The sequence below is a fragment of the Pagrus pagrus genome (assembly GCF_965226575.1).
Source record: "Pagrus pagrus genome assembly, chromosome: 17".
In the NCBI taxonomy this organism is placed as follows: Eukaryota; Metazoa; Chordata; class Actinopteri; order Spariformes; family Sparidae; genus Pagrus; species Pagrus pagrus.
The window spans coordinates 11,282,207-11,353,764 of record NC_140201.1 but is presented as its reverse complement, the minus strand read 5'-3'; the positions used below and the strand labels follow the sequence as shown (position 1 = coordinate 11,353,764).

Below are 71,558 nucleotides of genomic sequence, written 5' to 3'. Positions count from 1 at the left end.
ATGGAAAACCATTGTTCTGAATATTATAATTAATTTGGGGAATTGTGTCTGTCAAGTCAACTTCTTAAGGGGTCAAGGTGGTGTAACCAACATTCAAGGAGCCATTTTGTTCATTTGTGCAAGAAGACCATTTGACAGGAAATTATATCACAGAGAAGGACCCCTGATTAGCCTAACTGCTGCATGACGAGGTTAGTAACTCTCTTTGAAATCTTGATAAGTTGCCATTTTTAGGGTATGGTCACAGGTGTGCGTAGGGTTACATGTCAAATGGTCTGACCCCAGGAAAACATCTATCATTCATAATAATTGTAAAAATAAGTATTTATTTAAAAAAATGTGTTTGAAATCTTCACACCAAGGCCATATGCTTACATAGGTGTCCATCATAATGCCTGTTAAATTTGAATTTAAATTGAAATGTCAAATGGTGTAACCGGTTACACCATCTGACTTTTATTACATTCCTTTTGGTCAGAGGCCGATTTTGTCAAATATCAGTAGTTTATGATGCTGATTAAAGATGTAATATGAACTAACTTACTATGTGGAACTATTTTCAAGTGTTAAGTGTTATATTTCTTATGAAGAAGTGGTGATTTATCCACACCTTTATTATCAAAGCTCTGGAAGGTTAGGATAAAATCATTATTTTGCATGGCTTTGATATTTTTTAAATGTTTAATTTTAATATATATTTGTATTCCATTCACTTACAATTTTAAGCAATATATAGTGCAATATATGTAATTTCATAATGTAGCAGAATGAAGTGGGTGAACAGTGACAATGTTAAACATGAACAGCAGCTTTGAAAAGACTTAAAACTCCAATAATATGAGAATTGTCCAACTACGTTGCCTTAAAACAGAAAAATATGACTTCTGCCCTGAGACCAGGAGAAATTCACCTGCCCTCAGACAACTTCTGGACTGAGACCAGGAGAGATTCACCTGCCCTCAGACAACTTCTGCCCTGAGACCAGAGGAGACAGTTGACTCCCTTTTGTCCAACTACGTTGCCCTGAGAACAGAAAATACAACTTCTGCCCTGAGACCAGGAGAGATTCACCTGCCCTCAGACAACTTCTGCCCTGAGACCAGGAGAATTACCTGCCCTCAGACAACTTCTGCCTTGAGACCAGGAGAGATTCACCTGCCCTCAGACAACTTCTGCCCTGAGACCAGGAGAATTAGCTGCCCTCAGACAACTTCTGCCTTGAGACCAGGAGAGATTCACCTGCCCTCAGACAACTTCTGCCTTGAGACCAGGAGAGATTCACCTGCCCTCAGACAACTTCTGCCCTGAGACCAGAGGAGACAGTTGACTCCCTTTTGTCCAACTACGTTGCCCTGAGAACAGAAAATACAACTTCTGCCCTGAGACCAGGAGAGATTCACCTGCCCTCAGACAACTTCTGCCCTGAGACCAGGAGAGAATCACCTGCCCTCAGACAACTTCTGCCCTGAGACCAGGAGAGATTTACCTGCCCTCAGACAACTTCTGGACTGAGACCAGGAGAGATTCACCTGCCCTCAGACAACTTCTGCCCTGAGACCAGAGGAGGCAGTTGACTCCCTTTTGTCCAACTACGTTGCCTTAAAACAGAAAAATACGACTTCTGCCCTGAGACCAGGAGAGATTCACCTGCCCTCAGACAAAATTGTGGGAAACAATGGTCTCTGCCCTGGGACCAGATGAGACTAAAAAGCCATGAGGAAAATCCTACAAAACAACTTCTGCCCTGAGACCAGAGGAGACAGTTGACTCCCTTTTGTCCAACTGCGTTGCCCTGAGAACAGAAAATACGACTTCTGCCCTGAGACCAGGAGAGAATCACCTGCCCTCAGACAACTTCTGCCCTGAGACCAGAGGAGACAGTTGACTCCCTTTTGTCCAACTACGTTGCCCGGAGAACAGAAAATACAACTTCTGCCCTGAGACCAGGAGAGATTCACCTGCCCTCAGACAACTTCTGCCCTGAGACCAGGAGAATTACCTGCCCTCAGACAACTTCTGCCCTGAGACCAGGAGAGATTCACCTGCCCTCAGACAACTTCTGCCCTAAGACAAGAGGAGACAGTTGACTCCCTTTTGTCCAACTACGTTGCTTTAAAACAGAAAAATACGACTTCTGCCCTGAGACCAGGAGAAATTCACCTGCCCTCAGACAACTTCTGCCCTGAGACCAGAGGAGACAGTTGACTCCCTTTTGTCCAACTACGTTGCCCTGAGAACCGAAAATACGACTTCTGCCCTGAGACTAGGAGAGAATCACCTGCCCTCAGACAACTTCTGGACTGAGACCAGGAGAGATTCACCTGCCCTCAGACAACTTCTGCCCTGAGACCAGGAGGGATTCACCTGCCCTAAGACAAAATTGTGGGAAACAATGGTCTCTGCCCTGAGACCAGAGGAGACAGTTGACACCCTTTTGTCCAACTACGCTGCCCTGAGAACAGAAAATACAACTTCTGCCCTGAGACCAGGAGAAATTCACCTGCCCTCAGACAACTTCTGCCCTGAGACCAGAGGAGACAGTTGACTCCCTTTTGTCCAACTACGTTGCCCTGAGAACCGAAAATACGACTTCTGCCCTGAGACTAGGAGAGAATCACCTGCCCTCAGACAACTTCTGCCCTGAGACCAGAGGAGACAGTTGACTCCCTTTTGTCAAACTACGTTGCCTTAAAACAGAAAAATACGACTTCTGCCCTGAGACCAGGAGAGATTCACCTGCCCTCAGACAAAATTGTGGGAAACAATGGTCTCTGCCCTGGGACCATATGAGACTAAAAAGCCATGAGGAAAATCCTAAAAAACGACTTCTGCCCTGAGACCAGAGGAGACAGTTGACTCCCTTTTGTCCAACTACGTTGCCCTGAGAACAGAAAATACGACTTCTGCCCTGAGACCAGGAGAGATTCACCTGCCCTCAGACAACTTCTGCCCTGAGACCAGAGGAGACAGTTGACTCCCTTTTGTCCAACTACGTTGCCCTGAGAACCGAAAATACGACTTCTGCCCTGAGACCAGGAGAGATTCACCTGCCCTCAGACAACTTCTGCCCTGAGACCAGAGGAGACAGACTCCCTTTTGTGCAACTACGTTGCCTTAAAACAGAAAAATACAACTTCTGCCCTGAGACCAGGAGGGATTCACCTGCCCTAAGACAAAATTGTGGGAAACAATGGTCTCTGCCCTGAGACCAGAGGAGACAGTTGACTCCCTTTTGTCCAACTACGTTGCCCTGAGAACAGAAAATACGACTTCTGCCCTGAGACCAGAGGAGACAGTTGACTCCCTTTTGTCCAACTACGTTGCCTTAAAACAGAAAAATACAACTTCTGCCCTGAGACCAGTTTTTTCTTCATTGAAAATGAATAACAATCAATCAATTGACCTTGTTCACTGTCATGCACTGTCAAGTAAATTACAGCTGAGACCCAGCGTCTAGTCACAAATCTAATAGTCCAACTGAAAAATAAATTGCAGCTGATCTGATGTTATTGCAGCTGTCAGCTGATAAATGATATAAATTGCAGCACAGAACAGCAAAAGATATTTAAGTGATTTAGAAATGTGTCACCATTACATTGTTTGTCGGGGATCACTTAGAAGTTTATTTTTCAATTGTAAAATGTACGGCTCAGTAGGCCAACACAATCTTGCAGCAGATGTTTGTGAATGCTGTCTGTCTCAACTAACCATTGAACTACTGACCCCAATATCCCCAGAATCCCATAACAAATCAAATGATTTTGAGGGTTTATTGAGTGAGGAAAACCTTAAACTGTGTGAACAAACTTCGACAAATTCTAAATCATTCATGAATTCATTGTAAATTCGGCATTATATGCAATACATTAAGTTGTTTCTTCGCTTGTATAGTGTGTAAGTGTCTTCTGCTTATGCTTATGCATCTTACTTGCCAAAATTTGGCAGCTGTTTGAACACACTGTTTCAACTTAATTGGCATTAAATTTATGAAAAGAAGACAGAATTTATTGACTGTAAACATGTCAAATTTACCAATTTTGTCGCCTCTGAAGAAAATCCCCAGACTCCCTTAAAAAATTGCGTAAATGTGTGAGCTGCTGAGTTGGGAAAACTCTGTAAAATGTTGCCTGCAACAAAACTGTTTAGGCCGTCTTGGTAATTCGTCAAATGTTATACATGAAGATATTTCTTTATTTGTATAAACAACTTTGTCTCTGTTTGTTGGACTGATGCTACATGTTAAGAGTGAGGATGTCAGATCACAGTTGGTCACTCGAGGTTTGAACTGAAGGGTTTTGAGCCGTCCACCTTTGGTCGGATCACCCAGGATGGATGTTAATACCAGGTCTGAATTCCCTCTAACTTGTTCCAAGCAGGTAGAAAATCAAATTAGCAATGTTCCAGTCAGCACCATACATCTCTCTGTTACTAGTCCCAGCTGCTCTTTCACTTCACCCACCTTGTTGGTGATTGTTGTGCAGCTGGCGTCGCTCCTGTGCTCATGCATGGGTGGAATGATGGTCCACTGGTTGGTGTCGGGCCTGTAGCACTCTGCAGTCCTGAGGCGTACATGCCCATTATAACCTCCCATTGCATATGCATCCATTCAGCACAGTGATGCACACATAGCAGCGGCAGAAGTGTACGGGGACCACCTCCTGCCAGGTGTGTGTGCTCAGATCCAGCCTGCCTTTCTGTTTCCATTATATTAACTGTTGCAGTTCATTGTGAATCAGTGTATGACACCCTGGCCTGTTCCAGACAACATGACCTGCTGCTGTGGTGAGACACTGTCCTCTGGTGGAAAAAAATCAAACAAACTCTGTAGATTACTTTTGATTCAAGCTGATATTTACTGTCATTTTTGGTTGTCATCAGTGATGTACTGGGACAGAAATTCAGCCTGGGACTTTGAGATGGAGAGACCCTGTTATTAGGATGCCAAATGTTTGGTTATCCCCATTGAAAACTTCAGGAAATTTACCACATGTAAACTCATGCAATTTCAGCACCACTCCACACATAACCATTGCTGCTGTTCTCTAATGAAGCCATCAAGTTCAAATACTCAAGACCAGTGGTACTGAGGCTTAAGCAACTCAGCTTATCATCAAAATGACCCCCCAAAACAAATGGAGACTGTCCTACCTCTCATCACCAGCAGGCGTCAGAGCAGTCCACTGGTCCCTGACACTCTTTTTTGTCCCCAGAAGAGCATTTGTGAGGTGGCACACTGATGTTGGACGAGAGGGCTCGCAATCTCCGTTGTAGTTCATCCCAAAGCTGCTCGATGGGGTTGAGGTCAGGGCTCTTTTCTTTTCTACATTTTCGTTAGTTGTTTCAACGCTCGATAAAAATACCCGGATGTTCCGTCGTGTTGTGGGGCCACAGCTTCCGCCGACCGAGCCGGCTAACTTCCGGTATAGCGCCCGGCTAACTTGAATGAATAATTTAATTGTGCGGTTCTCCTAGACTTTCCCAATTTTATTGGACCCAATGGTTCAAATTATGACAGTGAAACGTGTCATTTCGCGGGGGGTTTGACGCTCAAAAAAAATGTATCCACCGTTTTACAGACGCTTCTTTCATGGGAAAGTCTTTTTGGGCCGCAGTGCATTATGGGATGATGTAGTTACACCGTTTGGCCACGATGAAAACTGGCGCTCGTCCAGCAGCAACACAGAAACTCCTCAACTTGTCTTACTGCAAAGAATAAGATTTTAATTTATTTGAGCAGGTATAAAACCAAAAAATAACTTTACATTTAACAAAACATAAAAGAGGTGAAACTTCAGAGAATTTTTTCAAAACATAAACACAAAGAAAATACAATAAATCAAAAAAGAAATGGTACACCAACAACAATTAATGATGGTGAGGCCATTGGTGTAGTCATTGGGTCATGTTTTTAGTCCTTCGACTAAGATAATTAAAGAACACAACTCTCTTTAACTTTCTACAACAACGTACAAAGGTCCACATAAGCTCTTTAAGCATCACACATTTTATGAGCCAAACCAGAAATCATGTCAGCAAAAATGTCAGAAAAATAAAATACAACATTTGTTGAAAGTCAATTCATAATTTCTTTTAAAGTTGTTTTAGAGATGTAAGTTTTCTGTGTGACGCTGACGACATCCTCCCATTTAAGCACTTGTAAAATGATAAACAAAAGTGTTAGAGAGCTGCATTATATACTTAAAACACTAACTGTAGTTTATAACACTGAAGAGCTGCCAGCTTATTAAGTGTGTTGACTCAAGGCCCCGTCCCGTAATTTCTGCTCTCAGCTTTCTGTCGTCCTGCGTTTGAATGTTGAAGTCATTTTTTCTGAATGTTTTTAACCTCCTCTTTGACTTTATGCAGCAATACTGGTAGAATATACTAACTCTACTGCATACTGCCCATTTAAAAGGCCATCACAGTGAAGTAAAAGACAGGAAACAAAGGGAAAGAGAGAAGGAAAGGTGTGCAACATACAACAAAAGTCCTGTAGTGGAATTATCTCTGGAACTGGAGATGCTGCGGTTTAATGGTTACAAGTGCAGCTATAATTACAGTGAATACATCCTTACGTTAATAAAATGCAAAAAAAAGTTGATCACATGACTCAACTCAAGTTTGTCAGTGCAGCCACATAGCATACACTCCACAATCTAGTACAATCCAGTACAACAGCTGCCACATATTCTTCGTTTGACGTAGATTGGAGGGTTTATGTTTCTTCTTATGCAGTGAAATCTTGTGGCTGTAGTAACAGCCATGTTGTTTTTTAGAACAGTGATATATGTTGTTTTTGGAGTGATTGAATGGCAATCAACCTATTCAACTGTTTAAGTATGAGGATGCGTTAGTTCATTAGGGCCCAAGCACCGACCAGCACGAGGACCTTATTGTATTTCCAAGAATTATTATTATTGTTCTTAATTATAACATTCAAACATATTTTTTTTGGGGATAAAGTGGTCAAAAATCACAACATTGTTGTTGCACTTTTCATTTTCTCCCTTTGCCCATGTTTCCCGTCTTTGTGATTGTCTGCCCCTCCCTGATGTGTTTCACCTGTGTCCAATTATGCATACTTCCCTTGTGTATATAGTCTGTGTGCTCCCTGCTCTCTTTGTCAGCTCGTCTGTTCCTATGTCTCCCGTTCCCATCTCCCATGATGTGTTTCTGGCTTTTCGTTCCTGATTCCCCGTATTTGGTACTTTGCCTTTGGTTTGTACTTTGTTTAGCTTTTGTGTTTGGTCCTTGCATTTTGTATTTTGTGTTTCATGGATTTCAGTTTTCAGCTTTTGTTATTAAAAGCTTTCTTTTCATTCAGTTACATGTCTGCCTGTATCTTGTGATTGGGTCCTTTTTTTTGTTAAAGCGCATTCCCTGCTCAGATCATGAAACATAATTAATATTTAGGGATCCTACAAACATGTATTTAAAGGGCATTTTCCCCTCACAAAAAATAAAAGGTATAACAGCGATTTATGATATAATCGTTTTAAGTTGTTGCAATATGTTTTTCTGCTAGAAGCATCTGGCAGGCCAACTTTGGACACCACTTTAGGCAGCCCTGACCAATTGTTGTATGTTTATGACTGAAGTCACAGTTAGTTGGTAACAACCTCAAAAACATTCTTATCTTTGTAAAGACAAAATATATGGCTGAACTGTCATATCAGATTGCATTAGATTTTACAGGTAAGTGGCCAACAAGATACATGTCCTTTTCATGATGGTAGTGAAAACTGTCAGTTCCTCGAGGGGAGGATTATAATCGTCACTCCCCACTCCCAGCTGGGCTGGGCTTGATGTTGAAGAGGTCAGAGCCTGGACACCAAATATCAACTCTGTATTCAGTGTAGTTCATATTTTCAGTTTTTAACATCACAATTTAATGAAGCGTGTGGTCTCTCCCACAGTTAAAGCACAGTATCAAGATCAGTATCCATTTGTGGTCCAGTATTTGTCATCCCAAGTCTCAGGACAAAGTCCAAGTGAGGTCACAGGGACAAGAATGAGAGATGAAGGGATGACGATGGATGGAGGGACGTCCCCACTGAAGTGTTGTCTGTCCTTCAAAGTGGTTTGTTTTATTTTTGTTATTGAGTAGACGAATTTGTGTTACTAGTAATATGCGTACTATTAGTATGTGTTAATTTGATTATTTATCTCGTTCCTTTTCCAGCCTCTGCATCTTTCTCTGCATCTGTTTATTCATCACTGTCTGTGAGTCTTCCTCAGGTGTCTCTCTGGACTCTTCCATCTACGGGTGTCCACGGTGTCTTTTAAGTGGACTGTTCCATGTTGGCCACAGAGAGGGGAGTGCGAGTGAAGGTGAGTGTGGCCACGCTGTGAGCTATTGCCATTGCTGTACCTGAGCATTTATTCATTGAATTCCTCTCCCCTTCTCCCCCACTTGTGTGCCCTGCCTCCCCCTCCTCGTCCCTCCCTCCCCTCCTCCTCCTCCTCCACACTCTCTTGAAGCTGTCCGTCACAAAGCAGTAAACCACTGGATCCAGGCAGCTGTTCAGGCTGCTCAGGGTAACTGTGATGTGATAGGCGAGCACATGCCCCGCCCCCTGCTCTAGCCCCTCCCCTCCGAATTTGACCCGGAGGTAAACCAGCAACTGCCGGATGTGGAACGGTGTGAAGCAGATGGTGAAGACCACCAGGACGGTGGCCAGCAGTCTGACGGCACGCGCCCTCCTCGCCCGGCTCTGCTGGGGCATCAGGCCCTGGCTGGAGGAGAGAAAACAGGCGACGCGCAGGGTAAAGCCCACCACGGCCAGCAGGGGGAGCAGGAACTCCAGGATGGTGAGGTAGAAGAGGGCAGGGAGGAGCACACAGGAGGAGCCGTACCCCAAAGCTGTGGTCTGTGGAGAGCAAGAGAGAGATCCCAACATGACAAGCATAACGGTCACCCTCACATGCTGGCCTCTAGTGGATCGGCTGATCTATTTCTCACTTTGGCTTGAGACTAAGCCCTTTAAAAGCCTGAATAGATCTCTTCAGTATTTCATAAGAAAAAAATGACAAATTAAAATTGGTTTAACAGACATATTTTCTCTTTCCTATCATTAATCCACCTGTGACCTCATTAGATTTATTTCGGGACCTGCTCTGGCCAATTAAAAGCTTCATGTTTTGCTCTTCCAAGCACATGGTGACCCATTTAGTGGGGAATGTTTGGGCCTCCCAGTCTGCACCACCTCCCTGTCACTGTAAGCTCTGCCAAATGTTTTAAGTCATAAATAAGTCTTCAGGGTTAAGTTTATACTCTTGAAGTTAATGGGTTGGAAGATTAGAGTCTGTCAGTCGTACTGAATTCTCCTGTACAGGCCTTTCCCTGGAAAAATCCTTAGCTGAAGTGATGCAGTGTGCATTTCAAGATTAACAAACACCTTTTTGTTTGGATCGAAGTGACTAAATGTGAAGTTGGCCTGAGCAGTGATACCCTCTGTCTGTTCAGATAATGAATTAACGTTCAAGGTTCATTTAATTGTCATTCTACAGCACAGGATTGTACAATTAAATGCAAGTTGTACTCTGTTTAAGGAGACTTTGACTCAGGTTTTACATTTGTTCTGTTTAAGGTCTATGCATGTGTGCAAGTGTTTATGTCGTGTTTGTGTCTTCACCTGGAACGAGTAGGTGACCACAACTGCCATGAACCAAACTGTGGCGCTGACACACTTGGCTGTCCCTGTGGTCCTGCATCGATGGAGCGTACTGGACGCATGGACGACAGCGAGGTATCGATCTATACAGATACTGAGAGGGGAGGCAGAGAAAGGGAGAAGCACAAAACGTTTTTCGCTGTGCATGCTGGGACTTATTTTAAGTGTTGAATGAAGTGATGAAGCACCCACCTGGTCAGAAACAGTATACTACAGTACATGTTGACAAAGTAGCTGAAGGTGTGGACGTAGGAGCAGGCCATGCACTTCCCTCCGCTGTGGTACAGAGCGATACGAGCCGGCAACGACAGCGCCACCAGTAGGTCAGCTACAGCCAGGTTTATGGTGTAAACCACTGAGGCTGAAGAGTGGGTGGACGCCCCACAGAAGACGTAGAGAGCCAGACTGTTTAGGACCACACCGACCACCAGCATCAGACAGTTACACACCTGCAGCAGGAAGGGACGGAGGGTCAGGGCTCTTAATGTGGATATAATATATTTTATCTTTAACAGCGATGATAATCCTTAAATCAAGCCTTCTCTGATGATCTGTCTCACCATGAGAGAAACCCACACAGCGTAGAAGTCCTGGTACAGCTGCACATCCAGGTGGGCTAACTTGTGCAGGTATGGTCCCCCCCAGCCCTGGTCCCAGTTGCTACAGTTAGTTGGGTCAGGGGTCAAGAGGGGCAGGAGGGGCTTGGTGGTGGAGGTGGAGGTGTTGGTGGTGAGAAGGCGCTCCATTGGTTGAAAAGGATGAATGAATGATAGGGTGATGTCTGGATGACAAGAAGAGTGAATTAATGATAAGATTGTCTTATGCCTATATTTATGCCATAATATTAATATCTGTTGTATATTACCAGTCAACAAAAAATTAAATGCAACTCTCTTGTTTTTCCCCCCATTTTTCACAGGTTTAAGTAAAAGATTTCAGACTGTATATAAATTTAGCCCTATCCTATGGTATCATGTAACACTATCAAGCTATAATGCTAGCTAGGAGGTGGTTGAATGTTAGCTTATAATGCCAACCAAATATGTTGTTTAACCTTCAAAATGTGGCCCGCTGATGGAGTTTTCACCATCATTCATCTTTACAGTTGCTTACCAATCAGGAAGCTGTAAAAAGATAACGATTTGTCAGATTCACTACGTTTATAAGACAATTACGGCAACATTTATTTTTATACGACAAACTGGAACACAGCATTACGACATTTGATGTTTACACCCTGAGTGTGACATCAGAAGAAAATGGCTCCCATCTGAATATGGTCTATAAAGGGATGTATCTGCATAAAATCACACTTAGCAATGTGTTAACGGAGTTAAAGTCCTTTGATTTCATTATTATCTTGTCTCTGTAGGTGGTTATTCAAGTCGTTATAGCAATCAAATTACATTTTGTTACTTGGTAATTCTCCTGACTCCTTTGTTTGTCGTTTTAAAGCTTAAAGCATATTAGGACTGTTTCCAAACTTGTTCTGTTGCTGTCCACTTTTAACCTCACAGTTCATTTCAAAGCAGGAGTTTAAACTTACAGCAGGAGCTCTCATAATGTTTGTAGGAGGCAGATAACTCAACCTTATACCCTGGAGGCGGCTGCAGATACCATAGTATAAATAGACTTAAACCACTCAACTCTAAAGTGATGCAATGGGCTCCAATTGGCTTAAGAATCCTCTACATTTTCATATTTGGGGAGCAGATACACACAGGGATGAAAAGTGATCAACATCAGCAGAAGTTAATCCAGAGAGAGAGACTTTAGAAATCCTCGTCTTATAAACAACGTCCTGTCTGACTGTGGAGACGACTGAATCCATCTTCATATGCTCTCTAGAAGAGATGTGACACTTTTTTAAAAGTTCAGTACGTGACCTCGTGTGTTACTCTAAACACGGTGCACATTATTTAATGAACTGTGTCAGCGGGTGCTGCTATTTAACACACCCCTGATATACGTTCATCTTGAGCAAGTCACATAAATTTGACGAATGTGACACATCCTGTTTAAAGGAGGGGGGGCTTTGAAATCCTCGACGTGCAGATGCTGTTCACTCTCAAGAGGTTTTAATGTGAACATAGGCCTATCTATACAATAGGCTAAAAATAGAGCAGGGATTTTAAAGGTGCTCTGGTTGGACTTGGAGGATGTAAGGGGAGAAAAATGGTGGAAAGTAGGATTATGTTAAAATTGGTCCTGCAAGTTGTATAGTTTTTATACTTTTAAGTTCACTGATTAGTTTCAGTTTCTTTTCAGTTTTATGTCACTGTTTGGTTGAGTCAACAAAAATACTTGGAAAAGAAGGTTTGGGTTGAAGGTGCAATATGTGAGAATGAGCCACTTGTCGAAGTCATACACCAAACAAATAGGGGGCAGCATAACAACCAAGTAACTTTTAAGTCCTGCCATCTGTACCTACTGTTGCCGTGAGTTGAGGTACAAAGTAGCGATGGGCAAAATGGTTAGCATGCTTACTTCAATAGGTATCTCTGCAACACAGTACATGTCTTTGACACAACTTGTAAACTGTAAATAATTTTCAGACAGTTTTTGAACATTTAAACTAAATTTCTTACATATTGCACATTTAAAATAAACCCTTTTGAAAGGATAACTTCTCCATGACACAGAGCTATGACATTACAAAAAAGTGACTGGTCAGTTGCAACGAAGGCTGTGTTTTCCCCCAAATTGAATTGAATTGCTGTTTATTGAGTCATGACTATTTAATGTTAGAGAAGACTCTATTTTATGTTTGCAGCTGCTTTAAGCATCATAGTTCATTCCTGACCTTAGAAATAGTGGTTTGATGGTTTTGTCAGACGACTATTTCCAAGGTCAAGAATGAATTGTTATGCTTTTACATAACGTCATCTTGACTTTCTGATCAAATTACAGCTGCAACAGATTTCCAGCAAAAGTATGTTCAGCTGAGTGTGTCCTACGTAAAGTTTATGTAAAACAGAAATAGACACCTCACTAAACACAGATTACAAAGTATTTTTATTTTTAACTTTAATTGTTAAAACTTCACCTAAAACGCCTTAAAAGCGGCTAAATCTTCATGGCAACAATGATTAAACATGGTTGAGCATTTGAAGGATTTCAATTGAATTTAACCCTTTCTTTTTTTCAAATTTTAAAATGGGCCTGGTGACTTCTTTCTTCACCTATAGAACAAGGTAGAACACCGAGTGGATGTCCCTAAATCACAGCTATGCAGCTTATTGTTAAAAGTCTCATGACAGACCCAACTGCTTTTGGCCAAAACGTCTTTCCTTTCCTTTCCTTTCCTTTCCTTTCCTAATAAATATACCAAAGACGGATGAGCTCCTATCTGTTAACACGTCCTGCCGAGGAAGGTCTTTCCACTCTTCATCATCATACAGACAGTTGGATAACACATGTCAGAGAGCCTGGATTAAAAGACAGAAAAATACCCACATGCTGCTACCTCATTCCTGATTCTACTTTTTTTAGTTTATTGGTACCCTACACCTGCAAAGAATAATGGTGCCTCCTGTTGATTGTCTGCGGCCCATCAGATTGGATCACATAAAAAGAAATCTCTGGCTTCCTTTAACCTAAACTTTGAGTTCATCAATCCCAACAGTTTCAGACAGAACAGTAAAATCCACTTCATGTAAATTTTAGTGAATGTAAGCTAATGTTTTCACATAACATCCCATCAAAAATCAACAAGCTGCTTGTAACATATGCGTGAGAGAAGCACCACTGTGACCAGAGGGTGTTGGTAACATTTCCTGAAACAGCTGGCAAAGTATTGTTGGGTGAGATGATTTATTTCAAACATTATTACAGAGGGAGCCTTGGGTTCAAGGCGACCAGTCACATATGGAAAATGAGCTAAAAACAAAAGAACAACAAAACAGTGACCACTAAACAGATTAAAGAGGTGTTTCATACCTTGTGGGGACAAAGTCAAAGTGCGAAAGCCTTTCCCAAGTAGATCCAACGCTAACTTCCTAAAGGTTTGATGTTTATATCCTAAAAGTTACTTCTTCTTCTTTCTTTCCTTCTATTATTCTTTCAGTCGTTGGTCATCAGACAGAAGACCATGAGTAGAAAGGAGTTGGGATGTGAACCTCTCTGGGCGGGACTGGAGTTGACAATCACGCAGCTGGACCTCCTACTCCTCTCCTCATCATGTCACCCCTCTGTCCCACTGAGCTACAGCCCAGGAATGAACACAAATCAGAATAGAAATACAGTAAAAAGAGTCTTTCTCCGGTCTCCTTCAAGCTTCATCTTCTTCCACCTCTCTGGCTCTCTTCCTCTTATTTTGCCAACCTTGATTTTCTCTCAATCTTCATGATCACTCCCTCCTCACCCTCTGTATTTCTGCTTTATCCCTGTCTCTTTTTCTTTCTCTGTCTCTTTTCAAATGTTTGAAACAAGGACTTGGAACAGATGGATGGAAGACAGTAGAAGGAAAATGGAAGAACGGCATGTAAAACAAATTTTGGACCCAAAAGCATAGTTCCCTGGTAAGGCGCATAAGTTAAAAGCTTGGTTTATTTGTTTGTGGTGTAGGCAAAGGTTGGCAACAGATAAGCAGTCAAAACAGGCAACAAAAGGGACATATAGCCACACTGAAGGTAATTGGGAATAACAGGATCTAAAACAGCAGTTGAGTAAGTGGCAAAATAGACCGCAAAAATTAAGAGCTGGCTGATGCTATGGCACAGACTGTCATGTCTAAGAGCTACAAAAGGAAGGAGACGCTGTAACAGACTATTTCATTCAAGTGGGTTTTCAATAAAGTTTATTTAAAGCTGTCTCCGGGGTGGTCCCACACTGAAAGGGTCACTGAAAGTACTCTGTTTGTATCTGTGTAAATATCTGACTCAATTAGAGAAGAGAAAGGGGGAAAATAATAGAGAGAAAGAGACTAAGAAATATAAACTGTTTCTGTAGATGTTTTCACAAAACTGCCAAACTGAATGAGTTTCATCAAATTTACACACACATTTCTAGAAACAGAAAAAAGAAAGAAAAAGACGGAGAAGAGATCTTCTACATTTGTTCTAACAGAGATTTGGAGGGAAGCAGCACCTCATAAACCACGGTGACATAAACAACCAGAGAGATGGCCGACACTCCAATGTGTGTGTGTGTGTGTATGTGTGTGTTTTAGTGTGTGTCAAAATGTCAAACAAACTGCTGTAGCACAGACCTCGCCTGACTACTAGCAGATGAATTCATCTTGGTTTCTTATGAAAGTAATAAGGGACTTTTGATTTATGTTGCATCGCTGGTGATGTCATTTTGCAGAGTGCCTGGTTAATGTTTGATTAAAACTTTCTTGGCTTGTTCAAATATTTGAAACCTTTGTCAGATCTATCCTGGTTCGGCTTGTTTAAAGTGCTGGAGACAGAGAGGAAGGATGTCCCACTTGACACTTTAGTGGGATTTAGTGGGGGGAAGGAGTTCTGATATATAGGAGGAAGCTGAGATATATTCAATATTTTAGTTAGAGGACTTCATGAGTAAAACTAGTGCTTTGGGCTGGCTTGATTGTCAGTGCTGGGCATAAATCCTAAATTACTTCTAGGATGTTTTGGAAGTTGGATCAACTCTGTTATCTTGGCTTATTATTATCATACATAAAACGAATGTGAAAATAGCTCATTTATAATAATCATTGGGATTAATTTAGTCAAAACCACTAAATGAGCCCTCATATTGAATAATTGGGTTATATTATCAAACTCATTCCGCGAAGACCCGCCCTAATCTGTCTCTAATTGGCTTGATTGGTTGCACTTGTTGGGGTTAGAAGAGCAGCCAATCAGAAGCTTAGTAGGGGACGGGTCTTCCTGAAATACGAGCTGCGTCACCGCTTAACAACCACCGTGGAACCGTTTAAATATTCCGTTCCTTAGCAACACCAAATAATGAAGAGGTGACCACTGGCTACGCGTTTGTCATTATACTAACCTCTGAGAGCATAGACGTGTGGAAATATCACAATTCACGACAATACATAATTTAAATTTAACTTAAACGTTTTAACTTCTGGTAGCGGAACGGCTTGTTTTTGTTGTACCACACGGAACCTGTAGCGCAGGGGACGGAAACCACGTCTGTAAACAAACGCAACGCTCGTTAGCAACAGATTTAGTCGGAAAGAAGATGTTTAAAAACACTTTCCAAAGCGGATTTTTGTCTATTTTGTACAGCATCGGCAGCAAGCCGCTTCAGATTTGGGATAAAAAGGTAAGCAGCGATTCAGAGTGGATGCTATGAAGCTTATCAAGCTTCCTTAGCCGGTCGTGCTAAAGCTAACTAACTATATTTCGATTGACTGCGCAGCCTTAATATACATACTTTTCTGTGTGTACACAGGTGAGGAATGGTCACATCAAGAGGGTAATAGACAACGACATCCACTCCCAGGTGTTGGAGGTCGAGGGGGCAAACGTCAGGTGAGTTTGTGTCTGTTTAATTGATTCTTCAGCTCAGGGCAGCTCATTAAAGCACCCTTATCTCTTCTCGTCTCTGCAGTACCACCTACATAACGTGTCCAGCAGACCCAAAGAAGACACTGGGCATCAAGCTGCCCTTTCTTGTAATGATAATCAAAAATCTGAAGAAGTACTTCACCTTTGAAGTCCAGGTAGGGTATATGCACTCTCACAGATACCGACATGTTCCATGTTTTGTTTGTATAAACAAGTAAAGTGGACATATTCTCCTATTTTTAAACTTTCAGGTGTTGGACGATAAAAACGTCCGTCGGCGGTTTCGGGCGAGCAACTACCAAAGCACGACACGAGTGAAGCCGTTTATCTGCACCATGCCAATGAGGCTGGACGACGGCTGGAACCAAATTCAGTTTAACCTGTCGGACTTCACCAGGAGGGCCTATGGAACAAACTACCTTGAGACGCTGCGTGTACAGGTTAGTGCACAGAGACAGATTAGAAACCAGCTACAACTCTGACTGTATTCTCTTTCAGTTGCTAATGTCTGACCTGCTGTTTTCCTCTCAGATCCACGCAAACTGTCGGATAAGGAGGGTATATTTCTCAGACAGGTTGTACTCTGAGGATGAGCTCCCCGCAGAGTTTAAACTCTATCTGCCTGTCCAGAACCAGAAAGCCAAGGTGAAACACACACATCCACGCACACGCATCACTGCATTTACTTTTAACATGACATATAACTTGTCTTACACCCCTGTCTGTTTTTGTGTTTGTCTCTTGCAGCAGTAGTTATTCTCGACCTGCCCTCTTCCCCCGGACCTGCTGTGGAGTTTAGCTGTAAGCTTTTCTGTGTGTAGATGTATGATGAACTTTGTAATATTATATTGTAATTTTGGAGCTAAGAGTTTTGAGTGCGGTCTTGTGTTGCTCTCTGCACAATAAATTTTTGTATGGACCAATTTGTCCTCAATTTCAATGCATGCTGTATTTTAAAGACGAGCCAAATAACCAGGACATTCACAATAATCCAGATACCTACTGCTAGAATGAAGGCCTGGTGCTGGCGTTTAAAAATACAAAGAAAAACAGACGAGTCCATTCATCAAATATAAATAATCTTTATCAAACAACACAAATAATCTCAAGTGAAAGGCTATGAAAATGATTTGCATTCCCCAAACATATAATCTTTGATTCACTTTGGATTTCTGTATACAGTATGAACAGATCAGCAATACATTCATTTCACTAAATGTTGCATCAAACAATCATCCACGAACAAAATTAACTTGAATGACATAAAGCTGCATCTTCAACTCATTTTCCAAATGCAGTAAGTGCAAGGGTTTCAGGAGAACAAGATAACATGAAAAACAAACCGGGAAGAATTTTGATATCCCTGTCTTAAGCATAAACACTGTGACTTCATATTTTCCTTCTCGCATTATCAGAAAAACAAAGCCAGGTATAATTCAAAGTAAACAACTGAATTGCGTGAACGCATTGACACACTGGAGAGTCATGCAAATGAAAACAAAGAATTAATTGCACCATTTAAGTATGAGTTCAAATTACAATTAAATGTCTCTGCCAACATATTTGGTCACAGACTGACTTGAGTAATTTTAATCTTTTAGTGTCAAGTCTTTCCACTGCACAAATGTGCATTTTGGCATTGAGATACAGGAGTTGCAAATATGGTACTCAAGGCATTGTTGCTACATCTGCTGCTTCAGCAATAATCCTCAGATGTTCACTCTTTATAAAACAAAAGATTGAACAAATGTCATGCAGTCACTACTGCAACACAGGTTTTAAACTGGGTCATGTGTTGATAAAAGTCAGGTCAGATTAATGGATATATAAAGCTGCCATTTGTGCGCTGAAACACCAATAAGGTGACAAGATTTACATATGGCTCTCATTAACAACAACGGATTTAAAAATTAACACTTGAAAAAGGTCATACTGCTATAGGGTTACATTTGGACAAGAATTTGAAGTAAGGACTGTAAGTGTTATAAACTATTGGTATAAAATGTTTGTACGTGTTGAGAGTAAGCATATTGTTCCAGCAGGCACGTATAAATTTCAATAAGGTCATAAAGTCAGTCTTTTTGAGAACTGGTGTTATGATTTAACAACAGCGTTATGCCTAAAATGTGGTCAGGCATCGGGAAAGAAAAGAGGACATATATTAAAAGAAAAAAACCTGAAAAGGCTCCAATTTAACATTTTCAGTCAACTGTCATCATATATTTGGAGAGCATATTAAAGCATAAAAACAAAACAAAAGGACATCTTTCTATAATAACTTTGATATGGCAAAATCAATATTGGCAATAGTGTCAGGCTGTAATAGCTGTCTAATCAGGACTCTTCAGTATTTAAGAGTTTATATACTGAAAAATGTGGCATGAAACTGCTCTCATTATCACCACTGCAGCTGCTGTTTCTCTTTGAAACAACCCTCATATAACAAACTGTCAACAAGCAAATTACAAAATATACAAATTATTTTAACAAAACATATTTTCCTTACATGATTGCTATAACTTAAAGAATACATTCATAGAAATATATTGCTTTAGTCAACAGCATGCATCTCTTTAAAGTGCAAAACACATTCATTGGTTCAAATCAGTAAATCAACTACTGCAGTAAATCATTGATTGTAAATAAAATACAACATAAATTATAATTTCTAGATGGCAAAACATAACTGCAGACAGATACAGCTGTACAACGTATAAAATAAACCTGATAAGTCAAATGCAACACAAAAAAATACAATAAAGCCAAGGCAGACAACACATCTGTAGCATGTACTGATGCACATAGAGCTTGCATTGATGTTATTAGTAGTTGAGAAATAGAGGCGAAGAGGCTGCCAGGAGGTCCATGACTGTACAAGAAAGGTCCTTCTCAGTCTTCAGTTTCCTGCCTTTGACCACATTTGTTAACAAATCTTTTTATTATAAATGTCTTATACTCAACAACCTCATTGCTTCAAAAAGAGTGTTTTATACAGAATACTTGTAAAAAATTAATTGTTACTGTGGTCAATTTTAACACTTTGAGACATCCTACATTGGAAATTGGAATTTTTAAGCCTTAGCTTGGAGAAACAAACTGTTAATCTGGCTTCATAATAGCACTGTTGCCTTTGGACACAAGTAAAAAGTGACTTTTCAACCACAGAAACATAGAAACAGCATTTTCATATTGGCTCCACAGAGGCAGGATTCTGTCCTGGCTTCTGCTCGCTCGGCAGTGGTTCACATTTGTTTCCAAAACTCGAGCAGTGCCCGGTTACAAACACTGTTTCCACTTTAAAAGCACTTCAATATTTTCAAATGTTCAATAACTTTTTGTTAACGGTCAGGCGGAAAATGTTATCAAATGCACCAAACCTTTGTTTGAACTCATGAATCATCACCCACTGATATTGGCTACTTGAGGAAACCTCATCACCGCACATTTACATTAGATAGTCATTCATCTAGCATATCTAACAATGATGGATCAGTTTCAATTAATAGAGATCAAAGTGCTATTTCACTCTAAGTTTAGGATCCGATGCTACCTGTAGGTAGAGATATTAAGACAGGGTGATGGCTGTAGATACAGAGGTTTGCCTAAAGTTGCCTTTGTCCTAATAAAGTGGAATACCCCTTTAAACCGAGCACTCCTCCTGTTGTTAGAACAAGTTCCTGATATCCTCTGGGTCATTTCTATTTAGTGCAAAAATCAAGAAGTCAAAAATAATTTTCCTGTTGGGTTCATTCAGAGCTTCTTCATACTTGTCTGCATTTACTCATTGAGTTGTCCTGCAGGCTGGTGTGTGTGTGTCTGTGTGTGCGTGTGCGCTTGTATGTGTGTATACAACATGACTTGCACATGTTTATGTGTGTGACTGTGGAAGCTTTAATACATTTGTCCAGTACTATGTAGTGCCCCCATAATGAATGACATAGTAGTCATGGACGTACATCAACACAGCGACAGGCTGGCCAATGATGAGAGAAATCCACACAGCGGTGTTGCCATAGTTTCCATTCAGGAAGCGACTCACAAACCAAGCCAGAGGAACCTGGAGAGATGAAAGTTCAGAGGTCAAAGTGTGCTGTGTGTTTGGGATAAGGGAAAGAGATGCAATATTCAAATGTGTCATACCTGAGCCATCATTCCCATAAAGGCCCACAGTCGGAACATCTTCAGAGGAACACTCACCAGGTACTGGAGGAAAAAGTCTTTATCAAAATCTATTGGTAATATCTAAATATAAGAAGATAAAAGCTGCACACTCCTCCAATAACTTTTTATTTTTAGCTTTAAGAATCAAAGTTTCGGCACATCTCGCCGTACTTGGATGTTGCCATCATGTTTCAATAAAACAACTGTCCACAACCGGCTGTTTCATGTCCAGACATTAATTAAAAGTAAAAAACAATACAGATGTTTTGAGGTTAAGTTAGCCGATATGGAGACTTTCATAGTGCTTCGTGGAAGACTGAATGCTGTTGGTTCACCTCGTGGAAGAAAGCAGACACCAGGAAGACAGCAGTTTGAGCACAAAACTTGTTGATCCCCTTCCTCAACATTGGCTTATAAAAGTGTCTGTAACACACAAAGACACATGATGAAGGGAAGGGAAGGCAATTCTGGAGAAAGACAGTTAATATAGTCACGCTTTGGGGTCTTCGGCCTGAAATTCTAACCCAAAGCGTCTGTATTTGACAACTTTGCAGTGAGACTTAACAATAATCAACTATCTCTTTTTTAATTATTGCACTTCAAATATTAGGTTATACAAGCTACAGTGAAGGTGAAGCTATAACATCGAACAAGGAGTCAATGTTCAAAAAATACTGAAAAAAATAATATCTTAGAAAGGTTGGTGGTCACCTCAGACACCACTTGTGAACTGGGATATTCCAGTTGGCCCAGAAATATGTGACAGTCTCAGAGTTCCTGAAATAAACCAAATGAAACAGTTTGAGAATTTGAATTCAAGGTCATTGGACCTTCTAAATGATGGATATGTCCGTACTTTAGTAAATGCTTTTATTCCTGAGTGCTGTTACAAAAACGTATTATGTATGTGCATACTTTAATTTGGAAACAAGTTACTGGTGTTCGTAAGATGGAAAAATCAAATCAAATTACCCTGAAGATGAGATCACTTTTTAAAAATGTTTATTTACATCTGTGAATAGTGTATGTACTACTAAATGTTATTGTGTGATTGAATGTTGCTTCCACTCACCACCAGTCTTTGTAGAACTCTCTGTCTCCGAACTGCAGCAGCTCTGCCACAAAGTTCATAGAGGAGTGGAAAAACCAATAGAAGAATATTAACCATATCAGATGGTTAGGGACCTGGGAGAGGAAGAGGAGATGAGAGGAGAGGAGAGGAGAGGAGAGGAGAGGAGAGGAGAGGAGTCTGGGTTGGTAGGGTTACACTATGGCTGCCATGTTACCAACTCTTATTCAATACACATGTGAGACAGTCGTCACAACTGTTTCAATATGTAAAAGCAAATGGTAGAGGAGGTGTATAATGTTATGATAGGACTCAATAATGTGTCCAGTGTAGGGTGGGAAAGGGTTGGTAAAATTCCAGGAAAATTTCCAAGGGAAGTTTTTTGGAAATCTTGCACAATTTCAATGTGAATATAAAAATGGTACCTTTTATTAGTGACTTTATTTTGGTAATTACCATGGAATGGAAATTACCTTAAATATTCCAGTGTTGCTACAGTATGTCTATATACTCACAGCTAATTTAAGGAGGCGCTCCACCATCCTAGAAAAGTCCATTTCCTGCAAGAGACATGAACAATGAGATTTCATCATTATCAAAGTCTGATCTTAACAAAAAACAATTATATTATATATGATATAATTATATATATTATATATACTATATATTATAGTATATGGGCAGAGGTTGTTGGTAAGGCTCTGAGGAAGCAGACACATTACATGCAAGGTAAAATGAATAAAGTGTGTGTGTTTGTGTGTGTGTATGCACCTGAAATGGTTTCATCGAGTTCTGTATGGTGGGAACCATCCACTAGAAGACACAAATGAAGACTGTGTTAGTTTGCAATAGGAAACAATTTTCATGATCTGATCCTCTCTGCTGAACCTTGAAAGCTCGTCTGTGTGATTTAAATCATGTAAATGTTCATCAACATACCTGCTGTATCAATCCTACCAACAGCTGCATGAAGAAAAGCTACAAGATAGAGCAAAAAGTGTTAACATGCATGTTTTTGGTTCATTATCACCCATCTCAGTTGACATTTTCAAGAACATGTACATTGTGTGCGTGTGTGTGTGTGTGTTCCCTCTCACCATTTCAAAAAGTCTTCTCATCAGGAACCTTTTGCGTATTCGAGATGACCGCGGGAAGTTGAGCTGGTAGCAGAGAGTTGGGGCAAAGACAAAGTAGTACATGTCTACAGACACAAAGAAACAATACATTCATTTATTATTAAAACGCTTCATTTAGAAACTCTGGTATTTATCTCCATGCGGGCACCATGGTTACCTCTGTGGGTGAGGTTGCCTGGGTAGGAGACGTGTGAATGAACAGCTGAACCATTGGATTGTGCCACAGATGGACCTGAAAAACACATAAAAAAGGAGATGTTAATTAATCAGTGCTTAAGGTCTCACATGCTCATTTTGCTCACTGCCATACCCATGTTTTCCTACAACAATCAACTAAATTCCATTATAACTATTGCTCGATCACTCTGTATTAGAGTGAGGAGATAAAGTCATCAAGTTGCATTTGAGATTAAAAATAGATTGAAACCATACACCACTGTGATCCGTCAGTGTGTGTGTTAGCCAAAAGCTTCATGTCATGCTTTCTTGTCACCACTAGATGGTAGTATAAGAAAAAAAATACATACAAAAATATGATATTTGTATGTATATTTCTAGTTTACAGGCCTTTATTTAGCCAAATTAAGCTGTTTGTCTAAAGTGTTGACACTAGGGTTAAGTGCCCTGCGCTACATGTGTGTGCCGACTAGTTAGATAACATCTCCTCAACAGTTTGTGTGTGTGTTGATATACTTACATGAGTATGAGCGTGTTAGTCTCTTGGCTTTCGCCTGTCTGATTTCTCTACACCACCTGTTGGTGTCTTGGTAGGAGTACAGCTTGAGAAACAGTACTGTGTAGATTCCTAGGGAGAGCACACCACCCACTGACACACACACACGCACACACACACACACATGAAGCACTGTGTACAGATAGGAATAAAGCTAAAAACAGTTTCTTAGCTCAATAGTTTTCCAAATTAATTCACATTCAAAATGCCATATTTATGTCTCATAACTTTACTGCATAAACATGTATGTATTAAGTATGTACCTGGGGTCATGGAGGGCACAGTGAGCACAGTGGCTGAAGGAAATATCAACAGGGAAGTCAAGTTGAAAATGTGAAGGATCAGTCCGGTCATTTCAGAAATGGTACCCTTGAAAAGATGAGAGAAAAACAAAGAAGAGTTTAGCCATTACCACTCATATAACTAATAAAGATATGCCTTCAATATGTGTTACTTTGTCTTTGCCCTTTTCATAGTGTTTTAGATTATGTTATCTAATCTGAACCAGGAGTGGGCTGTTTCTTATCAGAGTAAAGAGCAGGCACAAAAAGGGGAGGATTTACTGAGTACACTCCAGGACGTTTAAGCAAACATCCTTGATGGGGGATCCCTGATTGATAAATAAATAAAGCCTACACTCTCTTTACAGTTCATTTTAAAATGCAGCAATATTTTCAATCCCTAATCAAAGTTATATTGTCACCCGTAGGTCTTTGAGATGCAAATCATAGTAAGTACTCACCACAGCCAGCCGCCTCTCAGTGTACAAGGCTGCTAAGATGAACACATTAGACACTGAAACGGAGAACAGACAAACAACAGAATCATAAGCTACAGCACATACTGTAGATGTGACTAGTAGGCTGATTTTATTACTCACAGACAACACAGACAGAGATAGAGAAACTGGTAACTGGTGTTGAATGCCGATTTTGTGGTCAATTTCAGGTACAAAAATAGTCCAGCGTTTCTCTAAAAAGTAGCACTTTATTTAGATCGATTGTTCTAATGTCAGTCTGTAGGTAAAGAGGAGGACAACTATGTTTTTTCAGCTTTAAGCTTATTATTGACTTGTTTCACTGCAAGTTGTTTCCAGAAGAGACAATGTCACGTCTTCATTGAGTAAATATAGAGTAAAAAATCAATAACAGCTGTGCTAGAATATTAAACGAAAGAACTCAAAATGCTTCTATGCTATCTTTGAAAATCCTGCTCATTAAATCTATACGCCATGCTGTATCACATCAGCCATTTGCAACATAGCACTTTGTGTTACCATGAAAGGAACTAATGTTTCTGGATTTAAAATGGGAAATACGGGTACAACACTTCAAGATTGATGTTCAAGTTGAACTTTGCCAAGTTCAGCTTGAACATCAATCTCGAAGTCAGGTCACAGAAGGACAAGTGGTTGTAATTCCTTCACCTACTGTTTAAAATGCTACATACCAATGATGACGCAAGCTGCTGGCCAGCTATAGGGGTCCTTCAAGAAGAGAGACACTACTTGAATAGGGTCCACCAAAATACCATACCTAGATGAGAGAAAAGAGAAGTGAGAATATTGATCCAACAAGGCATCATTTAAAAATGGTTTTAGTTTATAATTCAGGATTGGTGTAGTCAGGTAAAGGTTTAAGGAAATGGCAAGAGTGGTGGCGGAGTGTGGTGGGGGGAGGAGACAATCAGGCGCAGAACCGGTCCTTCTGGAGAAATAAACACCCAGAGTCACATCAGATTCTGCTCTGATCCAGAGATGTTTACCGACGGGAGGAGAGCTCAGAGATAACTTTTAAACTTTTGGGATTAAAAAGTGGATTTTTCTTCACTCCTGTTTATCAACTTGACCTCCATTGTCAGGTTTTAATGTACTGTAAAGTTGACTGCCGACTGGAGCTGGAGGGGGAATGTACTTTACTACATGAATGTAACGTTACAGACAGGAGAGGGGGGAAGAAGAGAGAGAGCTGTAGTCTCAGGTGAGTGCTGAATTCAGTGAGAGTTGACCTGAATTTAAGCCATTGCTTGCTAGCTTATGGCTAATGTACAGTAAAGTAATCTGGCTGTTTGGGGTGAATAAACACTTGCGTGAGTAACCAAATCGAATGCACCAATACTTTGAGTAAACTTGTGGATTTTCTCTGGGTTTGAATATCACTGGAAGGATTTGGGATAATGCAAGTACACACCAACAAAACATATATCAAAGGACTAGTTGTTTTTATACATTTTAATGCAGAATTCTTACATATATAGCAACAAACTAATAAAATGCAATAAAATATGTAGTGATGGTGAGGTGGAAGACAGCCAGTTGTATAACTTGGCTTGTGTATATACAGTACATTACATAAACGTAAGTTTGTGTGTGTAGGTACATTCTCACTTTATAATGTTCTCCAAGAAGAGGCGTGCATTACTCAGCCCCTGAAAGAGAAGACGAAACAGGAAACAGAAGATAATGAGCATAGTTCACAGTATCAACAAGAGTGGATCTAGCAGTTGTTTACCAGCTCAACATATTTTTAGCCCTCTGCTGTAAATCTGGCTTATCGTTTCTCTGCGTATGATTAGTCTGCAGGTTTCAGTGTGTTTGTTTGTACGTGTTGAGTGAGTTATTATTCAAAACAAGAACAGGAACAGGCTGGTTCCTTTTACAAACAACAGCAACTTTTGGGATTAAAGGATTAAAAGGTCACTGACCGGTATACACACCTGCCCTGTGTGAATGCTGGTGATATCGACATATTCTGTTTGAATGATTGCATAGATCAGATCTGTCTCATATCAAAGTTTAAGGAATGTGTTAGTTACTGTCACACCCTGCTACTGCTCACTCTGTTAAAAAGTGTCAAGCAAAATAGGTTTATCATTATATTATGTATTGAAGTTCAAGGTCCGAGCCCAGCTTTATCTCAGCCAACACTTATCTGAGCTTCTACGTGATAAAACTAATCAGGAACTGCATATGTATAGCATGTTTACATTTTTAGGTCATTTGTAACTTGTGGTCAGTACACAGGTTAAAGGGACAGGGAAGAAAATGAGAACAGTGAGGGGATGACACACGATAAGGTCATACTGGAGTGATTATGTGGCAGCCCACTGGTCTGCCAAGAGGCTGCAGCAATGTGGTTCTGATTCAACTATGCCTTTTGTCCAAACCTCCAACCTTTGCCTTAGTAACCTTCAGCATGGACCAGAGGGGACCATCACCTACTACGACTGTGACAGTGGCCTGTACAGAGCGTTCATAGAGATCATTGCAAGATCTGATTTTGTAATATTAAATCTTGCTTAGCACACTGAAGGGTCAGAGTTAGATACAGAGCAACACCCAGGAGTTGGCAGGAATTCAGAATCTTGCTCAAAAACACCTCAGCAGGAGGTTTACGAACTGTTTCTGTCCAGCAGTACACCATTAAATGCAGTGAGGATGTTTTTCTACCTATCTGTTATCTGGCTAATTGTCGGTTACATCATTTGCATTACTCAACCTCTGTGCTGTTATGTCTTGTTATTGTCATCTACATGGTTTAAATTGTCACAAGAAATAGGAATACATGCAGCCGTATAATTTTTCTTTACAGTTGGCTACTTATTGTCATTTCTTATTTTTGCATGCAAACATTTGTAATTCTGTTATGTGCAACAATATTATAAACTTGACAGTAACTCTGACCTGGGTGCATCAGTGAATTTGGGTAAATTTTTTTTTTTTTTTAAATAATTGAAAATCCATTCTCGAATAATTTTAAAATGTATCATTCTTTTAGATTTATTGTGTCACTTCTTCTTGTCTTCTAGATTGGAACATTTATTGTCCGAGTTGACCTCATTTTATTATCTCACCCTCTTTATAATCATTTACAATTTCCTCAGTAATAAAACACAAATGATAAGAAGATATAATAGTTTTTTCCCTTTCATTCTGAATTACAAACATCTCTATTTACCAAATATAGTATTGGTATTCGATTGTCACGGTACAATATCCATCTCAGAAAATATCAGTTTCATGGTAACGCGCAATTATAATTATAAACATTTACGATGACCTTAAACAGTGGAAATCCAAGGGTTTTTCTTGGTTGAACTAACACTTTTACCCTTACCAATTAATTGCTTTTATGTATGTTTTTTTACCTGTCTGGGACTAGTGTAAATAAAGTTTAAGTAATGAACTTGTCTAACTAAACTGTATCTCAGTGTCCTTAGCTGTGGACAGGAGAGATGTATCAGATCTGGTGGGCATTCAATCTAAAATTAGAAAGAGCTGCTGGGGTTGGCTGAACATCACCCTGACATACAAAACTGACCTGAGAGAACTGGTGCCAAAAAAAAGAATGAATGATCAACCATTTTGCATCACCACAGGTCTGCTGTTTGAGGCTTTTCTACAAAGATTACAGCAAAACACTCACATGCACATACTGTATGTTCTTGTATCTACTAAATTTAGTCAGCAATTTGTACTCATAATCACCCCCCCCAAAAAAACAATGTAGAAAGACCAACAAAACAAACAAGCCATTCATTTTCTGTCTTGGTAAATTCAGAAACAAATTGAGTGTGATAACATACTTGCAGCTGGCTTTGCTTTGCCTCGTCCTTATCAGCCTGTGGTCATTTAAGTGATTCACATGGTCTGTTTGGCTTCACATCAGAGGGAACAATTATATGAACCAGCTGAAGCATCAATCGTTTGGGCCTCACCCTGGGATGATTTTTGCTTATGCCAAATATCGTCAATGTCTGACTACATCATCCAGGTCTACTGAACACGGTACAGCATCTGAAGTATTAATCTTTTTTGCTGGTTCATATGCAGAGATATAGTAGCACCTGTCCAAATCTGCTTGCCTCTGTGTGTTTGTCTCGTTAATAAGAGCTTTAATCCATGAAAGTGACACGTTTATGCCTGCAGACCAAGGATAGCTTGAAACACAGAGATGTTTATTGAGAATGCTGAGATGATGATACACTTAATTTACAAGCACTTAAGGAAAATTGAAAGAAGCTGTTCCGAAGGCAACTAGTGGATTTTTAAACTTTATTTCCAATATCCAACTATCAATATTTGGAGACTGTGCATGAATTGAATAGTCATAGTATGTCATAATAATAAAAACTTGTCTTCAACATTCAGAGTGTAAAAATGAAGGTAAGACTGACAACACATCTAATCTCTGTTCTCTGGAAACATGCGCTCTTGCAGCTGACATTTTGAGAAATTTAGCCGTTGATCCTGGTTATCGAGGACAAATTACACAAATAAGCTTGTAAATGCACACACAGACACACACTCAAGACTCTGTGGTTCCACTTCACACTCTTACAGCCTAATCCTGAAGACTTCCTAAAAACGGTCTGAACCGAGCAGTGTCAACTGTCCCTGGTGACCACAAAGTAGAGGACGTGGTAGTTACGGCAATACAAACTTTTAAAGACGGCATTAATCCTGTCACAGAACTGCAAAATTAGGTTTGATTTGGAAAAGCCAACAAAAACATGCACACACACACAAACCTACATAGACACTAATGTCACAGACACACGGACAAATAATAATCCCTGTATGTGCAACCATGCAAGTGCAGTACATGTAGATCCACATGTGCAAAACCATGCATGTGTGTGCACAGAGACAGAAACATGCACACATGTATAGAGCTCCATTTATAGTCTGTCCATTTCAATTTCATTAGGATTAGGGCTAACTGGATATATGCATCCTCCACGCCTATCAAAATACTAACAGTGACTGGATGTTCAGAGGCACTGCAGGGCGCCTCTGGAGACACACACAGACACACACACACACACACACACACACACACACACACAAACACACATAATTTCAGCCATTGGAACAGGAGTTCACTTGTCCTGATGTGAACTCAGTCCAGGAGGAGATATTTAAGTGCCCAATACTGACACGTCTGTATAAGAGTTTGAGAAGCCACAGACAAAAAAACCACAGGGCAAAACTCACTCAACATGGCAACCATAATACATACTGAAACTTCCCTATTATCCACTGCATCTTGAACAGTGTCAAAAACAGCAGCCGCACATGTTGTGTACAGTAAGTGCATAGACTGTAGCCTAGTCTTTCAGCTGTTTTAACAGGAGCTCCTGCCAGTTTATTTTCCTGTCACATGGAGGGGTTTTGCAAGAAGCTTCTTGTGCTGCTGCTTTCAAGTGATCCTTCTTAGATCGTACTAGCGAGCTTAAGATTTGTAAGCACAAACTGTCATGCATACACAGGCTTTTTTCAGGATTATTAATAAAAATATCCCTGCTGGAAGATTAATCTTTTAGTCTCATGTTTTATTTTAGAATTTCAGAATGACTTCATTGGCCAAGCCACTGACTGAAAAGATACTGCTAAGAAAACATCCATCCGGCATGTAAATGATGTTCTAATCCATTAAGACGTGTGACTATTAAAACAAGGATTTAAAAATAAAACGATATAACACTCAAATCATTAAAGACGCTTAAAATGCAACACTTTTTCCATTTGTATTTGGTCACAGATGCTTCTTGCTTTGCACCCTATAATCATCTCACTCCTATGACTTAGGGATGACAGAAAAGTCCTCCTTGGTGTTTGCTTAATGTATGATTATTGTCTGTCACTTCAAGCCTCAGGATATACACTGCAGATAGAACATAACACCCTGAAAACAGGTACAGCTGACGGAAAAGTCAATTACTGATGACTTGAGAGTGAAAGTTCAACTTATAAAGCACACTCAACTCTACTGAGATCAAACTGTACCAATCAACCCCTCTTAATCAAAAAAATAGCAAATGAGAAACTACAGGAAATGTTAAACTGGGCAACAAGCACACAACTGTGCATGCATGTGGTGAATCTACTTGTGTGAAGAGAGATAACACAGAAAGTAACTTATCAGACTTTACAGACAACTCACACAGACAAGTTTAACAGAAAGGCATTGTTACAACTGACAAAAAATGTGGTACAGTAGTTAGTTAGTTATTGTAGTAGTTTTATATACCGATTTATATACCCTGAAAAACCAAAGCACACAACTACAACTTTGGTCAAAATTGAGTTGAGACTAAAATTAAACATTTAAATGTTGATTTTATCTTCTGACAAAATGTCTATGTTCAATCTATCAGGGAGCAGATACAACCATTATTGTAAAAATATGCCTACATACATTAAAAAGAAACCTTCATTACATACTGTGCCTATCTTTGTCAAGTGTTTGGTAACTACATATGGGGGGTTCTGAAATAAGACATATTTAATAAGCACATTACCACTATTCTATCAATAACTCATTTGACTGGACAGTCAAACAACTTTGAAGCTAATTTTTCTCAGTTTCATTGTTCACATGCTTTGTGTGTGAGCTTCAAAGACAAAGAGAGTCATATGCAATTTGTTAAAAATAATGACTCAAATTTCTGACAGCTTTTAGAACAACAGCTGTGACGACGTGCAAGAGGCCCGCAATCTGAAGCAATGTCAAGAGATGAAAGAGAAAAGATAAATTGCTTTTTGACTTCCTGTTATGTTCTCATTCTGTGTTCATGAGTCATTCTTTTTCGTTTCACAAACATTCAAATGAAAAGAGGGGGAATATTCATCTATGTTAGGTAGAGCAGCAACTAACGATTATTGTCAGCCTGAACTGATGTCGTTGAATTGCTTCTTGTCCTAACCCAAAGACTTCATTTACTTTCATAAAGGACAATGAAAACCAGCAAATCCCAACATTTAAGAAGCTGTTACCAGCAACTGTTTGACATTTTTGCTCAAAAAAATGACTGAAACAATTGATTTATTATCAAAATAGCTGGCAACTAAATTTCTTTCAATCAACGGATTGATTAATTGACTAATTGCTGCAGTCCAATGTCAGGGTCTACATCACTAATTGTATACAGTTTTGGGAGTCACTGTGTACGTAGTTTTACTCACCAGCATGACAACACACCAGTTGAGGATTCCTCTGTAGTTGCTGTAGCCACTGGCTGAGCTCAAGAGAGACTCCTGGAGGACGTGACAGCTGTGGGGAAGCAAACAGTCAACAGTTAATTGATTTTAGGGTACATCAAGCTCTTCACATCCTGCCTGATTATCACCATGACCTGAGGGATGAAACCATTAGTCACCTCTGTAAACAAAACATTCAACTGCATCTTGAAATTAAACAAGACTGAAGGTGTATGTCAGAAGAGACCAAGAGGGATGATGTTGCATTTTGAAAACAGTGTGTATTTGGTTTGGAGGAGGCTGCATGACTCAAACTGACAACTCATAGTGACTCATGGTTAGTCCACTAATTATTCAGAAGAGGACCATGCTTTCTCAAACTACACATTTCACTAATTTGACATGACAGTGTGGAGGACTCACTATGCATCACACATTCGTGAAATATCTAAGGATTTTTATTTATTTACAATGCTTGTTTTAATCTTTGTATTGCTTGATGCATTTTTTCCCCCAAACTTTCTTAATATGAAAAAATAACTTGAGGTTTAAATTATTTTCTAGAGCTCAGGCCTTTTTTTAATTAATCACATTCAGTCATCAATGTGGCACTAATCAATGAAAGAGTTGTGAAAATGTAGGTTAAAGGTATTGACCCCATTGTCCAGAGAGCATTGTGTAAACTGAGACTGTTCATCAGGCCAAGTTCTTTTTTTGTGTACGTGACAAAGAGTCAACAGAGCAGAGATGAAAGAGAAGGGGGAGAAGAATAAGAAGCAGGAACAAAAGAAGGATGGTGAAATTGAAAATAATTAAGAGAGGAGAGGAGAATTAGGAAAGAGTCAGGTAAAGCGGATAGAGGAGAGAATGGATGAGGTGAAGAGAGGGGGTGGTTTACATGACTACAGGGAGCACTTAAAGACAGAGAAAAGTGCCCTGACATGTCAACACCAGAGCAGCAGAAGAACGTGCAGACAGAGACATAGTCAGCCAGCACAGTATTGCAAAAGGACATGCCACAGTTGCTGTAATACAGGAAAGTGACAGTACACACATACATAGCTGGAAAGCCTCCAATAAAAGTGTTGCAATCACTTTATTCTAGCATACTAGTGTTGCCGAGTCCCTCAGGAAAGAAACTTTTAACACATTTTAAGTCCAAGCGATGTGCAAAACTGCAGCCAGAAATGCATGTTTTCAAAGGTAAAGTCATATCTGGAGAAAAGGGCGTGCTACCATAAAATGAATGGTTGTGTTTAGGGTTTTAGGGTTTGTGATTTAGCGGTATGCCTTGAGACTGTTATATCACTGCAACTCTATATGATCATTCAAACATTTGAGTGATTGCGTCAGTTGCGTTTAATGTTTCGGAAAAACTCTTTCAAAGTAACCAAAGCATTTTCAACTACAGAGCAGTTACAGCTAATGTTATTTAATGCAGTAAAATATCTGATTTATCTGTCATAAAGAACTAGTGTCAATCCGTGTACCAAGTTAATTTTGATAATAAGTCAGTTAATTTGCACAAGCAAGTTAATATCGCTGCTTGAGTGCTATTTGACATTGAGTGTCTCAATTTACGTGTTTACGAGCTAACTCCCAGTAATAAAAGCTATGGAAAATAGAGGAAAAGATTTGAAATACAAATGAGTGAACCTCTGACTAAATGACACTAGCGCAGTGGAATATATCATATGATATCATTATTGTGATATGAGAATATATATCGTCTTAGATGTTAGATATCACTGTCTTTACCTGGTTTTAAAGGATGCATTACTTTTAAAGGGGCACCATGTAGTTTTGGAGAGAAAATTCAAACTCAGATTTTTAACATTTACAATAAGTATATGAAATGTGTATTTTTCCATAACTGAATAATCAAGCTGATCCCAGAGTTTAAAGCTAGAAAGGTGGCAGGGTCCGCCACAAATAAACAAACCAAAACGCTACGAAATTGTGTTGTCCTTGAAGGTCACTTTGTGTATTCAGTTTATTCCATCATGAAAACAAAGAGATTGTTTATTTAGTTTGATCTGGCAGTCAATGAAGATCTTTCTCTTCTGATTAAAATTCCCACAAACTACATAGTGCTCCTTTAAAGTGTGGTACTTTTGTAAACTTACAACACTTTCCTTTTTATTCCAATACTTGCCTTTACCCACTTAGGCATTATATGCACATTACTGATCTTTATTTATGAATTAAGTTAATATGTTGCGAAAGCAGCAATATTCATACCTGTAATATTGTCTCAATCCAAAATATCGCGATATTTGATATGCTTTTATCACCCACTCCTAGCATTCAAGTGCTTTTGAGGAGTTTTCAAAACATGTAGGTAAATATTTTTGACTTGCGATATAGCTTAGAAATATCACAATACTATTTCAAGGCCATATCGCATGTCACATCCTTCTAATTAAGAGAAAATCTGTAATATTATTATGAAATGTAGCCTAGCTTGTTCGTGACATTCCAGCTGCAGTTAGCTACTTTGCGTACGTCACGTCGGAGCGTGGCACCAACGGTTCCCTACCTGAGCCTCTCGTTGATATCCTCCACTGCACTCCTCTGCTTCCTCGGAGTGTTTGCGAGCTGCTGCTCACCTGACACCCTCATCTGTCTGTCCACCTTCCCGTTATTACTCGCGTGCCTATCCACCTCGTCTTTTTTGGCTTTAGCCGGACACTGTGGTGGTTTCTCCCCGGCATCGTGCAACTTGCTCCCGTTGGCTTGTTTGACGCCGATAGCTCCGTTGCCACCGCCGGAGATGGTCGTCCTCCTCCGGCGGGTGACGGGGCCTCTCATCTCGGCTCTGTCGCTCATCTCAGCGGCTTCAGTCACGCAGTTTTTTTGTCTTTTACCTGCCTGACATTTCTGGTCACCCGTTTCTCTCTGTTTCCACCCGCAGCTTTTTACATGAAGAGCTGAGTGAATAGTAGCGGGCTGCCCACGTCCCAAGTCGTGTCAGTGCTGGAAATGATAAGGCGTTTCATCACTACTACTGCTCAAGGTGCAATTGTCAACAGGGTTGCCAGGTCTGTGTTTTCAACTGACATCCCCCTATCGAGCCAAACTCACAATCCACTTCCGGAAAGCTGTTCCACAAAAGTTGAAACCTAACTCGGGTTTCCTGTCCATTTTTATCATAACATGTAATTGTAAAATCGGACCTCTTTGCTATAATAAACATACAGAAGGTACAAAACGTGTTTTTAGTCAGCCTCAACAACTATAAAGATGAGGACAACATGCCTGATCTAGTTTATGTGTTTGTATTTTAGTTATCTTTTATTATGTTTTATTTGTTGTATTATGTATTCATTAAATATTAATTCACTGGCCATCTGAACACATTACATATGCATGCAGTTTAGGTTTAGTTGAGTCTGTATTATGGTAAATTGCCCTGAGGTTTGCCTCTATTTACTGTATGTCCTGAAATGACCCTGTACCAGTCACTCACTCAACCATTCTGCAGTCGCAAATCACTGGCATTTAGACCATACATTTCTCCTACATCAACAAGATCATCAAGACTCATGCTGTCATCAGATCCCACCTTTGCACTTCATCAATTCCAATGGATCAAAGTTCATCAACAATAAACCACAATAATAAAGAGTAATGCATGAATGGGGACATTACATACACATATTTATGTTCCATATTTCAACTTGCGCTGTTTTGTTCCAATGTAGGATTTTGAAAGTGCTCAATAAAGCTTTATAAAGTTTATTTTCTCATTGTTATGAATGTATATTTTAGCATTTTTCACTCTCAGAAGAGAGAAAAGATGTAGTGCATACAATACATAGGCTACTCTTAAAAGACCACAGACACCATCGACTATATTGACATTTTGACATATTATGAAAAAAATATCAAGTTTTATTGTGCATAATAATATATTATTTTACCTAAAAGTTGCTTTATAGCACATAACCGTGTAAAGGTGATATCATTCAGAGTAAGTGATTAAGTCATTAATCACATTTCTATCGAGCGAATATCATAAAATCATAAAATGAAACCAACACTGGCGACAATCGCAAAATATTGATAAGAACTACAAAACTACAGTCAGGTCAGGTTGCGGTGCGAGTTGACGGAAAGCCAATGGAATGCGAGCGCTGTGTCACGTGTCACGTCTGTCCAATCGGAGCACAGCTCGGTGATCTCAGGTTAGAATGATTCTTTCACGGACAGCTGTTGAGAGAAAGGTTTAACACGTCTCGCTTAATATTGTGAGTGTTTTTATCATCTTGGAGACGTATTTTTTTATCGTTAGTTTGCCTATGGCACAACACAAACTTCGTCAGTCGGTAGTCGGTTTTTAAAGGGGATGAAAAGGCTCAAGAGGAAGAAACAAAACACAGGAGCTGGAGTGAATGGGAATGGATCTGTCACAAGAGGTAAGTGATCCAACAGATAGCTAGGTGGTGTTTAATAAACACACTAGACAGGCCAGTCACACAAAGCTAGGTCGACAATTTAAACCTCAAAAAGCCTTTATATTCACTTATGTGTTGATCTACTGTACGTGGAGCCGACAGACAGACTCTTGACCAGTCAAGTCTGTGTGGCGAAATGCCAGTGAACTTAATACTGTTACTGCAGTCAGGCCAGCTCCCACAAACTGCATTAGGAGACAGGAATCACGAGTTGTTCACTGTTCTCCTAACCTGTTGACAACCACCGTTTGTGTTTTTTGTTTTCCCTTTTGTTGAGTACACGTTAGCTGCTTATCCCCCGAGAGGTGCATGCGTGGCAACCTGTCAGCCAACTTGGAAAATTTTGGAAAGTTGCAGCTGTTAGCCAGACAGAGGAACATGGGCCTGATTTTATTCACTGTAGCAAATACAAAACAAGACCTGCTATCATCACTCAACACTGGATTATGGTTTAAAACCTTCAAGCCATTCAAACACTCAGATGGTAGATAATTCTGGTATCTGTGACTCATGATCAGTCAATGATCAGAGACTAAATTGGTCAGTCAGTAGAGTCATTCAAAGGGATTCAATAATGACAGTCAAATCTTTTATGCCTGTGCAAATTATGTCAAGCAGAGAATGCAAAACAACATAGTTCCACAGACAGAATGCAAATTTGATTTAAATAATTTTAGTTTTGGTTTATGTGGTTTATTTTGCACATTTGAGCGTATGATTTCCAAAACAATCGTACAAGACACATAATATACTTTTACCCGCTATACTTAAAGGTGAAATATGGGACATAACAGCAACAAATGTCCCAAGTTTTTTCAGTGAAAGTACAAATCGTAATGCCAAAATAATAATTTCCACTAGTCATGAATCATAAAGCAATCACATCTGTCAAAAATGATCATAATAGGGTTTTTGAACCACATACTTCTTTTCTCGCTTCCTCCTCATCTCTGTCTCTCTCTTACAGAACCAGACTGTGGGAGGAAACAGAAGTTGGCTGAGATCCATCAGGCTTTGATCAGGTTAAAATAATTACTATCAGTTACAGTTTGCTTCTTAAGGATGATTCACTCTTTCTTCTTGCCTGAATGGCATCCAGGAGGACGTATTGATTTGAGTTTGTGTAATTTTATTTTATTTTCCCACACAGGAGCCTGTCACATTCAGTCAAAACAGCTCCTGGATTGCTGTTATGTTCATCTAAAGTGCTTTTTATCTGAAACAGCTGCAAATGAGCTATCTTGCTGCTAATGAGAACCTTTGATTTGGTGAATAATGGCTGAGAAACACTGGGATACTATATACATATATGCCTGTATTTCTAGAAATACATAAGCTTTTGACAATTTTGACTGTACCAAACGCCTCCATTAGCAGCTCTAGAGCAACAAGCCATGGGATGTGTTTTCCCAAGTGGGAAGAAATTCCCCTCCCTCGGCTGCTCACTGTTCCATTATTAGATGGTTTGCATTTATCCAGAGACGGTGACCTTCATCTCTCCGTACTAAGCTAATTTCACACATGAAGATTACTCACATGGGCCCAGAGGAATAGTGTGATGCGGATCATGAAGACATTAGCGTCAGGAGGCGTGTGGGACTTCAGCGCTCCTGCAGATTTGAGCGAGCTGATTTTGTGAATTCACGTTTAATCGCAACAGCTTCCTTTAGCCATTTGACTTAGACATGTGGACGCACATCATGCTACAGACATGGAGTGAATAAAATGTTTACAGAAGGATTACAGAAGTACTTCACTACTGATGTACTTTACTTATGTATCTCTATTTTCTGCTCCTTAATAATTCAGCTCCACTACATTTATTTGCTAACTTTAGTTACTTTACGGATTTAGATGATAAACTGTGTCTTGAAGGGTGTGCAAATTATTGCATTACTCTGAACAGTGTCCAATTCTAACTTGCAGTGATCCAGTGGAGATTGAGACCCTGAGGAGAGCAGCAGCCAGTAAGGGAGGACTGCTCACTGATGAACTGAGGAGGAAAGTCTGGCCCAAACTGCTGAGCATCAATGTGTTCGAGCTCCCACATAAACCTGGTGAGTCTTTGATTGACACTTATATTTACTGGTATTAGCAGAAATACTAACAAAATGTCTGCTGTTGTAGGTCGAGATGTGAGGAAGAACCACAAGGACTACAACCAAGTAGTCCTGGATGTCAGGAGGTCCATGAAGCGGTTCCCTAAAGGTGTGTGTGTGTGTGTGTGTGTGTGTGTGTGTGTGTGTGTGTGTGTGTGTGTGTGTGTGTGTGTGTTATCTATAAAGATAGCAGCAGAGCTCAGAGTGCCATTTATCAAACCGTACCATCGTTTCTTACAGCAACATGCAGATATCTGGCTAGGCTTAATAATTAATGAACCGGGTGGAAGCAGCACCAGGGAAGATTCATATGTCACAAGACGCCTGTGTTGTCAGCCAAAATCACAATGTTCGGAGACCAACAGAGAAAAGTGACGTATCTAACAGAGCGGGCGTCAGTTGAATCCCACTAACTGTACTTGTGGTGCTGGCTATATAAACTTTTCTGGCAGGCAGGAGAGACCAAGGAAAAATATTGTAACTCCAATGCAGAATTTGATATTGTTTTGCCGGGATAAAGATGACTTTGAATGAATGTGATAGTGGTGCAAAGGCCACATGGTGTGTTTAGAGTTTCCATGTCCCATGACCATGTTCCAGTGGCCTTTATCAGTCTCTCAGAGAACTGGCTGTTCCATGTCGAACACGATTGAATGTGATGATCCTTGGCTCTCTCTCAGGTATGCCAGCCGCAGAGAGGGCCGTGCTTCAGGAGCAGCTGATTGACATCATACTGGAGGTTTTGAAACGCAACCCACAGCTCCATTATTACCAAGGCTACCATGATGTGGCCGTCTCCCTGCTGCTGGTGGTCGGGGAGCGGATGGCCATCGCCATGTTGGACACGCTGTCCAATTTCCATCTCAGGTTGGTATATTTTTACCTTCGCTGAGGAGATTATGTTTCACCCGTGTCTGTTTGTTTGTTGGTTGGTTGGTTTGTTTGTCAGCAGGATCACAAAAAATAAATAAATACTGAACTGATTTCCTCAAAGGAAAGCTGGTCTCAGCTTAGAATAGACCCCACTAACTCAGATCCACGTTCTTTACCATTGTGAGGCGGGCGTTTTATGACATTTTTTGTTAATTCAGGGAATAATACATACAATACAACTGTCTGTTATACACATATATATTTTCTTTATCTGCCAGCATATAGCTCTATCTCATGTACACCTTGTTGCTGTGCCCTGCACTGCTCTGCTCCCACATTCGTTTTAAGGGAAGGACAGAAATCGGGGATCGTTAATACTCAAACCAGCATGTTTTAGAGCCAGCTCTATAGTATGTAGTTTCAATGCACCAGTAATACTTGGGGTTAATTTATTTATTTGAGTTTGTCGAGAACTTTACTTATCAGAACTTTATAGCTTCATTTTTTATTTTACAATTGAGGTTAGAGCAATTTCGTGTTGTGTGTGCTGTGAAGGGAAACATTCATTTAACCTTTCTTCCTGTTTACAATCATTAACATAATGTGGTAGGAAAATTAAATGAAAATGTGTTATCGAGTGTGCCAAAATTACGTCAAATGAAAAAGTCAGACGCACCAGTGCCACCGGTGGAAAAAGTTAGTCTGGAGCCCTGCGGGTGTGCCAGATTTAAATATGTTTTCTTAGAGGGTGGTGTTTATTCAGCTGCTATACGGTAACAAATAAGAGTAGAAACCTGCACATACCACCGATGTGCAGTTGAGATAATGAGGTTTTAGAAAGCTACCAGTGGTGATTGGGCTTGAGTGAATTAAAGGGGACTGTTGGGCCATTCCAGTTTACTAATAAATACAAAGCAAGGCATTTTAACTCACAACTGTTGTTTTTTCTTTAATGGATCTCTAAAACCAACCATATTACAGTTATTGTACAATTATACAATTGTTTAACAGTGATGTTTATATAACTTATGTCTCTTTATTTCTGTAGGGATTTCATGGATCCGACCATGGACCGCACTAAACATATTTTAAACTACCTGATGCCTATTTTGGAACAGGTGGACACAGAACTGCATGACTTCATGATCAGGTACTCATTCGCACACACACACACACACACACACACACACACACAGTTTTAAAAACGTGCTGCTGCTGCTCAGTGGATGCTAGCACTTACTTACTGTCTCATTTCTTTAAACAAATAAGCATTTTTCCTGTTGCACTGAATAGATTTAAGCTGTTTGTTTTAGAGGAATGCAACCTCAGTGTTTGATGACATGTTGCTCTTGTCCTTATCAAAGTCGAGTTTACTTATTCTAGGTCGCTTTTGGACATACTGTAATACAAGCATCAACCACTAGAGGGCATCATAGTGTTGATGTTCACCTTTGAGCTGTACTGGGAGACAGAGTGCTGTGTTTTGTTTTTGAATCTAAATTGCATCTGTAGTGATCTCATTGGGGAGTTTTTGTGTCAGATGGTCCAACAGCTGTTTCAGAGGCTTTTCTGCCCCACCAAGGTGTGCACCACATTTACCTTTATTTGTGAGGTGTAATTAGCGAAAAAATGATTCATGATCTTTTTGCACTTTATTGAAACAACACCAAAAAAAAGCATTTTATTAAGATAATCCAAGCTACTCTAGGTTGCTATTGGGGTGGATTGTGCAGACTGGGAATTGCACCCAGAGGTGTGTGTACCGCCCAAATGTGTGTGTACCGCTGCGTCTACAGTACCTCTGCTGTCTCGTTGCCTGTTCATAATTGATGCTGTGCTGGCAACCTCCATATTTGCAAATTACCCGTCTACTCACAAACAAGCTCACACAAATACACAAAAAGCACAAACAGACCAGACAGTGCACTCGCAGAAAAACGTCAGGATAAACAACAACCCACTTCAAAGTTAGGAAGCCTCTTTTATTGTCAGCACTTCCTCTTCCTTTAACCTTCCTTCTCATGTCTGCCTCGTTTTATTCCTTCTGCTCCCTCTTCTTTTTTTGTTCCTTTATTTCCCTCTCTACCACTTCATTTTATCTCTTTTATGTCCCTCTCATCACCCATCGTGTTCCCTGCCCTTTGCTCCCTCCCTTTACCCCTCCCCCGTCCATCACTCCCAACAATTTCTTTCACTTGTCACTCCCTTCTCCTTCTTCCTTCCTGAATGTTCCTATCCAATATTTATTAACAACCTCTGAGAGCATCCAATTTACTTGAGACTCTGTCAAAAATAACTGCATATTTATGTCGGCACACAACAGTGAAAGACAGAAGAAAGTATTGGATGGTTATAAACATTACGTGAAGGTAAAGCAAATGGATTTTTCTCTTCCAACCGTGATATTTCATGACCCTTGGATCAAACTATTGAAGTTCAAATTACGAATCAAGGGAATCAGCATGTGAAAACAGGTGTACAGTGTCTTCTGGAGAAGCTTTGTCAAGTCTGAGTAAAATTACCCCAGTGATGTCATTACGGTCATCTTAGGTTCGGATCAGAGACACATATTTGACGTAAAATCTGTCTCACAATCCTTTTGAAAGACGTAGGTGTTTCTCAGGGAGCCTCTAACCAAAGCACACTATTGAGAGGAACCGTTGGGTGCAGCATATGTGGAGCCTGAATCATACTTGGGCTTGAAGCCAGAAACATGGTCCACACAAGTACACAAATGCGGCCGGATGCATACGCTTCAAGCTACGCAAGATCGATTTCACGCGTTGTTACGTGTCACTTGGAAAAAATAACGCAATGCAGGCGTGAGCTGCAGTCTGAGTGTTGCAGCCTGCGGGCACTTTAGCATGAAACAGCAAGAGAACGTTGACCCCTTCAGTTCGGGTTCGCTTCTCCTAAAAACAAACGGCTCGGATTGACGAAGCTTTAGCTGAACATGTTTGTATGCATCGGCATATTTATGCCACATCATCTTCACTTCTCTTCTTTTCCCTCTTTCTGTTTCTCTTCCTTCTGTGCAGTAGGGCGCAGCAGTACATATTCCTCCACAGACACAATGTGTCCACATGGAAATGCTCATTTGCGTTCACACACTTGTGTTGACCATGTTTCTGCCCTAAGAGAGGATATCTGAGCCTCTGCTTTGACCATTATTTCTCTGCCTCTCATGAGTACCCTACATTTATTGAAGTGTTTTTCAAGGCTGATGTAGCCAGATCATACCAGTACATTTTTCAGATTTTCTCACAAAAAATTGCTTATACTTCACAGCACTGCACACCACTTGCCACCACTTGGCCTACCATTAGTTTTCAAAATGATTTCCTGCCTTCCAGCCACCAGTTTTTATTCATTTTCGCTACAGTATGAAAATCAACTCGGAGAGACTTGGTCTTTGTGATGGATTGTGATGTGATGATGTTCATTCCAAACTGAAATGAACTGAAACCACAAGCTGCCCAGAAGATAGAAAAACATCATAATCTGCCAACATGTTCTCATTTTATAGCTCTCAGAAATTTTACTTGTGATTTTCTAATTACCATCATTTTGAATTCTGCTCTTGTAGCATATTTTCTGTCTGTTGTATGTCTGTAACTTACTGCTGCTTTTCCTGGCCAGGACAGATAATCTCAGTTATGCTTTCCTGGTAAAATTTAAATTAAAAAAGGACACATTAAAGGTCTCATACTGCAGTGAGACTTATATGTCTTTTTTTCTTTATAAAGCAGGTGTAATTGCTAAATGAACACTGTATTAAAACTTCCCCAGCATGGCCGCGGTTGCGTAAACACTGGCAGAACTGGTGCGGAAACACAGTGGGCCGTGCCTGCTCAGGCCTTAGGGAGCCGACCAATCAGAACAGACTAGGCTTTTCAGGAGGGGGGCCTTAAAGAGACAGGCACTAAAACAGAGCATTTAAACAGAGGGTGAAAAGAGGTGCTTCAGAAATGGACAATGTGAGAAAAGTAATGTTTTTTGAATATTTAAGCATATAAACATTAGTAGACACCGAAAATAAAAGTATGAAACTGAAAATGAGCAGAATATGTGAGCTTTAAAAGATCATCAGACAGTCCTGTGTGTTCTTCTGTGTGTTTACATCTCATTACATACTGGTCTTCTCTTTTAGAGCGGAGGTAGGAACAATCTTTGCACTCTCCTGGCTCATCACATGGTTTGGCCACGTGTTGTCAGAGTTCAAACACACCCTGAGACTCTACGACTTCTTCCTGGCTTCGCACCCACTGATGCCCATCTACCTCGCTGCTACGGTAAGGGCCCAGACACACCAAACCTACATCAGAGAACTAGTGGTGATGAAAGTCGATTAAGAGCTGCTCTTGACCACACCGCAAAGACTATGGCTGAAGGTCAACTGCGTGAGTGGAGCAGCGTTTTTTTGACACCACTCTGGCAAATATAACCACTTCTAAGAATATGTCCGATTAAAAGTTGCGATTGGCACTGGCGAAGAGGCAGAGGTGAAAAATAGGGAGAAACCATGCTAAATGGGTTTCTCTTCTCATGCTCTGATTCACTTAGCCTTAGTCAAAGTGATTTCTCTCACTGACTGGCTCGGCTGCTGAATCAACATGTCAACAAGGGCCGACCACTTCAAATGGTGTGGGACACACAGCAACAACTATGGCCACTGTCAGTCGGTGTGTTGGGGCTAACAGGAAGCAGTGACTCTGTTTTGTCAGTAATCCAGGACTCTCACTCACGAACACTCACACTCATATACTCATGCACACAGTGAGGCAGAGTACTGTGAAGTCACTGAAGTAGTTAATTAGATACCTCCTAATGAACAGATGAGAGTGAAAGAGGGGTACAGAGAAATGGAGGGACAGAGGGGGAGATAAAAGGAAGAAGAGGGAAAGGATGTGGACTGCATGAAGAAACAGAGTGACAAGGAAAGCTGAGGGAGAGGGAGAGAGAGAAACAGATTACAAAGGGATGGATGCTCACACCAGCTGTTTCGCCAGAAATGTTTACAGTTGATGTAAGAACATTTATTTTTGTTTTTATTTGAGTTTAAAATGAGGGTTTTTATGCATGCACATTTTGCTCATTTGCAGTTGAGTGTGTGTGTGTGTGTGTGTGTGTGCGTGTGCGTGTGCGTGTGTGTGTGTGTGTGTGTGTGTGTTTGTGTTTGTGTGTGTGTGTGTGTGTGTGTGTGTAGGGGCTGGGCAGAGGGAGAGCTCTGTTTGAAGTGTGTGAAACAACAAAGCAGAATGTAGTTCATGTTTCCTCCAAGGCTGAGCACATCGCACAGCATGAGGTGGGGGTTAACTCTTTATCTGCCTGCCTTTTTCACTGCCAAGCACTCATCCTGCCTCGCTAATATCACTGAAACTACCCACAGTGCACCGTGTATAATCTAATAATTCACGTTCGCTCCCAGGTTAACCACAGTGCACAGCTTCAAGTGTTAAAACTTTTTAACCCCTCCTCTTCCTCTCCTCCTTAGATTGTGTTGCACAGAGAGAAGGAGGTGAAGCAGACCGAGTGTGACATGGCCATGGTCCACCACCTCCTCTCCCGCATCCCACAGGATCTTCCATACGAACTCCTGATTGGCCAGGCTCAGGACCTGTTCGACCAGTACCCTCCATCGCTACTGGCCAAGCGGGCAGCACTGCAGTCTCGCAAGAGGTGAGGGGGAAATTAACAGGAACTAAAAAGGATTATTAATAAAAAAAAGTGAATGGCGTCCAGCTAACGGTCTAGACTGGGAGCTTTGAGCACCGGGGGAGTTTTGATGTTGTGTACACTGCAAGCAAAGGGGCAGTTGGCTTGCTGGTTAGCATGCTAACTTCAGTAGATATCTACAACACAGTACACAGATGTTATAATGTCAGAACTGTCACTTTTTGTTCAAATTCTGGTCATAGTTGAGATTCAGTAAAGAAAATTGTAATGTTTCTATCTAAATTCGTACACATTGCCCCTTTAAATTAGTACAAGAATTCAATCTAATTTCAGTTTGATATGCATAAATTGAATCCACAGATAGCAGGTGTGAAACTAAGTGCATTATATAAATGAATTGTACTTGTTGCATTGTTATTAACATCAAATGTGCAGGTGTGAGTGTTTTTGACACCAGCTGCATCTCATTTTTGCCTTGATATTTACTGAAACTGTTGTTCTTCACAGGCTGCGATTAATGATTATTTTCATTATCAGTTAATCAGTAAATTATTTTTCGAGCAATGACTGATTTGTCTACAAAATGTCTCAAAACACAACTTTCTGTATATCATCTGTAAATTATCATAAGAGAAAATCAGCAAATGTTCACGTTTAAAGAGCTGCGTTTTTTGCTTATATTTTGAGGTGGTTTATGTTGACTGTAGGTGGTGGGATGTAATTCCCTCAGTCACCAACAGGGGATGCTCTAAAAACACATCCAGACTCAGTGGTGTAAGGACACACACAGGCCCTCCAGTGTGTGTGTGTGTGTGTGTGTGTGTGTATGTTGGTGTGTGACCATGCATGTGACCATTTTTCCACTTTTTTTTTTAACACAGAGGAGGAAACATTACTCGACTACACTTTCTCTCTCTCTCCATCAGTCTCTTTGTCAGCGTCCTTCAGTGTAACTTCAGGCTATCATTCAGGAGAGGAAGTGACATCACTGGCTCGAGGCCTTTACTGACTCGTACTGGAAGATACTCATGTCCCATAATGCATTACTCCCATGGCTTCCTGTGTACAGAGTTAACAGATCTCTCAAATTGTCTGTCACTTTTTCCCCTCACTTGTCTTTATCCATCAGCTTGTCCCCACCCTTCAACAATCACCTGACCCTGTTCTCCATCACTGACTAACTCGCCTTCCCTCTTTCCATCCTTCTTTTCCTCCGTTTTCTTTCTCTAGTTTGTCCATCAGCACCTTCCAGGCCTTTCAGCGCTCCACCCTCCACCAGAGGCCGGACTCTGTTCTCCAACGCCTAACCAAGACCCACGGCTCCGACACCTCCAGACACGGTAAAAATAGTAACTGTAATCTCATTACTGACTCTGACGAAGGACTCCACACATACAGACAGCACAGACGCACGTGAAGATGAGAGAAGTAAAAGTGAGTTCTTGTTCTTTGAAGCTTGTGGAAAATCAATATCGACTGTGAGATTTGTAAGAGCAAACATTTCAACCTGACCATCAAAATCGTTTGATGGATCCACAGAACATATATTCATCAAAACAAGGCAACAGTAAACATGTCGACGAACCCCCCTTTGGGCCAATCAATAACAAGTAAACAAATGATGTACTACCCCCATCAGACCAATCAAGTTCAGATTTAAATATGCCAGAACGGAACAAAGAGATGCTTTATTCCCGTAGGTTTTAGTGAAAATCTGATCAGCGGCGGCTGACATATTGTCTGTGATGTACAGGCAATCAAAAATATGCTGTAACATTCCCCGCAGGCCAAACGATGCAATATTAAAATTGATGTACATCATTCCCTGTTGTTTCATCAAAATTCAATTAGCAGCATCCAAGATGAAGTGCGTAACAGACAGAAAGAGAAACGATCTATAGAACCTCGTGATTCATCTGTAGGAGACGCTGAATGGCAGTCAGTAAGCCTGAATGTCTTAAAGTGCTTAATATTGGCTGACGACTGACATCCTTAAGATTTTTATAATGTCAAACCTGTTTCTGATGCTATTTATGAGCTGCATTTTCAGTAAGAGCCATTCGATGCAATGCCTATTTTCGAAAACACCTCTCATTGTAGCCTTCATGAAGATATATCTGCATTCATTTCGCTCAGTGTACCTGATAAACTGGCCACTAAGTGAAACTTTAAGTGGAGTTCATAACTGTTTGGGCCTTGAGTTGATCATGGAGCAGTTGTTTTTTTTTTTAATACTTGTTTTTTTCTTTATTTTCGCCTCCTTCTTGTCTCTACTCCTAGTTTGTTGACATCCCCTGCCTTCCTTTTAATTTTCATTCCTAGTAACAAAATGCAGCTTGATCCTCCTTTGGTCGAGCTTCCCGCATTTTGATTCCCCTTGACCCCTCCGTGCCTCTGCTCCTCATACTCTGACCCCTCCTCCTTGTTCTGTGTTTGTATCCTCTCGACACTCAGGTCTGGAAGCAGCTTTGCCCCGGGACCGAGGCCAGCTGTGGGGGAAGGGGAACAGGATGGTGAAGATGGCAGTGTGGGGGCTGTCCGCTACGCTCGGGGCAGCCGTGTTCGCTGTGGCTCAGACGGCCATGGACTGGGGACCTGAGGTGTTACTACAACTGTTCTGATGTGGCGGTGGGGATTTTAGACTGTTAGATGTTCACATGGTGACGGCAGACACACATCTGCTCTTCAGATGGATTTATCTATAAGCAAACATAAATACACAAAGGTGTTGAAGACTTGAAAGTCCTCTCTCCTGCTGCTGAGAGGAAACATTGGAGTAAAACTGGAGGAGGTCAGTGATCTTGGTGCCAAACAGGTTGTTGCTACTCAACCAAAATGAACATATGTTAACCACTAGTTAGCCTCAGGGTGTGTGCGCATATGTGTGCGGGTATATGTGTGTTGTACGTTTCTGAGCGAGTATCCCAGACCTCATACCACATGTGAACATGGATGTATATTTGAAAAGGCCTACTGTCAATTGATTGACTCTTCAAAAACAAGACTTAGGCCGCTGGGCCCGAGCCTCTGTGTGAAGTGACTGACAACAATTCTTTTTGAAAAGTCAAGTCAATCAAATGACCACAAAAGGATGCAAAAAGACCCCAAAAATGATCCAAAAAGACTACAAAGAGACGCCAAACGACCAAAGAGAAATACAAAATGACTATAAAAATATGCAAAATGTTGACATTGGACAAAAAATGATCACAATGACAGGCAAAGTGACGTCAAAGAGAGACAAAACAACAACAAAGGAATGCAAAATGACCAAAAAGTGATATAAAACAACTACAGAGAGATGTAAAACGACTACAAAGAGACACTAAACTACTACAAAGGTCAGAAAACAACCACAAAAAGACATAATAAGGACAGAAAATGACCACATAAAGACTCAAAGTGACGTCCAAGAGACTTAAAATGACTACAAAAGACGTAGATTACTACAAAGAGATGTAAAGTGACAGCAAAGATGCAAACAGCTACAAAAACAACCACAGAGATATAAAAAAAATGGCTATAAAATAGCAAAGTGACCTCAAAAAGAGACAAAACTAACACAAAGAGACATAAAACGACCTCAAAGAGATGCAAAGTGACCACAAAGAGATACAAATCTACCAACAAGACAAGTAAAATGACCACAAAGAGACACAAAATTACTACAAAGAAGCACAAAATGCCTATAAAGGGCAAAATAAACCAGATAGACGATAAAAATGACCACAAAGAGATGTGAATGCATAGTTTGGAGTCATTTTGTGTCTCTTTCAGTCTGGGGCTCTTGCTGTTATGTAGGAGGGGTGAGGGGGCTCTCACATGTTTGTGCCTGGGGGTCCATTGTCTCATAATCCATCCATGCATGTGAGACACTAACACATTATGCTTTTTCAGGCTGTTGCTCACACGTCTCCATCGGTGTAACAATTTACATGTGTTTCCTGTTAGCTGATCATTTTGCTGATAACTGTTTTAGACTGTCATGCTTGTTTAGTTGCATTTCTCTTGATGGTTGATTTTAATGCGCTTGTTGGATCAGCAGCCATATCCGAGAGCCAAAAGTGCCCGTAGCCAGCAGCGATGACACATGAATACAAATTATTAAAGAGCGGTGTTTTCTGCTGAAAGCTTCCAGTTCTGAGCAAAAGAAGGAGAGCGGCAGAGACACGTGGAAGATGGGGGGGGAGAGATTTAGCCTGCGAGCCACTGGTATTAATTGCTTTACTCCTGGTGTCGGTGAGGTCCATTTACAGTAGTGTCTGACGCACACAGCGAGCAGTTGCCGCCCCCAAAATATGAACATTACACACGGTTAACAAGCAGCTTTCAGTACAAGCAGAGATCCTTTTTGCAGATGCATTTTGCAGGGGGTATTGAAATACATATTTTTTTAATATGTTATTTTTAAAAATATTTTCTGGAGCTGTTTTCTTCTGGCTGTTGTGGCCCACCACTGCCGAATGAGTATGGGGAAGACACCAGTACTTTTACGGTCTTAAAATATTTAGTAGGATTGCGCCAACATCCACCCTGAACAGCCGTCAACAGAACTACAGAATATGTTCTTCCTCAACGTCATATTTTTTACTGCAGTTTCACTTAAAAATAGTATTTTAGTGCCATGGATGGGTTATTTTAACATATATGTCATGGAAGAAAGTGTTTTTAGCAGAAGAAGTAAACTACCTGCATCTTCTTAAAAAGGTCCCACACATACTTTATGTATCATTGGACCGTAAATGAAATCAGTTTTATAACCTGAAAAGTGATTAATTAATAATACAGGCTGCTTCCACCTGAGGTACACATGTACAGGCCATGGGGGTTGCTCCAAACAGAAGTGCATGCTCTGGTTGTTGACTCATATTCTGAAACATTTATTAGCTTTTACAAGCATGTAGCCAGGCTGCTGCATATGTTAACACAACTTCACTGTAGTCACAACTCTCTCCTCCTCCTCCTCCTCCTCCTCTTCCTCCATCATCAGATCTATAGTGAATGTACACTGTTGATTTGAGTGAATTCAACAGGTATATGCTGGTATAAAGTCACATTTTATAGCCTCAGGGTGCTCTGAGAAGAAAGATCACAGAGCCGGTTAATCAATCCGTCAGGTAGTTAGTTGCAGGCATTCTTCAGAAAATGCAGATTGCCGTTATATTGATTGGTGATAATCAGTCAGTCAATAAATCAGTTAATGGCCTGTAACTCAGGAAGTCGGCTGGACTGCAAGCCAGTTAGGATTCAGACACCCAGCCAGTCAGTAACCTGTGCTGGTTGTTTGAAAAGCCTCCAAAGTTGTGAATCATGTTAAGCATCACATGCATTAAATGTGTGTTTATGCTTATGAGAGTGTTTGTGTGTGTGTGTGAGAGAGAGAAGCTTTAAACACAGGTCAGTCTCCTTCTATTTTCTGGGCATCGTCTACTTTTTATTTATTTTTGTCTCAATGCACGTGGTGTCTCACTATAAACTGTCAACACTCATTATTTATTTTAACAGCAACAATCTGATTGGCTATTTATTCAGTGGTTTAATCGGTTTGTATGAACGTGTATTTAAAATGAATATGTGGGACAATAAAAATCATGACTATGTTTGAGGGTTTATATTTTTTAATGGTAACCCAGTAAATATATATCTGTGTCTGGTCATTATGAATTAGACTAAATGTTAATTTGAAATTTTGGGACATACTTGTAATACCTTTCTTGCTGAGAGTTGAGTGAGAGGATTGAAACCACGCTCATGTCTGTACTGTAAATAAGATGCTACCGCTAGCAGCTGGTTAGCTTAACTTAGCATAAAGACTGGAAAAGGAGGAAACTGGCTTTCTCTAAATGCAACAAAATCCACTTAACCGCATCTAAAGTTCATTAATTAGCACGTTAGGTTTTGTCTTGTTTGTTTAAGCCATTATAAAACCCTTAATGGAAAAACAATAAGGCTGATCACACCAAGACCTGTCGCTACATACGTGTCGCCAGCAAAACCATTGTTCTTCTGTCGTACGGTGTGCCAGTTTTTGGAGGTTGCAACTTTTCAGCGCAAGGCAGAGAGTCGCTTTTCCATTGAAGCTGCTGTCAGCGTTATTTTCTCGTAAATAAATGTTAAATAGCTCCATATTCCACAGAGGTGGACCTGTCTCATGAGCGTGCAGAGAGCAGGATCGTCCTGTTTACTGCCAAGTGTAAGCCAGTGACAGCTTATACCAACACACAGGCAAAGCAAAGGAATGCACTTGAAGAAAAGAAATAGGCAAAGAGAGCCACCTCAAAAAATCCAAAAAAAGGAGTGAAGGCATTGCCAACTGCAAGACAGACAGGAAGTTAGCTAAAATGACGACAAGGCTTACAGCAGCTTTAAATAAATGCGATAGCCAGTTGTGCACAAAGCCCCGCTCCACCAGTGCACCACGCTGTTTTGTACAGAACATGCTTTTCCAAGGTGTTTTTAAAGCAGCCGCGCCTGTAGTGACGATTCTCTGTGTGATCGGAGCCAGCAGAGACTTCAGGAAGTTACTGTGCGTGGTATGAATCAGTTTGGGTAAAGTGGTATCGATTTTTTCATCCAACTCTCATCAAGAAAGCCGTTAATGTTGGCTTACGTAGGCTCACCTGTTGGATAAGAATAATAAATAAATGACATAGCAAAGGGAACATTTGCCGTCGTGTGGTGCACGGTTGGCACTGATGTGCATCCTGTTCGTTATTACACAAACGGCTCACTCTGCAGTGAATCCTGTCACCACTGTTGGTTGTTCAGTTAAAGTGATTGTAAATGTGCATCTATGATGTTTGGATACAGGCGATTAATATACAACTGTTTTCATTCATTTTTCAAAGAAGCCGTTTTTGCATGTAATCTTTTTAAATAAGCAGGAAAAAACCCTTTGACCAGGGTCTGTGATCTTCAAACATAAGTCAAGATGCTACTGTGCAGTTGTATAATCAGGTCCACACACACACACACACACACACACACACACACACACAGGGAGAGAGTGGTGGTGGTGCCAGATCATAATGAGGATTTAATTCCTGCCCCTGGCTCTTGGCGTGCATAAGATATTTTCTCCTTGACTTTTTTCCTCCTCACATTCACATTCGCATTCACACTCGCACTCAAACACCTACATGAACACCTGTACTGGTCTCAGTCTGGCAGAAGCCTCAGATGAAAAATGATTGAAGCGTCTTACTTTGTTTGAATGAAAGCAGCCAAGATGTAAAAGAAAGAAGATAGACGATCTCAAGATGTCTCAGAGCACCTTTTTCCAGATTTTGGGCCAAAAAAGTAATGAAAAACATCTTCTCAAGGAGTGAACTAGAAAACAGAAGAAACATCACATCGTTTGACTGCAGTGTAACATTTCCTTTTATTAATTAGCTCTGTTGATAATATGTAACATTTATCAATGCTTTTTAGTTGCATTTTATCATCTTTTTGTCTCACTTTATATCAGGTCACATCTGCAAGGACTTTGAAGCTATTTTGCACTCCACCTACTATCCATTCTGTTAAATGTATTTGCCAAAGAAACAAGCAAAGTCCCATACATGATTCACTCCAAGAAAAAAAAGTTTGACCAGATCGGATCAGTTGATTATGAAACAAGTGATGCATCTTTTCAAACTCAGAAATTTGGAAACAAACACTCATTAGGCTGCTGTTGAATGAAAACCAACAAATTGAATAAAATATAGAGATAAAAAATGGACGATTTTTCAAATGAAGCGGATATAATTTGACAGCTTCTCATTCGGTTTGATTTGAGCTCACTGTGGTGTGATGAAGAGCCTGGATTTGAACTCCCTGTGAGCTCCCTGTCCTCCCCACGGATCCAAAAAATCTCCCCAAAGACTCAGTCACACCAAATGCTTTTACTGATGATAATGTAAGCCCTTAATTTGAGTGTATGTATGAATTCTGTTGGCATTTTGATGTATGTTTCTCATATCATGGTTACAAACTGTATCTTTGAACTTACCAGGTTCTTTGCACCTTGTACTTCTGCTGTGGTGGTTGTACTCAAATGTGTCTGAGATGGAGCTGTTTTTGTCTATGAAGTAAAATATTGAATAAATGATAAGGAACACTTGTTTACAGTGTGTGAGTTTATTTTCTTAACTCTAATGTCTATTTATTGGCTCTCTCGGGAGTTATTTTTACCTTCGCCATTCTAGTTTTAAGACTGTTGCAAGTTTGACCTGAACCAACCTGCTCAAACGGCGACTTGGCCAGATATTTTCAGTTAAGAGGATTTCCTGATTCTTGCTTTAATTTTGAGGACACTCACTACATATTTCCATATAGATATGAATTTTAGAGTGCAGGCAATTGGTTGATTTGTAGATTATTCTAGGGCAGAAAAATATAAATACTTATATTTGCACAATATGAAAAAAAATAGATATTGACAGATATTATAATTGCGGTTTGATTCATGATAAGTTTTTTAATGAAATTTTTTGGGATTTCTTGATTTAAGTCATGTTGGTATGACATTTGTTGAGGTCTGTACCAAACAAACATGTTTTTTTGGGCTTCATTAAATGCTGTTATGTCAAACATTTTACCTTTATCAACAACTGCAGCGCTTGCAATTTGGATAGCACACTTGCACTTGATTAATTGTTCTGCCCTATGGATAATTAATTAATCATTCCAGTGACTTTTAAAGCAAAAATAGCATAATTTACCTGGTCGCAGCTTCACAAATATGATGATTTTTTCTTGAGCTCTGACCATTTGGGGTTTTTAAACTGTTGGTTTGAATATACACCTTGCACTTAAAATGGGCACTCTTTTTTTTTTGCTATTGTCTGGCACTTTATGGGTTAAAATGACCAATGAACAATGAAAATTATAGCTGGTTTCAGCCTTAATGTAATTAAATTTAAAGAACCTATCAGCAGTTTTAGTCTTTATGCAGCTGTAAAGAAAAACAAAACAAAACAAGGATCTCCCCGTCTTCCTTTGTGTCTTTTTGTACTGTACAGCTGTTGTCTTTTCATAGTCTCTGTTAAACTGGCCTCCTTGGAGAAATGAGGTCAGAAATGAGTGTGTGTGTGTGTGTGTGTGTGTGTGTGTGTGTGTGTGTGTGTGTGTGTGTGTGTGCGTGCGTGTGTGCGTGCACGTGTGTTTGGGCAGGACAAGGCTGCGCATCTGTCCGTCTGACCCCCGGGGAGACGACTAGAGATGGAGAGCAAATCAGAGCTATGAGGTGAGGCAGAAAGGCGAGGGTTAAAGAGGAGCGAGGGAGGAGATGAAGGAAAGATTTGTACTGTGGGAGAGGACATCTGGTGGATGTGTTCGAGGTAGCCGAGGTCCTCGAGAACACGTATTTAAGCGCAGTTGTCCCTCGAGGATTTCTAATGAGCTGTAGTGGAGGTGAGTGCGGGTCTGAGTTGAGAGCAGATGTGGAGAGGGTTTGAATTTATGCACAGAACTGTGTGGAGGTGTTACGGCTCTAAATTCAACACTAAATGATGACACATACTTTGGCTTGTAGGTTCTCAACCTAAACAGAACTGATGAGTTCATTGGTCCTGTGTTGGTAAAAAAGACCTTATGATTGTGGCTTTCTGTGAGGTTGCATAAGCCCAGCAACAACTGAGAAACAAAAAGGAGGAAAGTAGAGGTTGGTAAAGAAAGTAGCATGTATGTATGAGCAAGCAGAATAAAACTCTGCATATCTGTGTGTCTGTGTGAAACATTGGACACACACTGGGGACAACAGCTGCTCCAGGGGTCTGTCTGATGTTTTTTTTTTTCCCTGGTGACACACACACACACACACACACACATGCTTGCACTCACACACACATGCTTGCACTCACACAGCCTCGATGCCACCAATAACAGAAGCAGCACCACTTCAACTTTCACCACTGAGCCGTGACAAAATGACTTTTATTTTAATTCATTCATTGGACTTAGTTGCACAAACAAAATGAGCTCATGTCGCCTGTTTCGTGTGTGTTTTTTGAGTTGATCTCGTCCCTGCGGTTTGCCACGCTGGAGCCGTGCCAAACCTTTAATTAAGCAGCTAATGGTAATGTTTAAAAAATGCATGAAAATCAATTGTAATTATCTTGAGAAAAGTGACATTTAGGGTGATCACAGTGTGCTCTAAAGCCAGACCCTGATTAACTGAAATGTAGCACTTTAATATCCAATTTGCATTGAGAGGAACAGACGGGAAAGGGAGCTTGAGCTTGAGGATTCACTGCTGACCTGGGGATGTTTATCTGTGATATGACATATATTTTAATACTATGTTCATATCATCATAATTACCAGTTTCCAACTTGTAAATGGTGATCATACGAGCAACCCAGCTGTAGTTTTAACTCTGATTTTTCTCTGATAAACCTGACTTGTTGCTTAATGTTATTGGTGTCCATGAAAACCTGGCCACTTTCCTGTTCACCCTGTACACTGCAGACTTCTCCCACCAGTCACCCCACCGCCATCTACAAAAGTTCTCAGTAGCAGCAACCCATAAGAAAGGTCAGAGCAGACTCCATCTGCTGAGGAAGCTCAGGTGCTTTGGAGTGCAGGGGGCACTCCTGAGGACTTTCAATGACTCTGTGGTGGCATCAGTCATTTTCTATGGAGTAGTCTGCTGGAGCAGCAGCATCACGGCAGCAGGTAGGAAGAGACTTGGAAAAACTTAAGAAGGCCAGCTTCATCCTGGGATGCCCTCTTGACCCAGTGCAGGTGGTGGAAGAGAGCAGGATGATGGACAAGCTGCCAACGCTGCTGGTGAAGGAGTCCCACCCCCTGCAGGACACTATCACAGCACTGGGCAGCTCCTTCAGCGACAGACTGATACAAGTGTGTGAAGGAGAGGTATCGCAGGTCCTTCCTTCCTGCTGCTGTTAGACTCTACAATCAGCACTGCTCCCAGTAGACCTCACTGTCATATTTATTATTTATTAATAACAATACATTGCCCACACTGTTTATAATTACACTGTTTATATTTGTACATATTATGTACATTTCTATTTCTTACCTTTTTATTATATTGTTTATTTTTTACTGATTCTGATTCATACAAATGCCTTGAGTGGTCTGACGTCATCTCTCTCTCTCACTAATCCATCCCATATGATGTGAACACTGCTTAAACTCTAGTTTCACCTCATAGTCTTCCTCAGGACAGCAGCAACGGCCACCTGTGAACACCAGACCAGCCATAATATCAACAGGGGGGCTCACAAAGCCATTGTCCAGGAGCCAGCCGACAGTTGGAGTCGTCCACATTCAATGGCGGGAAACATTGTCTGTAGTCGACGGCGTTGGTGCCATATCATTGTATGTTGGGGCTGGTTTTGGTTTGTTGTTCATCTCTGGAAACCCTGAAAGCCCATATTGATGAGAGGTTGAGCTTGTGCACCTACTTCTGACTTACAGTAACTACAGCAGAGATTTCAGCTCTACGAAGGGTGGAAATAACTTCTTTTCGAATCAGTTTGGGGCTTCCAGAGACTTGGATTACACCAGACAAGCTGTATGTTACCTTTTAAAACAAGTCCCCATATTCTGCAGTTGTTTAGGAGAATCCTGCAACACTGTTTTGCTGTAAAACTCCACAAATATTTAGCGAACTACGAAATCTCTCCCTACTTTCCATCAACACGCTGGAGAGTAGATAGCAACTGGATTTCATTTTTGGTTTGTTGTGAGCTATCTATTTATTTATTGATTTTACATGCAACAAATCAAAGATAGTCAGTTCACTGCTGCACTGACCACACCGCATATAATCTACAGTGAAGCTGCATCAGTCACAGAGGCCTATGAAGCTGGATCTGTCCACGTGGAGGCACAGTCAGATGCACACATGCATACGACACAAACTCTCTTTGTCTGCAGCCCTTTTTCCTGCTGCCTCCCTCCCTCTCTTTCTCCCACTCAGCCCTTCACTCTGTCATGGATCAGGGAACATGTCCCAAAGTGCTTTACAGGCAACACACGTGCAGCATGTCCCTGCATGCTGATGTGACTTTACAGCTCCAACCTTGTACAGTAGATGTGTGTGTGTGTATGTGTGAACATCCAGCGGTGACTACACAGACTGTGTGAAGGTCCAACAGTAGATGTGCGGCTGTAGATGCTCTGACATTGTGTGTGAATATTTCAAATGGAGAAACCTCTTGTGTTACCTTGAGCCCTGGTGGGAATGAGATGTGTGACCCAGTGCTGTTAGATTTAGACGCTGACTGGTGGGTTAAAAAAGGATGTTGAGAGAGTGAAATGACACATAAATCTTTTAATGTAACATGAACTAATGGCTCAGCAGCAATAAAAAAAAAGTGCGCCACCTCCTTGCAGTTTATTATAACAGTTTGTGATACCGTTGTACTCCTAAAAACACACCAAAAACTGATTCTGACAGCTCAAGATCTGCAAGATTTGTAATGTTACTGTCAGTTACATTCACGACAGGCCGACTTCATTGACAAAGAAATGAGATCATGTCTGGTCAGTATGATCTACAACAAAAGACAGTTCAAGAAACACAAGTTGTTGAATGATGCCAGCAACTAGATTATCTATCTTATTATAACCAGATTATTTTAACCAGTTTATCTGTACGTAACGATACGCCTTGGTGCAAGAAAACTGTATGTGTGGAGCTTTGTCTTAAACCTGTTTGATTGTCTCACTGTTTGATTCTTGCCTTGTTGGACTTGTTAGCAATTTTGCTATGTTCCCAAATCAATTTACTTGTCAAGTTTGATATTATTGTTACCTGGAGGGAAGAGATTCATGAAAGCTTTATTGTTTCTTCCAATGTCATTGCAGTTGCATCCGCAAACAGGTGCCGTCATCAAGAGGCGTAACAAGACTTCTAGACGTCTACATTCATGCTACTTATGCATTCTTAGGCACACGTCAATCTGGTGTGGCGCTACGAGTAACCAGTCAGGAGACCACCAAGCTCAGGAGGTGTGTGAAGGAGAGGTATCGCAGGTCCTTCCTTCCTGCTGCTGTCAGACTCTACAACCAGCTCTGCTCCCAGAAGACCTCACTCTGCACTGTGCAATAAAAACTCTATACATAACCCATTTCTCATTTTGGTTTGCACTAACTGGGCAATTTTCATATTCATATTCATTATTTATGTATACCAATACACTGCCCACACTGTTTATAATTACACAGTTTATATTTGTACATATAATGTATATACAAGTCTATTTCTATTCTTACCTTTTTATTATATTGTGTACTTTTTACTATTATTATTGTTTATTGTTATATTGAACTGTCCTTTGACTGCTGTGACGCACAAATTTCCCTGTTTTGGACTAATAAAGGAATTCTGACTCTGACTCTGAGGATTATTTAGTATTATTAGAAGGTGGACCCGAATACAAGAGACAGCAGGCCGGCAGATCAGTTGCATAACGTTTTATTCAAAATAAACCACAGGAACTGGATAACCGAACAGCAGAGTCAGGCAAACACAACAGATGACTGGACTTAAATACAAACTAAACTAGTGAGGGGATGAGTTGCAGGTGGAGAGAGGCGGAGTGAGTGGAGGAAACAAGAGAGCGAGGAAGGAAACTGGGAACAAGGCTGGGCTAATGAAGGGGATGCAGGGCAGATGTGGAAAACCAGACTGGGAGCAAAAGACAACATAAAACCCAGAAGACACAAATAAAAGAAGATAGAAATGACACCTTGCCCTTAGTTTTGTAACTTTACTTCCAGCGGTAGGGCGTTTGGCCTACACAACCCTGTAAATGAAGGGTTTTCAGAGGCACACTTCAAACTGTGAGTTATGTATTATGGTCCTTTTCTTTATAATAAACATAACACAATTGCTAGTTTGCTGATGTCTCTGTGACTAACTAACTAGCTCGGCCAGGTAATGAAGTGATGTTCTTTTTTATTTGATGACTTGATTGATAGCGTGAAGTTGTGAATGAATTGCGGACGTCCATGCTTTTTTAGCTGTTGTGACAATACCTGGATTTTTACAGTAAGATGAGAAATCAGCACAGCTAAAGACGGCACATGAAAATGAAAATGTCTGGTCATGTCTGTTTACATAAAAGCTACTGATGACTGCAGATGACGTCTGAGGATCTTGAAGGGTTGTCCCATTTCAGAAGGGGAGATTTCAACCACTGCTCCTTGTAATTCTGTTCTGAGGGGCAAGGGGGCACTCGAAAACAAGCTGTAGGGGTAAAATTCTGAAATATATATGTACATTCAATATCAAAATATATATACCCACTATAGCAGTTTAATGTAGTGAGTTATGAATCAAAATCGATGGCAAAAAGTACAAAAGTTAAAGACAGAAGTCTTAATGATCCAAAATTAAGCATCTAGCAGGTGTGATTCTACAAAGTGAAGTTTCTAAATTGAATGTGCCATATCTGTCACCCTGTAACACAGCACAGAGAGTGAGTTTCACTGTGAATCTCTAATAACCCCGGGGTCTCATTAGCCCAAACAGGACCTGGTCCATACAGCTCTATTAATACCTAATACTCATTACTCTGTATGTGCGTTTGTGTGGACACTCGGGACTGACCTCCTGTGCCTTTCACACATGACCTCTCGTCCTCCCGGTCTCCGGCTCCCATTGGTCCCAACCTCTGCTGACCTTACCGCTGTTTCCATGGACACCAGAGGAATTAGGAAGAGCCCCATTGAGTTTTGTGTGTTTCCCTCTCAGGGTTTAAAGACCTTTACGTCCTTTTGAACAGTTAAAAGACTCTGAAGAAGTCTGATAATGGGGCTCTGTGTTACCCAGTTTCTATTGCAACTTTCCAGTACTTCATTCCATTTTCCAATATTACAGATCTATACATTATAATTTGTTTACTTTTTACTTTTTGCTGCTGGTATGGTTTACAGCAGTTCAATGCCCTGCTTCCTGACGGCGCTACGTGCTGTTTCTCCACACAGGCGGAGAGCTGACGGTCATCTACTGCAGCTAAAACACTAGCCAGGTATAAGTGCCTCATACAACCCCACATCAAAAGACCCGAATTATCCCTTTAAGTATTGCCAGCTTGATCCGTTACCAGCCGCTCTGAGTGTTGTCCATCTCTGTTCTGCTTTTATGTACAACAATGAACATCCTACAAAGGCTTATGTTATAGTGACGTTTACAGTATTCCCCTGTGAAATATTAATAAACGTGTTAAAGAAACACCAGGTTCACGTCATTCTTCAGGGTGTTTACTGACATTAAGGTTTGTTTTATATAAATATTATTTCCTGACTGGTTTTGTGTTGTTTCGCAGCAGCTGATCTCTTCTTTCACAGTTTGGCATTTTGGTTAAAAGTTTCTTCCCTGACTAATTTAAGATGTGTCATAACTTAGCTGTGATGTCTTGTTAATCTTTCAAACTAGCTCTCAGTGGTCTGGGCCTGCTCAGCCTTCATCCTTTATATCAACCTCACATAATCTAATTTACACGACACACACACACTGCGGAGAAGAGGCTAACAAGAGACGGAGAGTAAATTTTACGCTTGAATTGGATCTGTCTCTGTCAAGTGTGTGCACGCTGCCGAGAAGCACATCTTCCGAGGCGGTGAAACAAGTTTAATGGCGGGAACGGATCAATCTGTCTTAAGTCACAGGGATCTATCTCGTGTCCTTCATTTGAAAATGCCTGGCAGAAAAATGTGTGGAGCTAGCAAATGTCAACAAGCGTTCAGTGTGTGTCTGTGTGGGTGTTTGTGGGTTTACCACAGCGAGGACCAACAGGGTGACTGAGTGTGCGTCGTCTTCTGTGTGTGTTCGCGCGCAAGTGTGGGTGTGTGTGAGAAATATGAATTTGTTGGTAAATGTCAAGAAGTTGGCAGTCTAATGGCTGAGCTGACAGATGATCCATAAAGCTATGAAGTGATTGGTTTGGAGATTCTCATTCATTCTAATGCAACTGTCATAGTGCAGATGTGTGTCCGGTGCATGTGTGTGTGTGTGTAGAGTACAGAGCAGTGCAGTAGTGCAGTTTCAGTTTAATTAGATTCAGAATGGACTTGCTTGTTGCATGTTCGTTTCTTCACACTAACTTTTGTTCAGCCCGAGGATCTTGTCCCACCCAGTTAACTCTTTCTTACCATGTTTCCAAAAATGTGATTGAATTGATGAATTGATGAATTGATTTTCTGTTATCGCACCTTTGTTTTCATAATTTGTTGCGACAGTAAACAAAACAGAGACCCTTCGTATTGGTGCACACAGAACCAACATGGAGGGATTTCGTCCTAAATGTACCTTAAGGCTAACAGTGACAAGGAGGAATCTAGTGTTAAAGGTGTAATTTGTAGAATATTGACAGAATTCAAAGGCTGCTCCAAAGACATAGGGAGCAGCATAGCACCAGACTAACCAACAGTATTTAAGTGTATATGGTGTCACAGTACAGTGCAGCTTACAGTTTGTCCACAACTCTGCAGCTCCTCAAGAAGACCTTATGTTAGAGTGACGGCTGTTGCTATCGTGACTAATATCTGTTGCGCAGGTACACAGGTAATGAGAACTGTTGGGAAAGTTACACTATGTGTGGTTGCAGATGAGATTACCATAGACTTGATTAGGCAACTGGTGCAACAGACATAAATTCAAAGTTATTGCTCCTCCCTTAAGAGTTTCTTGATCATAATTTTTGTTTACACAGCAATGTGAGCCAAACGACTCTGTTGTAATTTGCTGCACTAATGATGATTGATGACATTTTGTTTTACACACAAACTCAGAGCATATATACCCAATCTATTTGCAAGTGTAGATACCTAGAGAGAAAACATTTGTAAATTGGGTGAACTGACCCTGTAAATGTAGTCAGCATCGGTCCAAACTCCTTAAAACACATGCTAAAACTTGAATTGCTGCTGTTTCACATTGTGTAATGTCTTCGTCATGATCATATTTCTGGAAATAATACCACGAAGGAACGACATGCAGCAGCTGTAGAGTGACTGTTGACTGAAGCACCCTCAGCTTTCAGCCACTCTCAGAGATATTAAGCCTCTTTTTAAGGACACCGCTGCATAGTTAGCACGGAAATAGCCCCAGAAAAGGTGAGCAAATTACACCTTTACTGCCAGCATGAAGGCGAGAGCTGTGATCTACTTCCTAAACTTTAAAAATGAGGTCCACACTCCATTAGACATCAAATGGCTGACCACAGTGGGGCACTTTAGGACACGGGACTCATAATCGCTAAAAATTCATCTTTCAAAAGAGGCGTAGAGAGGAGACGTGTCAAGGCTAGAAGCTAGAAGTTATTCACTGCTGCTGGTGAACAAGCAAAGGGTTGCAGTCTTTTATGTGTGGCCCAGAAAAGCCTTCGGGTGCTTCATTGCTTCCAGTATCACTCCTTTATAAACAACATTCAGCTAGACTGCAAAACAAATAGTGTTTTTTGTGAGAGAGTAGAGATGCGTGGCTCCAAATCTAATCTCTTGGTTCAGTAGTTATGCTACACTGGCCATGTAGCTGCATGACACCACAATGCTCCGAGCCTCCTTTTTTCTTGTCCAGAGCAGAACAGAGACACACTGCTGCAAGGACCGATTTAAAGCTCCAGATACTGGTGTCAGCTCTGTCAACAAAACAGGCGAGATATGGCAGAGGATAAAAGGACATTAAACCACCTGGAGACAGGAGGATAGGATCTATGAAGATTGGAGTTTTACCAGCAGCAGACTGGACACCAAGAGGAGAAATCCAAATCACTCCTTCTTCCCAAGCAAAGAAGTCACTGTTATCATTGTGCTAACAGGATTGTGTGTGTGTGTGTGTGTGTGTGTGTGTGTGTGTGTGTGTGTGTGTGTGCGTGTGTGTGTGATCCAAAACCCTAAGCCCATATCCATGACCACAGATTATGTTATAAATAAGTGTGAGCGCGTGCAAGTCCATGTTTGATTACGCTGTCACAACTTTGGACGTGACATTACGTTTCAATCTCATTCCGCCGCAGATCCACTCAGGAGTTGGAATTGACTATCAGCTTAAGTTTCCTTCCCCCGTGTATTTAAATGTTTCTGTTTACGGCGATTTTGTAAATAAAAACTGACAAGATTTTCTCCACACACACACTCACACACACGCACACACTCACAGAGTAATTCTCCATCTCCTTCCTGCCACTACAGGGGGGGATGGAGCTACAGTATCTGACATATCGAACATATTTATCAATTTCTCTTCTTCTCCTACATGTGTTCTCTCGTTCATCCATAAAGATTCATGTTCAGATTGAAAACCGCCCTGCATGAGAGGAGAAGTTCACCCAAAAATGAAAATTCAGTCATTATTTACTCACCATCATGCCAATGGAAAGAAAGTCGGGGTGAGTTTCGTAGTCCACAAAACTTTTCCGGGGCTTCACAGCAAAACAATGTTGCAGCGCTCTCCTAAACAACTAAAGTAGATGGGGACTTGTTTTAAAAGATAAAAAGACGAAGAGAAGCCCTGAGATCCCAAATTGATTTGAAAAGATGTAAAGTGTTTAAAATAATATAAATAAATAAAAAAAAAGATTTTCAAGCACACTTTTTGACATATATTAAGTCTGTAAACAAACTAATTTTAGACAGTTCAGAGTAATTATGTACCTGAGGCTAACTAGGCAATTTCTTGGCAGCCAACCTTCTAGTGCGGTGACTTCCTGGAGTCATGGAGTTTTTACAATCCTGTTTGCTACAGATTAGACAAGTGAAATACCTTTTTTTTTTTGTTATTATGGAGCTTTAAAGTGGTCGTAGGAACGTTTTGTTTTCTCACTTTGTACGGAGCCAGGCTAGCTGTTTCCCCTGCTTCAGGTCTTTAAGCTAAGCTAGCTAAAAGACACAAGATTGTTATCCATCTTCTCATCTAACTCTCTGAAACAAGAAAATTACAATTACATATAACTGTTCCTTTAAGACAGTATTTCTTCTTTTCAAATGTGCACATGTAAGAGAAAACAGTGTCAACTATTGTTTAATCACCAAAAATGAACATAAAAAAGGCAGACATTTTGCATAAAAGTTTTGTTGTTGTTGTTGTTTTTTTAAAATAATAATGCTTTACATGTTTGTTGATTCAGAATAAACAGAAGACAAAAATCAAGCATGTTTTCTGGAGCAAGGATCTACTTTACATTTCAACTTTTGAAAATATTATGATGATTTTCAAACGCCATGGTTGGATTTCTTTTGATGTCTTTTCTCAATTATACATCTTCACTCTCCCACTCACTCACACCTCCTCTCTGTCATTCCCTTTCATCTGTATCTCAGCTCTTCCTCTCTGACCCACCACTCATCCCTCTATCACCACCACATAACACTGAGTAAATCACCAGCAGTCATTTATTCCTCACTGTTGGTTGATTCCACCAGTTAAACACATAAAGATCATAGTGAACCGATGCAATGTCCTGAAAGGAACCAGATCCTATTACATGTGACCTCCGCCCCTCTCCGACTTCCCCTGCCGGCCACCTCACATTCGACATTCATTCACCTGATACCATCGACCCGCACAGAGGGCCCGGGATTCGTTCGGTGTTAGTTTAGTCCGAGGAATCAGCAAACAGCACTGAGAGATCAATTCACTCTGAGTGTAATGACTATTGATTCTGTAGGAGCACACAGACAGAGAGGGAGTTGAATGTATTTAGATAAAGTAATGCTTTGCTCTCTCGCGCTACGCTGAGCTCCTCTGCTGCTGTTGCGTGAACCTGCAGAGGGCTGGATGTGCATTTCAAGTACACACATGCACACACACACACATACACACAATTACATGTACATGTAAGTATTCAAGGGACATTTCTTCACACAACAACAACAACTACAACATGCAACTAGTGCAGCAATGTACAGGAATAAAATTGTTTTAAAAAAAGCTTTTACTTGTGGTAGATGTTGGAAAGAAACATACAGTCCTTGCTTCCTTTACTGTGGTCAAAGCATTCATGTCATGCTGCCACTCATTGTTATGCATCTCCAACCCCCCACATGACCCTAAGGTCACCATTTTGATTCGACTTGCAAATAAAACATTTTTTTTTCGGAAGTTTGGTTTGTTACAAGGTTTTGTTTCTTAGTTTTAGTTTCTTAATTCTGTCCTGAGCAAACCATCTTCCCAATCAAATTTAATAAAAGATCACTGGTGACTTTATGAGTTCAGTTCAGCAAAGAAATCAATAAAGGATCTCTGAAACATCTCTGACGCTGTCAGAAGGACCTTTGTTCCAGTCAGTTGTTTGTCTTTGTGCACAAAGGATAAGTGTATGGAAGTGCAGCTGCAGGCGACCGGTATGTAGCTGTGTTGCATCCCACTGCACTTCTCGCAAGACCCTCCCTACTTAGTCTGTGATTGGTTGCTTTTCGCTGCAAGAGTGTCTCTGAGTAAGCACACCGACCTCTTAAGCCTCTCTCCTGGTCTTTTCGCTGCTCCTCTCCAGGTCATTTATCCTCTGGAGTCTATGGGCTTGTTAGGGGGAGCAGACAGGGTGGTTGTCCGCAGGAAGGGCTGCCCTTGCACTGGTCCAGAGACACTGACGTTGCAATGGCTAAAGGTAGTTGGTGTTTACTAGGGCAGCTACAGCTCACAATCTGCTTTTTCAGCTTTGTTCACAAACTAACGCATGAAAAGCAAAAGAATGGCCCATTAGACAACCACTGAGTTAACATTTTGAGTTACACAACCAGTGTAACCAACCATTCACAGGTGGAGTAGGGCAGGCCTTGCGAGAAGTATGGTGGGATCCATAATGATGCGTCTTTGAAGCGCTTCAGATGGCGGTGCTGTGGGGTATCACCGACACTTATTTTGATGAGCATTTCAATTGATTTTAGAACTAGAAATCGTGACACCCCTGCCCAATGTACCCATTGTTTCAGGCACATCACAATATAACAACTGATAAAAACACATGGTGTGTGCATGGCAAGGAAAAACAGCCCTTAAGAAATATCAACAAAGAAGAAATGGACAAAAATTACACAGCAGCCATCTGTTGTCAACCATCATCATTATTTATTTAATGAGAGATGGTCAAAGACTTTAAGAACATCAGATAAGGTACATTTCGGAGTGTGTGCAGGAACAAAAAGAAAACACTGCACGTGATCGTGCTGTTGAAAGTCTTTTGCTGCATGCCAGCTCTGACCTTGACTGATGATCAAACGTACCAGTCTACAAGGAATAGCTGCAAAATTAACCTGGGATTTCCCACATTTGACCAGTTGAAAGCACACCACTTGTGACTCTGACGGCAAGTCAGTCTTTTTCTGCTGCCTTGCTTTCGTCCCTCTTCTTTCCTGTATATTTCCTCTGATGTGTCATCACAGCCAAGAAATCCCTCATGTATTAAACGGTTGAAAGACCTTTCTGCTTCATGAACTGCCTCCTTCTCCTCTGTGCCTCTTCTCTTAACCTTTCTTCTTCAGCCAGGTCTCCCTCTCACATTTTCTCCCTCTTACATTTTCTTTAAACCTCTCTCTCCATTTGTCTCTCCCCAAGAGCAAAATCTGCAGACTCACCTGGTCTCAAAATTGAGTATGTGTGTGTTTATGTGTTTTTGTCAATGTGTGTGTGTGTGGCCCTGACAAGCTTTGTTGGGTCATGAATCTTTTACCCTTACCAGTCAGCACAAATCCCCCCTCTGACAGACACACATGCACACACACACACACACACACACACACACACACACACACACACACACACACACACCTGGCAAGACAAACGGCTCCTGGCGGCGTGTTTCGCTTTGGTGATCCGCTATATGTTAACTTTGTTAGAGAGACTCGTAAAAAGACAAATAGAGAATGAGCGAGCCGGAAAGGTGAAAAATCTGGAGAGAGAAGCGAGACAGAGTGAAAAATGAAACACAAAACGCTGAGGAGAGAGAGAGCAAAACATCTTGTGCGCTGAAGGAAAGAGGAGGAGGAGGAGATGGAGGAGGAGGAGGAGGAGGAGGAGGAGAGCTGGACAGGAGAGAAAGGTGTGAGCTTATCTCACTGGCCAGGCTTCAGCGAGGTCACTGTGCAGACGAAGGAGGATGTACAGAGGAAGGAGGTGTAGTCACTCTACAGAATGACTCAGAGGAGAGAGGGAGCAAGAGTTTAAAAAATGCCCAAAATACAAACACTTGTATTTGCCGGGGGTGAGACAAAATTTGGTAAACATCTCATGAAAAAGGACAAACTCAGCTACAAAGGTTGGACGTCTTAGGTTGAATGCTAATTTGTGGCCTTTAAAGCTTTCAAATCAACATGATTGGCCATGCTCCTGATGTATCATACTGAAAAACTGCAGAATATGTCATGCAGAAACACTGTCAGGAGTTTTCTGTCCTGTCCTTCAGAAGATATGTTCATATACTAATAATTCAAACAGCAACATGTTTCCCAGTTATGTTTTCAATCCACCGCGTTCTCACTCTCAACTCGTTAAATACAGCAGCTCGGTCAGTGGCAGTAAACTTCAAACTGTGATGCTCTCTTTACCTCTGTAGCGTCAGTTTGGCACGAGCATTTCCAAAATACAAACAACAAAAGACAAGCGTAGACCGAGTTCGTCGACATAAACACACATGACATCACAGCAGTATGGCAGTGCACATAGTGAACAATTACTTTTTTTCATCTTCATCACTTTTTACTTTATATAGTGTTATATATGTGCAGTAAATACAACTTTGTAGTGGTCATTTTCACTTTCATTCGGTTGATCTGTGCTCAGTAGACGTCTTTGAGAGTATGTGTTAGGAGCCAACTCGTCCTGTCTGTTTTTAACTGTTAAATCAGCTGCTGCAGTCACTTGTGAAGTTTGCAGACCTTCCGTTCACACACCCGTTTGCAGCGGGCACCAATGTTTTTCCGAGCAGATCCACCAGTACGCTTTTGGACTGGAAGTCATGAATACCGACTAGGAAAACTGGACTCAACACAACAAAGCCTCTGGGCTGAGGACTGCTGGGAATGCCTCTCAGTCTGGGTTTTTGTTCTGTTGTTTTGGTTTACTGTCTCTTTGGTAATATTGATTTGTTGTTAATGTTTATATTAATAAATCTCATGGACTTTGTTGTTTGAAGGCTGATTTTTGGTGGTTAATTTGTTTCTGGGGTGAGTGTTGTTCGCCTCAAAGGACTGTTTTAGGGTGAGGTGTGATATCTGCTCATAGCAAATAAAGCACGATCAATTTTTATTTTTTATGTTTATGCTTAAGGTTGGGGAAAGATTGTGGTATTGGTTAATTGTTATAGAAGCCCACAGTAACTTGAAACACGATACGGGACCCTGACTAAAGTGCTTTTTTGGCCGCAACTTAACCACAGTCACGACTCAGGATGTGAACCTTGTTCTCTTGTGTCAAAACCCTGCGCTTTGTACAACCACCATCCAGCAAGAACACCCTCCTACATCTTTAATGCAGCAGGAGAATACAGCCCTTTGTTCACATGGAAAGCTTTCCAACTAAATATAATCCACACAGCAATTACTCTCCCTGAAAAACATCAGTGGTAAAACAAATTTGTGTAAACAACATTTCTCGAACAACGTGTGCGAGAAACTGATGTACCTACTTCAAAAGATTAGGTCCTTTTTCATGAAGTGTTTACATTGTGTTGTGTATACACTGAGCACCGCTTCACCTAGAAGTGCAGATGGGTCCTGAAACATCGAAAAAAAAAAACTTAATTTAATCGAAGACCTCCACTTCTGGCTCAGCCAAAAAAGAAAAAAAAAAGTGTGAAATAAAAGTAGAATTTGCTGTTTTTGAATCGAATGAGATATTTTGTAATTTCCTCTTCTGGTGTGCCCACTCTCTCTGTCAACCTGCCTCGTCCACTTCTACTCCAGTCAATGATTTCCTGTGTTTTCCCCCAAGACTTTGAACAAAAAGCCACACAGTTCTGTTTCTGTGATAGTGGAGGAAATAATGAACAAGTGAGAGCGATGAGATAGAGATGCTATGTTGCCCAAATTACTGCACAAGAATACCGTCACATAGTTTTATTTCTGTTACAGAGATGACAGATCCACAAAAATTGCAAGCTGCTGCTGTATTCTTGTCTATTTAGGCAAAATGTCGGAGGAGGAAGAGTTATGTGTGCTGGTTCTGCAACAGATTTCTCCCTGTAATTGGTCAAAATCTTGAATCCAGAAAGAAGTCTTTGTTCTCTCATTCAGACGGGCTGACACAAACCTGATGTTTACTGATGATTCGGTGGAAAGGGAAAATGTTTTGACCATTAAAATCATTGTAACTATGTTGGAGATGTTATGTCACATCAACACTTTTCTGCTGCTGTCCACCGAAAGTAGAAAAACAAGCTCACGTGAAGTGCTTGAAGGGGGAATTGCCAGCGTCCAGTCTGATGCTGTTATGAGAGTCATTTTCAGATCTTAAGTAACTTCTTGTGTCATACAATTTTCATTTAGGACTAGTTGCCTGTCAATTTTCAAACTAACCCACCACCTTATGAATTCCTTATAAGTACTCATTAGCCATTAAACATGAAACACACTGGTAGCCATGTTGAGGAGGAAACTGTACAAGACTGAGAGGTTTGCAAGAACAATATTTTAAGTCTATTAAAAAAAAAATCAATGGAAAAGTGACAATTAATGGTTCAACTTATAGGTAAAAAATGTGGTCAGCCGATCAGGAGAAAACCTTATCTAAAATAATTGGATTAAAAGGCTACGTGCATCTAAAAGGTGCTGCTTGTGATGATAATTATCATATAACACATATTGACATTTTCAGTGGAGAGACAATGAATGTTATGAAGCATTTAGCAGCTAGAGAGCCACATATCTTCTTGCAAGCTGCTGGAGACCAAAACAGAGCTGAAAGAAGAGTAAAAGTTGGACTCGCATTTGTGAAGTAGCAAAAAATGTGCCTCCAAAGGAATGATGACGTTGCTCCAAAGAAACACTTTGATTACAAGTTCTCTGCTGACAGCAGGGGAGAGAAACATATTTGCACTTCAGAAAAAAGATACCATACTTTTGTAAATCTTAACTGGGACTTCCAATTTAGGGCACAGGTGTGTGGATATTTTCTGTAAAGGTAAGTTCCAACATGCAAGTTGTTGTCAGGTGTTTTGCTGCAGTAATATGTTTTATATTTAGGAGTCTCAGTGGCACATGAGGCTGGTTCTGTTTAATTCATATTATTTATACGTGAAGTCTTCCTTGTGATCTTTGCTGTCATCTCCACCCCGCCTTCTCTCGTCTTTCCTGTCACTGTGTGCTGAGGAAATACCATCAACAATAATAAATTCCCCTCCCACTCCTCCTCTAAATAAGGCAGAGAAAGATTGAACACATCCAAATGATCTGAATGCCTAATAGTTTTTCCTCTGAAGAAAAAAAATGGTGAAAAGACACTCTGACAGCTTCACATGGGGGAGTCCTGAGTAAACAAACGCTGATCCAGAAAGCGCTGATCCAGCCTTTCCAGGGCTCCCCCGATGCAATCGCTCCCCTCCTCTCTTCATCTGTTCATTAAGGTCAACCTGATTCTTTTTTTTTTGGTGAGAGTGGGGAGAGACGGCGAGGAAGAGGAGGAAGATGAGATGTAAGAGGATTTGGAGCTAATTAGGGGAGTAGGAGGCGAGAGACGAAACAGATGAGAGAGGGGAGAAGGAGAAGAGGAACGGGAGGCAGATGAGGGGGGTAAAAAGGGGAAGACACCAAAAAAGAAAGAGTGGGCAGGTGAATTTGCTCAGCTAGCTCCCCGGTGTTTAATATCACTCTCCCACTCTTTCTCTCCCCCACCTTTGCTGTCGCTCTCACCCTTACTTCCTCCCCCTCGTCCATTCATCCTCCTCTCTTTAATATCCCCTCTTTCTTCCCCCCTGCTCTTCTTTCTTTCCCTCTCTGTTTCCCTCAGTCGACTGATTTTCTCTGTTTCACACCTCCACTATCAGAGGGGACTGGCCAGATGGATGCAGGTGTGTGTGTGTGTGTGTGTGTGTGTGTGTGTGTGTGTGTGTGTGTGTGTGTGTGTGTGTGTGTGTGTGAGGCAGCAGGAAGAAGGCAGTGCTGCAGAGGCAGAAGAGCATGACTAATCCTCGGGACACACAAACACACACTCAGATTAACACACACAAACGCACACTGAAGTTGGCAGTCGCATAAACACCATTTTCCCGGCGTTGTGCTGACCTGCCAGTGTACTTAGCTCCTGCCCAGGTAATTTTTCATTCAAATTGACCAGGTGCATAAAGATGGCAGCCTCTTGAAAAAGGCAGTTTCAGTCCTCCCTGCCCATACCCACGATGCATATTCCAGCATTTTCTTCCAAACCAGAAAAGCAGATGTGAACACTGGCAATCTGAGTTTTCATTTGATTCATGTCATTTGGCTTTCACCTTCATTCTATTTTACTTTACTCTTGCTGACTCATTCTCTCCCAGTTAGAAATTATCTTTGACGTGTTATGCAGGAGATAGTGTGTTGGTAAATTTAAACAAATTAAAGGTTGGGTTAAATCTTGATCATCTCAGCTGTGCTGCATCGTGGGTGCAGTCGGTAAAGCCATGTGAGACATACACAACCTACCATCCTACCTACACACAGCACAAAGCTTCATACTTCTTCTCATTCCAACCTCTTTACACAAGGATGCAAACTGATGAGTGTACCCTGCTCATGTCTGGTTTTGTGTGCATTTAAACTCCCTTACATCCCCAAATAATCCACAATTAACAGTTTTAAAAAATAATGTATGATGTGGACTTCACAGTAAGTATTTGCCTCATATTTTTTTATGACCACAGGGGTTGGAGAGGATTGTCCTGATTATATTAAGTTAAGCCTCTGGCCAGCAATTAACATTGTTTAATATCTGTCTTTTATATAAATTTTGGGGACTGTATTAAAACAATCGGCTTAAGTCTAGTTACAATTATAATTTGTCAGCAGGGTAAATGAAGAAACTCAAAGATTTAGTATGCCTTTAAAGTCCTCCTGAAAATAACAAAGTAGCATACTAAACTGAAGCATTGTATATATGATTCACAGTTTATTTAGCCAACAAACCACAAATAGGTTCACAAGTCATTGATTGGGATGTCAGCTTGAATGTCCACAAGGATGAACTTTTCTTTCTAGAGTCCGTGTAGTCTGACAGGAAAATCCAAGAAAAAATGTTTATAATGAACATGGATATGCTGCTTTGAGCTGTGCTTAT

The 71,558-nt window shown here is 40.7% G+C and overlaps 5 protein-coding genes across 6 annotated transcripts in view; 2 read left to right on the top strand and 3 right to left on the bottom strand.

The window, feature by feature from the left end:
* LOC311272904 (kelch-like protein 35) overlaps nt 1-5,351 on the bottom strand; it is a 7,437-nt gene extending 2,086 nt beyond the window's left edge. The window contains exons 1-2 of the mRNA XM_084379649.1: nt 5,149-5,351; nt 4,460-4,797 (exon numbers count right to left, since the gene is read on the bottom strand). Of these exons, the coding sequence (XP_084235775.1) occupies nt 4,460-4,606 (147 nt within the window). The 5' untranslated portion in view covers nt 4,607-4,797; nt 5,149-5,351. The remainder of the gene's footprint in view (nt 1-4,459; nt 4,798-5,148) is intronic.
* A 2,877-nt stretch (nt 5,352-8,228) lies between these two features.
* LOC311272251 (G-protein coupled receptor 20) lies at nt 8,229-10,420 on the bottom strand (the record flags this gene model as incomplete). Its single annotated transcript, XM_084378546.1, has 4 exons — nt 8,229-8,870; nt 9,636-9,768; nt 9,867-10,123; nt 10,235-10,420. The coding sequence occupies 4 exons, from the start codon at nt 10,418-10,420 to the stop codon at nt 8,283-8,285; spliced, it is 1,164 nt and encodes a 387-aa protein (XP_084234672.1). The 3' UTR covers nt 8,229-8,282.
* A 5,159-nt stretch (nt 10,421-15,579) lies between these two features.
* On the top strand, nt 15,580-17,090 carry LOC311272404 (cilia- and flagella-associated protein 20). Its single transcript, XM_084378789.1, has 6 exons — nt 15,580-15,926; nt 16,056-16,135; nt 16,215-16,326; nt 16,423-16,611; nt 16,703-16,816; nt 16,919-17,090. The coding sequence occupies exons 1-6, from the start codon at nt 15,843-15,845 to the stop codon at nt 16,922-16,924; spliced, it is 585 nt and encodes a 194-aa protein (XP_084234915.1). The 5' UTR covers nt 15,580-15,842; the 3' UTR covers nt 16,925-17,090.
* Nucleotides 17,091-17,237: 147 nt separating this feature from the next.
* dgat1a (diacylglycerol O-acyltransferase 1a) lies at nt 17,238-34,406 on the bottom strand. The gene is made up of 17 exons (XM_084379914.1): nt 33,791-34,406; nt 31,237-31,324; nt 25,657-25,697; nt 24,720-24,805; nt 24,013-24,065; nt 23,534-23,639; nt 23,235-23,363; nt 22,695-22,769; nt 22,499-22,602; nt 22,341-22,379; nt 22,173-22,214; nt 21,917-21,961; nt 21,405-21,517; nt 21,044-21,109; nt 20,668-20,755; nt 20,312-20,374; nt 17,238-20,228 (listed from the first exon to the last, which is right to left on the bottom strand). Exons 1-17 carry the CDS (start codon nt 34,078-34,080, stop codon nt 20,082-20,084), a joined length of 1,575 nt encoding a protein of 524 aa, XP_084236040.1. The 5' UTR covers nt 34,081-34,406; the 3' UTR covers nt 17,238-20,081.
* A 1,032-nt stretch (nt 34,407-35,438) lies between these two features.
* Nucleotides 35,439-49,956, top strand: LOC311273359 (TBC1 domain family member 20). 2 transcript variants are annotated; one of them, XM_084380371.1, is made up of 10 exons: nt 35,439-35,669; nt 36,676-36,730; nt 37,635-37,765; nt 37,836-37,916; nt 38,488-38,674; nt 39,729-39,830; nt 42,831-42,972; nt 44,175-44,359; nt 45,587-45,696; nt 46,811-49,956. In XM_084380371.1, the coding sequence occupies exons 1-10, from the start codon at nt 35,600-35,602 to the stop codon at nt 46,975-46,977; spliced, it is 1,230 nt and encodes a 409-aa protein (XP_084236497.1). In that variant the 5' UTR covers nt 35,439-35,599; the 3' UTR covers nt 46,978-49,956. The 2 variants fall into 2 exon arrangements, with proteins under 2 accessions (XP_084236497.1, XP_084236498.1); XM_084380372.1 differs by lacking the exon at nt 46,811-49,956 and having other exon boundaries at nt 45,486-45,609.
* Nucleotides 49,957-71,558: the final 21,602 nt, after the last annotated feature.

Bases quoted from the DNA above. Each gene is read 5' to 3' on its own strand.
- LOC311272404 (XM_084378789.1), top strand. From the start codon at position 15,843: ATGTTTAAAAACACTTTCCAAAGCGGATTTTTGTCTATTTTGTACAGC. The intron at 16,327-16,422 runs GTAGGGTATATG...TTAAACTTTCAG, and splicing joins ACTTCACCTTTGAAGTCCAG to GTGTTGGACGATAAAAACGT. The intron at 16,612-16,702 runs GTTAGTGCACAG...TTTTCCTCTCAG, and splicing joins TTGAGACGCTGCGTGTACAG to ATCCACGCAAACTGTCGGAT.
- dgat1a (XM_084379914.1), bottom strand. From the start codon at position 34,080: ATGAGCGACAGAGCCGAGATGAGAGGCCCCGTCACCCGCCGGAGGAGG. The intron at 21,962-22,172 runs GTGCATACACAC...TGTCTCTTGCAG, and splicing joins ACTCGATGAAACCATTTCAG to GAAATGGACTTTTCTAGGAT. The intron at 21,110-21,404 runs GTGAGTGGAAGC...GGTTTATTTCAG, and splicing joins GAGTTCTACAAAGACTGGTG to GAACTCTGAGACTGTCACAT.
- LOC311273359 (XM_084380371.1), top strand. From the start codon at position 35,600: ATGAAAAGGCTCAAGAGGAAGAAACAAAACACAGGAGCTGGAGTGAAT. The intron at 37,917-38,487 runs GTGTGTGTGTGT...GCTCTCTCTCAG, and splicing joins CATGAAGCGGTTCCCTAAAG to GTATGCCAGCCGCAGAGAGG. The intron at 38,675-39,728 runs GTTGGTATATTT...TTATTTCTGTAG, and splicing joins CTGTCCAATTTCCATCTCAG to GGATTTCATGGATCCGACCA.